The sequence below is a fragment of the Carica papaya genome, unplaced genomic scaffold (assembly GCF_054855325.1).
Source record: "Carica papaya isolate Zhongbai unplaced genomic scaffold, ASM5485532v1 h2tg000022l, whole genome shotgun sequence".
NCBI classification, from domain to species: Eukaryota; Viridiplantae; Streptophyta; class Magnoliopsida; order Brassicales; family Caricaceae; genus Carica; species Carica papaya.
Window position 1 is genome coordinate 28,406 of NW_028277153.1, and position 66,039 is coordinate 94,444.

Genomic DNA, 66,039 nt, shown 5'->3' on the forward strand with positions numbered 1-66,039 from the left:
TAAAAGTCAATGGTATTAGTTAGAAAGTTGTTGAACTAATAGCTGAACTCAAAAAAATACAACAGATTAATATACCATTACCTTGTAAATTAATAGGGGATTTTGTGACATTAAAATGTTTTTTTTGAATCTGTTAATGTTTGTATTTATGATAAATATGAGAAATGTATTTGATTAAATTAGAATTATCTCTTGTTTTGTACTTTGAGTCCTCGTTATTACTCTATCAAATCTAAATAAAAATAATAGTTTTTTTTAATGCTAAATTTCTACAATATATATTTGTTTTTACCCTCTCATGTCTTTTCTCTATTTTTACTGGTTTGATCATTATATTGTTTATATGATTTTTATTCAACTAAATTGGCTTATATATTTCACAACACAAGAACAAATATTAATCGCAATATATATCTATGTATATATATCATAACTAAGTTTTTATGGTATTAGAATACTGTTGGAGTGTAATTAGTAATTATGTTCTGCATGGAAAATTTTGAAATCTTACAAATTAAAGTTTGCATGTCGAGCAAATTAACTATAAACCAAGTACGGGCCAGATGTTTTTTGTCTAATCCGGTTGAGATATACATATATGTGTATATATACATGTAATATATAAGGTAGCGATGGAAGGAATACATGTTGAGGTAGGTAAATATATATTGAGATGTTTGTATATGTGTTTGGAAGGGTGAGCATCTAAATTTTTATGATGTGTAGGTAAATATCAATAGAAAGAAAAATATCAACAAGAAAAACACAACTTTTGATGGTCTTGTCGTATCATGTCATATAATTAAATTTTTCGTTTATGAATTATATAATCATATATATTGCAATTCTAATGAATTATGTAACATATATATAATTAATTTACATATAGATCAATTCAAACAAAAACTATTATAATTAAACTAATTAGCTCCCTAATTATTTAATGAATCCTTTGGCATATTAACCTAGTTTCCATCAATATAGATATGGGAAGAAATTATTTCAAATTGTATACTATACATATGGTTTGATGCACTAAAATATTTTGTGTGTGTATATATTTTCTTCTATATACAATTAATGATTTAAATAAAAGATTCTGCATCCAGTATTCAACATTCAAAAAAGTGTAATATATATATATATATATATACCTTCATATATAATTGCTCTCCTTTTTTACCGCCTGCCTAACTCAACTTTTAGGGAGATTCATTTTTGTTCCAAATATGTGGATTTGGAACTCAAGCCCACAATGTGCCGAAATAGTTACAGAAATATTTATTTTTATATATACAATAAATTTGCCGCACGCAAGGAACCGGATTCATAAGCACTTCCTGGATTACCATCATCGTACCACAATTATATATGCGCACCTTTTCTTTTGACTCACTTTATGCATATATATATATATATATACGATTTGCTCTCTAGCTAATTATAATGATTTGCAAACATTTCATATGTAATCTTTTATTTGTTTTTATACTCTTCTAATATGGACACACTAATAATTAGTTCCCAAGTCACAACAAAGTTTTAAAGTAGCCAAAGAATTGCCTAGTATCTTCTTCGATCTTCACAAGGCCTGCAAATCAAAATTAACAATACACATATATACATGCAAGAACATATTACATTTCATTCTCTATATCTATATTTATATTAAGATCTTGTACAAGTAGACAAGAAAAGTTAAATATATATACTGATAATTTTCATAGTCCTCCTATAGCCTTAACTACCACCAATCCCCTTCATTTTCTTTTCTTCAAAGAAAAAACTCCATGTATTAGATCCTTGATGCAAGCTTGATGCCACGTTAATTCACCAGCTCAGTGAACCTGTTATAACCATAGACAACTCTAAATATCTACTCATTCTCTTAGGTATAAGTTAAAAATCAAAGAAATTGACCATATTCAACATGTTCATTAATTTACCCTCTATATTAGCTTCAATTATATCCTATAAGAAAAAGTAAAAACTTGAAAAGTGTCAAATTGAGCATCATACAATAACATAAGTAGAAAAGTAAGAACTGCATGTGTAACTTTTAACAGCGATTCAATAGTTAAACAAACAAATAGAATAATCAATGTAAACCAGCATTGAGTTCTAATGGTACCTATACATACCCACTAAATAGCCTCTTTCATTGACTAGTTAGAACCAATGTTACAGCGTTGTAAACCCATCTAGAAGGCTAAAGAAATAGTCAAAACTAATAAAAAATCCTCCTATTCAATTTGATACTCTAAGATAAATACAATTCACCTTAAATCACTCCTTAGCAACTATCATCTCCTGATTCACCACTAGTCCAAAATCCTAGGTAAAGCTGTCATAAAAGCTATATTACTCACTAAAATCACCAATACTTGTCTTCTAAAGGTCTAGATCCAATTAAGTCTGGATGCTTTAGAGATTCTATACCTACTTAGGCTTATTAATTCACCAAGTTATTGAAGTCTCTAAGCTTGAAGTTGAGTTTAACTATAAGTGAAATAATATTCAGTAGTTTTAATGTCAAGACTGTTGATATTTTTCAAATTTGTTTCTTACTTAGCTTATCAATTCACCACGCTGAAGAGAAAGTTGTGTAAGGAGGCATGCTTTTTTCTTCTAACTTTGTTTTTTATTTTATAGTATTACGTGAAAATTTTAATTTTTTGGGCTGTCATCGAACAAATATGAGAAATAGGAGTTGGTATTTGTTCAAATAGGAAATACATCTCTTTACTCGAGTTGATGATGAAATAGAGAGGATGATTAGTTCAGTTTTGATAAGTGACTACATGCTTTATTAGATATTTAGAAGATTGGGTAGTGTTTTAAGCTTTGGCAATCTTCATCAATTGACTATCTCAAACGTACATAAGCTCCAATATTCTGCCATTCACTTCTTCTTACAATTTCTAAAATGTCGAAATAGTTAATTGTTACATGATAAATAAAAATAAATTATTTTAGAAATAAGAAAGTTAAAAACATAAAAATTTTAGTATAAGTACGTATATGCATATATATATATATAGCTAAAGCTTAAACAATTATATCTAACTCATGAAAGAATTCTTTGTTGAAATGTAACTTACCTTTTGATGTATCTGTATGAGGCTATGACGGGGGATCATATAACAGATGTTTTAAGAATATGCTCTTTTCATGTTTAGCTTCTATTTTAAATTACCTATATTATCATATAATTTTATTCTTAAATTGTGCTTTTCATTTTCCAAAGTGTGGCAATTTTGTGTTTTCTTGTAATTCTCTCTTTAAAAAAGAAGGAACTATCCTTGTTGACAAAATTATTTTTTATTATTCAAAGAGAAAAAGGACATGAGACTGCCATTTTATTAATAAAATATCTTTTAATTAAGAAAAAATATGTGATACTTAACCTACAACCAAACCCTTAAAAAGATTTACCCCCAAAGAAAATTTTAGGTTACTTCACCAACAAAGAACTAATTGTCTGGAATTAATTAACAGTGTTCTGTATAAAATGAACTAACAGAGTAATATAATACGACGAATAAAGATTAAGTTGATGTTAAATGGCTATTTTCTTTGATAAATAAAGGTTATCTTACTTTTTAAAAAAGTTCATGATAATTAGAAAATTTAAAAGTGCTATAATAATAAACATATATATATATACTTCATTAATTATGTAAAATAGTAATGAATAGCTAAAACTTATAACGCAAACTATTTATAAGAAGATACTTTTAAATTATATTTCCTAAATATAACATCTTGAATCTTCCAGTTAAGGAAGTTAAGGGTAATTGATGCATCCCAAATCGAGGGAGCTTCGCATGTAAAGCAACCCTACAGGTAATCCAACATTTAAAAATATGTCCTCTAGGACTTCCGATATCACTTTTTTCATTTTCTTTTGTATATGACAAATTTATTTTTTTAGCCTGAGATAAATTATATTTGTATTAAATTTATTATTTAAAAAATAATAATCTTGTGCAAGAAGAACAAATTTTTTTTTTTCAAAAAAGTGTATAAAAGGAGAACTTTATTGAAAAAAATTTCATAGCTTAAAAGTCACGTATATAGATAGAAAAACAAGGCTAATAAAATAGTGAAAACATAGTTACAAAGAAGCAAAGGTCACACCTGAGGATTAATTAAAGTCATGCGGAATTAAAGACACTATAAAAGAACTGCATAACAACCTTATCTTGCCACTGTGAGGAGGCAAAAAGGCTCATATGCATCATATATACAGTTGGTAGTCAAGCTAATCATGAAGCTTGAAAAGCCGAACAATAAATTAAGTGCATGAAAGAATATCAACATGGAGAAACCACCAGAGATGCTGCTAGAATCAGTTGCATGCATCAACTCAAAACTACCTATGAATTAGCCTCGTCAAAGTAGAAATTTTGAGACGACACAAGCCCCTATTCATAGGAGGATTAGAATGACTACTAAAAATAGTACAATCATTAAATTATAAATGAAACCTTTATCTTAAAAGTTTAAACTAATAGGAAATAACTCAATTAATTATTTATATTCTAATACATCTTTTAAGCTTTAAGTCTACTTAGGTTAAAAGTGTGAATCATACACATAAGTAATAAATATTGTGCAATTTATATTTTTAATATAGTTATGGCTATCAGAGCCATATTTTGATAAAACTTCTCCCTCATCCTTTTCAGGACTCAATCCAACCATGTTCGCATTTCCTCTTGCTCCATAATGTTCTTCTCAACCATCTATCATTATTTATTTTCTATCAAACTCACCCCTATTCATTATTTTTGGATGGAAAACACAATTTATTCATATCTTAGCTATCTAAATTCTTCTAGATATATTAACAACTCCAATACCATGTTATCTTGTGGGAATAGAAAATTATATTTTATTATTAAGATACCACTATTTAGAGGCATATTATGTATATAATTTTACAAAGAAAAAATTAAGTGACAATTAAATACACATTTACACCATAAATGCACAAAAAATTCTAGAATAATACATTAGATCCATTTTGGGAGGGGGGGGGAATTCAGATTAATATTATCAATTAGAATGATTTATAGTTGACTTGGTTGGACCAATAAAATGAAGTATCCAGGCTCCATTTAGCAAAAACCAAATTGGTAATATATCGATGATTACCACTTATATCATAAACGACTCTATTTAGAAATAAATTCTAAATAAGAGCGATCTCAACTGTTAATCAGTCGAATAAGAATGATATGATTAATATGTTGAATATTTGATGGAAGACATGAAAGAAATGAATTGAAAAAAAAAAAGGAAGTCGTAGAAAAAGACGCGGTATTGGGTTGATTTATCCTATATGTGAAAATCTAAATCTGGCATATCTTTACTCAGAGTAGAGTCTAAACCTAAAAAAATTGAATAAAAAATGGAAGAAGCCCATTCAGGAACAAGAAAATGCATCGTGATTAAGATTTTATCTCGATGAAAAAAAAAATCAATGATGAGATAAGAATTTATATTCTTGGTAATAGTATATTCTTAATAAATTATTGTATTATTGGATCATATTTGCTAGTTCTAGTCAATAAAATTTCAAGCATTTTCATAAAAATGATTAATTATAGGTAGCTTCATATATCACTAATGAGTTGTTAGCTAATAGGTAGCTTCATGTATTATTAACCAAATTCTACGTGATACCAAAGATGTGTAATATGAAAGATGTATGGGAGGTTGTGTTGAGATGGTGATGTTTGCGATAGAGGGAAAACAAGTTGACTCGTCGTTGTGGTGTGGGATGAGGTGTTAATAGGAATTTACAGAGTTGTAAAGCTCTAGCAGATATGCACTATTTTCAAGTATCTGTGAATGAGTAAGAGGGAGCAAGAAAGCTGGGTAGAAGAGAGGAACGAATGGGTTTGAAAGGATATTGGTAAAAGATTGGAGATCTTTGGTGGGTGTGGGTGATATACATGCTTTTTGTTATTTCTTTTTTCTTTTTAGTGCATATATAGCCAGAGGAACACTTGTTCCAATTCTCAGAATCTATTAGGTATTCATTAACTCATATAGGCATGATCCGTGGAGCTTCTATACATACAATATGAAATTCATGCACAACCAAAGTTAATCAATTCTATGTCTACTAGTTTAGACATGTAGGTGTCTCGAAAAACCCTTTCATATTGTTGTTAAACATCATCACACATACACATATAGAAAGTTGTTTTAGATGTGTAATGTAGTGTTTATAATATGTTGTCTTTATTTATGCCTTTTTTTTTCCAATTATTTTATGCTCCAAGATTTCATGTATTTTAGATGATGCTAGTGGTTGATTTTGCTATATAAGCATTCATTATGGTTGGTTTTATAAATCTACTTTTTATTGATAAACAGTATATTATTTTTCAAAAAAATATTACTTTTAAAATATAGAATTGAAAGTTAGGATTTAGATTTTTTAGTCACAATTCATACATTTTATTAATTAGATGACACAATCTCTAAAAGATAATCTACAAAAATGCACAATTTGAATCTAAAATCTCTCATGAATAGAACAAATACCAATCATATTGTTAAGGAAAGTTTAGTTTGATCCAATTTTAAAATTGTATAATAAAAGTAATATATATGAAAACTTTTGTATTGATTTTTGTAATAACCGTAAAATTCTTAAAGAAATCAAACATATATTTCCTGCCAATTTAATGCAGTAAAAATATAAAAGTGTTATCTCTCTTTCAATAAAAAAATGATACTAGCCTGGTACTAATATATATGCCTTCTTCTTGACACTCCATATTAGTCTTTCAGATAAATTTCTTTTTTCAAAATGAAATATAATTTAACAATAGTAATTAACCATTTTAAACACAATAAAAGTACCATTAAACAATATATCCGATCACCATAATGTAGATTGAGAAGAAAAAGAAAAAGGCGCAACCATGTCCAAAAAATAATTAGAAGGAAACAATTGATTATGCATTACTGATTCCAACCTTTAAGATAAGTATGATATTCTGCAAATTGCATAATGGTATACATATAAATAATTAAAACCAGTTAAAGATTATACATACGATGAGCGAATTCGCAAGTGCACAAAATCGTTCAAATAATAAAGTGATAAGTAGAGTATCGTCCTATAGGGATTGTGTATCAAGTACCAGAATTGTAGAAATTATATTATTGTCTAGAAATCAAAATTTAATAATAATTTAATCAAAGCAAAATAATTAAATTAATAAAAACTATCGGTGTAAACCCATCAGAGTAATTGATTTCACCTGAATCTTAGGTATATCCGAGTTTTAATTTCACAATTAATTTAATCTAGTTTGCAATGATCGAATAAACTTAATGTACTTTTGGTTTTTCTCCCAGTATTAGCTAGGTTTATTAATTAATAACTACTAACTTTTTATAATAATTATTAATTTTAACACGAGTTTGTTAAAAAATCACGAAAATTTTCATCCCAAAAATCTACAATTTGAAAGCAAAAAAATAAAAGTAAAAATAAAAATAAATTACTTGCTTAATTTTCCTCAAATTTTCCTCCACTGCTCAGCTCCAAGGCCGCTTCTTTTTTCTCACTAGATTTTTGTTCACGTTAGCTCCCCACCAGATATGGGTTCACCTATGCTCCCCTTTTAACATTATTGATCTGGTTCTTTTTTTGGGCGGTAGAAAAATAGGAGATAGGGTTTTGCACGCCTCCCTTTTTCACTTTCAGCTACCTCCTTTTTTCTTTTTTAAAGCTGCTCATTTTTCTTCTTCAGAGATGCTTCCTTTTTCCTCTTTAGAACTACTTCATTTTTCTTCTTCAGAGCTGCTCATTCTTCTTGTTTAGAATTACTTCCTTTCTCCTCTTCGGAGTTGCTTTCTTTTTGCTCTTCAGAACTACTCCATTTTTTCTCTTTTCTTCTTCTCTTTTTAGTCTTTTTTTCTATTTCCTTCAGGAAACTTGCATCAAGAATTTTTTTCATTAAATGACTTTTAACTCAAAATTAATTCAAAAGTTATTCTAAATTTAAGTAAAAAGGATATAAATTTTTTTTTAAAATCGAACACATCAATATACTTCTGTATATATATATAAAATAATACTTATTTTACTTGCTACCTAAGCAATCGTATTAATATCACATATTTAGTAAATTATACAAGATACTCTCTAAATTACTTAAAGGAGCTAGTAGCCAGTGTACACATGTACTTCTCACCAAAACTCTAAATTGGTAGTATATGTGTGAGTGTAATTTTTTTGTTCTACAAAATATAGAGAACAAAAATAGATTATTCTACATATCTATTAATTAGTTAGAAGTCGATTTATGACTTAATTTAACGTATTTTGCCAGATACATGTATAATATTTATATTAATCAAAATATTAATTGTTTTAGATGTTATGATTATAGTGGGACTTTCTTTTAGGAAAACACTACCTGTTAATGCCACTATCCCAAATTTTAATTCCAAGATACAAAGATCGTATCCATATCTATTAAATTTTATCCAAAAATATAAAAAAAATTAAGGAGCTAGCTAGCTTCATCTTCATCCTAACTAGACTGAATTTTTACATATACTACAATAATGCGTCTATCCTTGCTCCATTGTGTATAAACGAAAAGAAAGAAAAGAAATGTGACGTCCTCATGCCGAACAAGGCACCAACGTCCAAATGAGCAAACATAAAATAGATATTTACATTACAGTAGAAGTATAGATTCCATACAAAATTTACAAAAGACTGTATCCTGAGGCAATCATGCTATCTACCTTTTAGAATACAAAATATTAGATAGCATAATTAGAAAAACTAGCCTCAAAGTTTAAAACAAAATACAAAGTCTGCTCCAAACTATTCCTCTTGAAGGGAATCTAAACAGGGTGAACCATAATTTGTTTCCTAATCTACATCTAAGGGGGGATTGGATATGGGTGAGTTCTAATACTCAGTAAGATAAATGGAAATAATGCAACACAAATACATTTTAAAATACTCATTAATGTACGTTTAATAAAAAATTAATTATAATTTCAATTAACAAATTCAAATCAAAAGTTATCACCAAATATTCATATCCAAATCAAATGTCGAATTCATACGAATCCTCATGAAGATGCTCAACACTGTATTCAATGGGTTTACACAACTCACGCACGCAGGATGAAACTTATCTTTTGACACAATGTTTTTAATACTAATTTATTATCTAATTTATATTACACTGATTGCAAACCTACATGGTCAGCCGCTTACACCTATTTCTAGAGAGGGCAAACGGGATATCAATTAGTCATGCCTTGTTATTAAATAAATACAAACATACATTCATAAATATTAAATACAAATATAAATCTCTCAGGTCTCTCAAGTTGCCATCATTCATGCCCTTGAGCCCTAGAGCATGTGTAACGCCCAGAACGTGGGCATTTTTGTAATTTCCTCATTAATTATTTATCCAGCCAAAAAAAAAAAAAAAAAGCGTGGTGGCGCAGAGAACGGGAGAAGAAGAAGGAAGCAAAGACGTGCACGTCGCGAGCGGGAAGAGATGGGTTTTCGTGATTTTTGGAGAATCTTCAGTGCGAGGATGCTGATCTAAACAGCTTCGCTCCACTATAAGCAGCGTAGTGGCGCAGAAAACGGGAGAAGAAGAAGGAAGGAAGGACGTGCACGTCGCGAGCGGGAAGAAATGGGTTTTCGTGATTTTTGGAGAATCTTCAGTGCGGGGATGCTGATCTAAACAGCTTCGCTCCATTATAAAGAACGAAACTCGAAAAAAGAGAAAGGAGGAATCCTTGAGGCTAAAGGGGCGTAGAGAGAGAGAGGAGGCCGAGAAGAGAGAGAGAGCTCATATTCTCCATGGACTCTTCGCAAAATACTTAGAAAAATCCCCTCAAATTGTTCTTCTCATTCTTTATTTTCCTTCTACTCGTAGAACCAATTACTGGCCTCTACTTATTGACATAAGCACAAATATCACCCATCTCTGTATTTTCTTCAGCGCGACTCCAAGCAGCTCAGGCCATCTCTGTCACAGAAGAAGCTCTCTCTCTACTGTCCTTAATTTTCGAGCAGCAATCATATACATTGCAGCTTATCATCACCGAGACCCAACCTTCATTGCACAATTGATCGGAGCCGAATCACCAAAGCACGAACCTCACCGGAGAGCCGTCGCACCTGAGAGCACCGCCGCCGGTAAGCTTCGGTTTTCCGTAATTTTTTGGCTCCTCAAGGGCCCTAGGGTTGTTTTATCGTAGGGACCGATGCAAGTGTGGCCGAATTTGGCCGGAAATGGCCAAAAACGGCCAACCCGAGGCGAATCACCGCCGCCGGAGCACGGGGGAGTCGCCGTGCCAGAATTGCAATATTGGCCAAAAAGGGGCCCTGTGCCTAATTTGAGATTTTTTGGAACGCGTGCAGGTACCGTTAGTGCGTTTCAGTTTCCCGAAAAAATTCAGGGAAAATTAGGGACAGCCTGTAGGCGCACCGTTAAGCCGCATTCGGACCCCAAAACGAGTGAGGACCCCTCACCCTATTTCCTATCACGGTATTAAAGTTCAATAAATGATAAAACGGTATTTCATGAATCAACAAATGTGTGAAATTGTTTAAGGTCGCTAATGGAGCCCGAGTCTGGTGTGTTTGTCGGTTAGCTGTTGTTTGGCCTATTTTACGGTTTTAAATGCAGTATGAGGTCTGATGTTTTCATTTCATAATTTCGTGTGCATATATTACTGTTTTATTGATTATGGGTTGAATGACTGAGAAATCAATGCTGTATGTTGTCTTGCTTGGCATAAATTACTATTTGCTTGTTTGCGTGTGAATTGATTATACTGACTGAGGAAAAAGGGGAATGAAAGGTTATGTAAATTGATAATTGTGTGATGTGCTCAGCCTGACTAGATATTCTGGGAGATGGTGGACGGACCGGGTCCGTACCGGGATTGTGATCTCTCATACCGGACGGGGTATGGAGATCTTATGTGTTTTGGCGCCCATACCGGACGGGGTATGGGGACGGCCCGTTTCACCCTCATACCAGACGGGGTATTGAGGTTTATAGTTTTGGCGCCCATACCGGACGAGGTATGGGGACGGCCCTGAAATCTGATTACAAGTATTAAGGGTAACGGGTAGCGGAACCCCTATGGATCCCCATGGATACTAGTAGGCTGGTGAATGAGGAAAAGTGATTGTGTGATGATTGAATTACAAAGATGTGATAAGTATTATGTTACATAGTTTATATGATTTCATAATGATGATAATGTTATTGCTTTCGTATATTGTTTTATGAATCTCACCGAGATAAGTGAATGGTAAAGGTTTTATTACTGATAAATAGGTTTATTGTAAATTATGCTCCATTGGTCTTTTTGTGTTTTCTACCCACCTTTACTTCCGTGACGGCGAGATATTGTGATGTCTTTACTGGGCTAGTGTAGCTCATTCCTTATTTAATCATTTCAGTTCAGGAGGACATTGTTCCCGAGCCCGTTCCGCAAGAAGATGACGAAGGGGATGCCTAAAGACTCCATAGTCATATCCATAGCTTTTACTTCAAATTTCTCTTTAGTTAGTTAATCTTTTATATTTTGAGCACGTTTTGGTTTTAGTGTAAGGGATGTTAATCGAATTTTGACTTCGCTTCCGCATTTGATATTTTTAATATACAGTTCATTATGAATTACCGTGGGCTGTTACAGCATGAATATCAAATCATTCAGAGTCTCAAGGACAACTGAACTACTGTTTCGTTAAGGGACCAAAACCGGCACCCATATTCTAGCGATTTCAGAAAAAATAATCAAAATCAAATTTCCCTTAAAAGAAATATGGTAAACCAGATTTAACTAGACTTTGTGTAACACCCCAATTCTTATTATTATTATTAGTATTATTTTATTTTAATTTTTTGTAATTTTTATATGAATATAATGATTTATTGTGTAATAATATATGGTTTTAATTTAGTTTAATTTAATTAAATAGAAATAATGATAATAATAATAATAAAAAGGGGTAAAATTATTTTAGGGATTTAATTGAAAACAATTTTGGAAAAAAGTGGTGAAAATTTGGGTTCTAGGGGTATTTTTGAAAAGAAAATTAAAAACCAGGGGTTAAAATGCAATTTAAAAAAAATTGTGCCATGTCAGCAGCCCGGTAATAGCCCCGGCCAACCAGGACATGCCATGTGGCAAAGACCTGACTCGAGAGGCCACGCAGAAGAGAGCCACGTGGGCGATCTATGTGTGCGCGATCGAACGGCTGAGATCCGTTCCCGCGTGCACGGACGGCCCAAATCAAAAGCGCATGCCGATGGCTCAGATTGCACGCGCACGGACAGCCTAGATTGAATCACGCATGGACGGCCTAGATTGCATCGTGATGAACGGTCCAGATTAATTTCCTATTTAATCACGATCGGATGGTCCAGATTAAATCGCGATGGATGGCTCAGATTAAAAGCGGATTGTTATAAATAGATCTCATCTGCACCCAAACCCTAACCCTAGCCGCCAGAGCCCCTCGCCGGAGAAGACAGCCCAGCCGCTGGGGAGCCGACCGCCGCCACCCGCCGCCACACCGGAGCAATTTCCAGTCGCCAAACGAGGTAAAATTTTTTTTCCTTGGCTCAGATTTCGATGTTGAACCCACCTATGGCCAAATTAGAGCAAAAACACCATCGAAGCCCAACGGTGCCGCCGTGGATTTTCTCAATTTTTGCCTCCGATGAAGCCCTTTTCGATTCCCGTTCGATGTAATTTTTCCATTATTGTGACCACCATTCCTTCCTCTACAGGTTGACCGGAACAAAACACCAAATTACGACTCGAGCTAGAGGAGCTGTCGCACCGGAGAGCCCTGCCGCTGGTAAGTTTTAGTTTTTGGTGTTTTTTCGGCCCACCGAGGGTCCTAGGGATGTTTTCTCACAGGAACCAATGCAAGTTAGGCCAAATTTGGCCAAAAATGGCCAACCCGAGGCGGATCACCACCGCAAGGCGGAGCACGGTGGAGCCGCCGTGCCGAAATGCCAAAATATGCCGAATAGGCCTTAGGTCTAATTTTTGAGTTATTTGGGACATGTGTAGATATCGTAAGTGTGTTTCAGTTTCCGGAGAAAAAATTCAGGGAACCTAGGGACTGCCTGTAGGCGCAGTGAAAATCCGGTCTTTGACTTCGAATCAGGTAAAGACCCCTCACCCTATTTCCTATCACAGGATTAAAGTCTAATAAATGATAAAACTGTATTTGTATGAATTAAATAGATATACATAATTATTACAGTTGCTAATGGAGCCCGAATCGGACATATTTCTCTGTCAGTTCCTGTTTGATTTATTTTACAGTCTAAATGCAGTATGGTATCTGATTTATTTATTTTATGGTTTTGAATGCATGAATCACTGTTTACTTCATTATGGCTTGATTTTGTGAATCTGATGATATGCTTGCCTTGTTGGATGCTCGTTACTTATTTAAGTATTCATGTTTATGTGAGAAACGGAAAACTAAGAAAAAAATAGAAAAGGTATGTGAATTGATAAATGGATAAGTTGACAGTCTCGCTAGATATCTTGGGAGATGGTGGACGGACTGGGTCCATAGGGAACCCTACCGAGAATGTTGTCCGATACCGGATGGGGTATAGAGACTTTAAATATTTTGGCGCTTATACCGAACGGGGTATGGGGACGGTCCGCTTCACCCTCATACCAGACGGGGTATTGAGGTTTATTGTTTGGCACCCATACCGAACGGGGTATGGGGACGGCCTTGGAAATTTAGTTTGTCAAGGGAATGGTTCACGGGTAGCGGGGACCCCTATGGATCCCCACGGATACTAGTAGGCTGATAAAAAGGGGGCAACTATTGTTTGATGATTGAAATATAAAAGTATGACATGTACTATGTTACAGATTATGCATGAATTTATGATATCTATGATGTTATCGTTTCCATGGGTCATTTTTATAAATCCCACTTAGGTAAGTGGACGGTAAATGGTTTGATTATTGATAAGTAAATTTACTTGAAACTTGTGCTCCATTGGTTGTTTTTGGTTTTCTACCAATCTTTACGTCCGGGATAGTGATATAGTGTGATGTCTTTACTGGGTTAGTGCAGCTCATTCCTTAACCATTTCATATCAGGAGGACTTGGTTCCTAAGCCCGATCTATAAGAAGACGGCGAGTAGATACCTAGATATTTATTAGTTTCTTTTATAGTCTTTCATTTCCAGTATTTTCCTTTAGAGGACTTATTTTTGGTATTGTTAGTACCTTTAAGTTATTGTGTAAGGGATATTAACCAGAACCTTTTATTTCGCTTCCGTACTTATATTCTTTATATACATTTCCTTTTAAATTTTCGGGGTCGTTACACTTTGTGTTTGTTAAATTTTGACTCTTTATTTTATTAGTTAACTTTTTAGATTCTTTTATTGTTGTGTTATTTTTCCTTTAGTCTTTTAATTTCAAGTTTTTTAAAATGTTAATTCTCATCTTTTTATAATTATTTATAGATTTAAAATTTCTTTCTTACAAGTTTTTAATTTATAAAATTATTCTTAGAATTTTAAGATTTTATTAATTTTATTAGATTTATTCTTTTAAATTAACCACATCATTTTTTGCTATACCAAATTTCAAATTTATACCAATATTTTTAAAATACCAATTTGTCCAAAATTTACTTAGTTTATCGAATTATAGATTTTATTTATTTATTTTACCTTGTGCTCGAGGGAATTTACCCTCTTACCCGCATCTGCAGTATGGGGAGCACATCTGCGAAGACACCTCAGCATCAGTAGAAGCCTGCTAGGTCAACACGACGCGCAAGGCTTGTTGCAATGTGCAGCTACTTGGAGTGTAGTGGCACTCCCACACACAGACCCTATGCGCAAATGCGCACCAGCACGGATCGTTGTGCCATGAACATGCCCGTACGACTATGACGACAACAACTACAACTATTAAGACAACGGCTATAGGTCTGACAACCTATCTATATGGTGGATTGTAATCAGTTATTTAAAGTACATCTCCAACAACTTAAAAAAAATTAAAAACTAAACATCCTAATACTCGATTCTTGAGGGTAATTAAACCTGTTGTACCATATCAGTCCATTATTCTGGTTGTTCTTATCCGTGAATGACACCATCATCTTCGCCTGTTCCCCACTAGCAAACCCTACATGAAACTATTGTTGTACTTACGAGTTCATCCTATCAACGAACCACACCTGCGGCTGCTGCAGCTCTTGTGCCTGAGAATCCTCCTTGATTTGAGCTGCATCTGCTGAGGGCCCTTCATGACTCCTTCGTCTGGTGGCCTGCTAAGGTTGAAGTGACTTGCTAAGTGTTTTTATCCTATTCTGGATTTCTTTAAGGTGTTGTTCGATGAGCCAACCCAAATCGTTGAGATCAATGAGGTTGAGTTGGTGGAGGGAATTCCTGATAAGACTTTGGAGCATCAACTACGTGATCTCCTTCTCGCAATTATCCTTGCACTAGTTATTCAATTAGTCAGCTGTCTAGGTGATCCTTTAGTGTAAAAAGCTATCTCGATTCATCAAATTCTTATTCTGCTCCCATCTCGAGCATCCTTTGAAAGTCAACAAGCACGCGTTAGGTTACTAGAAGAGAAGGCCAAACCTCTGGTTGCGAGTCATAGGGGCTGTAAATGAATGCATAGGCTTTAACGTTGTAGAGACTATTAAGTTCGCTCACTTTCTTCATCAGCCCCTTCTTCCTTTTCTTGAATGTGGTTTTTTTTGTGGGGTCATTAGGTGATATAGCCAAACTTAATTTTCTTTCTACTTTTTGTCTTTTATTATATATGGCTTAAGAGAGGGAATGGGTATATATAGAATGAAAGAAGGGTTAAACAATATTAGTAAAGGATGGGGAGTGAAACATTGAATATACCATGTGAGGTTAGATGTACTGCATTCTAAAACTGGAAGTGGAGTGTCGAAATCATCTCCAGAATGCTATGTCTTTAATAGGGAATATGGAAAAATATTTTGATTTAAGGAAATGTTTCACAAAATTTAATTAGTGAGTTGTTGCAGGAATCCACTTATACAAAATTCCTTTAATCATGACTGTCCCTTTTAGTTAAGATCTAATGTTTCACTATAGTCAATCTGTATATCTACTCTCTCCTGCATTATTTGATTTTGTATGCAGTATGTAGAATATGATTATTAGAGTGCATGTTTATTTGATTTTTTCTTTATGGAAGAATATTTTAATTACAATTATTAAAGTCAAAATATGTCTCTATATCACAACAATTATATACATTTAGTAGAGAATTAGTTACTATATGCAATCGGGCTTTCATGTTTTTCATTCTTTATACATATCAAAACTGATATTTTTTTCATGAAGCTGTAGTAAACAATCAGTAGTTATTTTGAAAAAAAGATTTATTTGAAGATCATATATGCTGAAAAATATTTAAAATACATAATAAAGCATATGAAAGAAGGAAAATAAGAAGAGAATTATGTATCTTTGCTTTCAATCAAATAAGTGCAACTAATAAATCTACTACACTAATGATAAGATTGCTTTCTTTCTTTTTTGAAATAATTCAGCTGATTTGTTAATTATAATTCTACCCTACCCATCACGTTTTTTAAAAACATAAACTTTATATAAAATAAAGACATGAGATCACATATATCTATTTTCTCTCCATATGTTTGTGTATCTGGGTGCCCTTTTCATGTATATCTTCAACAGAAAAAAGAATGAGAGAGCCTATAATGGTTTTATATTGAAAAAGCATGTATAGATGGCAAAACTCAAGTAAGGACATTTGTGTTTTGTTCTCAATCAGCACATATGTTTTACATGTTCACTCACTTTCTTCATCAACCCCTTCTTCCTTTTCTCAAAAGTGGCTTTTCTGGCTGAGTTGTTAGTGATATTGGCAAGTTTAACCTTCTTTATAATCATGCTATTTGGTCATGTCTGGACAAAGAGCAAGATGGTATAAATATAGAATGAGACAAGGGTTGAAGATTTTTTTGTAATGGATGTGAAGTGGAACATTGAATATACCATGTAAGGTTGGATTAAAACTACAAATGGACTGCCCAAATCATATCTAGAAATGTTATGTTTTTAATAGGACATATGGAATGATCTTATGATTAAAGGTAATGTAATTTACTAAATTTAATTAGTGAATTGTTGCATGGTTGCACTTTTATAAAACCATTCAATCCCAACCATCTTTTTTAATTAAAAGCTAATGCTGCACTGTAATGCACGTATATATCTACTCTCTCTTATATGTGTAGGTGTGTAAAAAAATGAAATGAACGGGAAGATTGCTAGAATATTTAATTAATTTTCCCTATATATTTGGAGTTAGTTAAATAGAGAGAGAGGGAGAGAAAAAAAACTTGAAATTACTTGTCTTAAGGCAGTAAACCATGGCAATGAAATGGAAGATCTATATTGCTTATAATTAGGCAATAATAATTGCATATAAATAGGTCACCCATCCTTTGTACTAAGCATCCCATTTTTTTCATATAGAAAATTGATATTGCTTTGGTAAATTTCTAATATAGTCCTCTAATTAAGATAGTTTGCATTTCACCGTAAAAATCTTTGTCATGGTCCCAACAATATGTTTACTTTTAGTTGTTTTTTTTCTTTTTAGTGCACATATAGCTAAAAACAAATGTAGAAAATGTTAGGGCTTATAGACATCCAATCACAACAAAACGCTTGCTCCAATTCTCACAATCTATAAGTTGTTTTAGATGTGTTATGTAGAGTAGACTATTTTATGGTTGCTTATGTCACTTTTTATATGATGCTCTTGTTTCATACTCTAAGGTCTCATGTATTTTAGATGATGCTAGTGGATGGTTTTGGCATATAGGCATAACTTATGGCTGGTTTTGTAAATCTGCGCATTATTGTTAAGAGCTATATTACTTCTCAAAAAAAATATTAATTCTAAAAAATAAAAATAAAATTTAGGATTTAAATCTCTATAGTGACAATTCATACATTTAATTAATTAGTTAGCACGATCTCCTAAAGATAATATATGAGAATGTACAATTTGAATCCAAAATTTTTTATAAAGAGAGGAAATACTATACATATTGTTAAGGAACGATTAGTGTAATTTAATTTTAAAATATAATAATTAAAGTAATATATATGATTACTTTTGTATTGACTTATGTAATAGCCAAAAAACTCCTAAAGAAATCAAAGATATATTTCCTGCCAATTTTATGCAATAATAATATAAAGGTGTTGTCTCCCTTTAATAAAAAAAATGATACTAGTATAGTTTTAAAATATATGCTAACTGAACCTCAACAATCCATATTTGCCTATAAGATAATTAACTTTTTTTAAAAAAAATTGAAATAAAATTTATCAACTGTAATTAACCACTATAAACACAACGAGAAGTACCGTCAACAATACATCCGACAACTGCAACAAAGATTGAGAAAACAAGAAGAAGGCAAAGTCATGTTCAAAAAACAATTAGAAGGAAACACCCCATCATCCATTACTGATTCCAACCTTTAAGATAATTACAATATGCTATAGATTGCATGCTGGTGTGCATATAAATAACAGAAAACAGTTAAAGAGTATATATTTGTGTGTATACATATAAAGCAATACTTATTCTATTTGCTATTTAGACAACATTGCTATTACATCACAATAATATGACATATTTAGAAAATTAAACAAGATACTATCCAAACTGCATAAAGGAGCTAGTTGCAAGTGTACACATATACTTCTCATCAATGCTCTAAATTGGTAGTGTATATGTGACTATAATTTCTTTGTCTTTTAAAATATAGAGAACAAAGATAGATTATTCTATATATCTATAAGTTAATATAACCTGAAATAAATCGAACGAAATAATTAAACAACATATCTATAATTTTAGCGTATTTTTCATGATACACGCATAATATTCATATTAATAAAAATATTAATTATTTGAGATATTTCGATTAGATAGAGGTTTTCTTTGAGGAAAATATTATTCCTTAATGCCATTATCCTAAATTTTAATTTAAAGATTGGAAGAGCGTATCCATATGTATTAAATTCTATACAAAAATCTCATTTGAAATCTAAATAAATTTGAGCAGCTAGTTAGCTTAATCTTCCTCCTATCTGGACTGAATTTCTACGTATACTACATCAACAATGCTTATTTCATCGCTCCATTTTGTAAAAAAAAAATAGAAAAGGAAAGAAGAGAAAAGGGCATTATGATAGCTTAAAATTACATTGAGAGTGTAGGGGGAAGAGAGAAATTAAAGAACGAAGAGTTATAATAGTACAAGAGATATAAAATATTAAAGAGAAGATTAATCTGAAGAAAATCCTAACGCAAAGAAATCCAAGTACATTTGTGCATGCGACTCGATGACTACGACTATGATGATGACAGTTACAACTATTATTATGACTACAACTATTGAGACAACGACTACGACGACTAAAAAACTGAGAACATATCTTTGTAGTGGAATGTAATTGGTTATTTAAAGCACATCTCCAACAACAATCCAAAAAATTTAAAATTAAATATCATAATACTCGATTCCTAAGGGCACTAGATCATATCAGTCAATTATTTAGGTTGTTTTTATTTGTGAATGGGACCATCATTTGTACATGTTCCTCGTATGCTCAATGAGGTTGCTGCTGTGCTTGCAGGTTCATCCCGTCAACGAACCACGTCTGTAGTTGCTGCAACTTTTTCACAGGATGATCCTCCCTGATCTTAGTGAATGTCTGACCCCTACAACCCTCCATCACTCCTGCGACTGTGGCCTCCTAAGGTTGAGGTAACTTCCAGAGTGTTTCAATACTCTATTTTATTTCTTTGAGGTTTTGTTCCATGAGCCAACCCAGATAATTTAAGATCAATGAGGTTGAGTTGGTGGAGGGGCTTCCCGATAAGATCTTGGAACATGATATGCGCAAGATCTTTATTTTCCTTGCACTATTTCTTCAATTGATCAGTTGCCTTGGTGATCCTTCGGCGTAAGACGCTCTCTTGATTCACCATCTTCTTGTTTTGCTCTATCTCGAGCATCCTTATTACATCTATCTTCATTTTTTAAAAAGTACTTCTATTGTGTCTTATGAATTTTTGAAACTGTTATCGCAAAAGTATAAATTTGTTTTGAATAAGTGATCCCACTAATAAAGGTTAAATACTGGTAATTATTCTTAAGAATTAATTGCAACATCATACTACTGATACTACAGTAACATACTATAATATTAAAAAAATTTTGAATTAGTAATTTATGTCACTGGAGTTAAATATGGTATTGTTTTATGTCAGTAACATTTTCTTTAATAGAAAGAGACTTTATATAATTGATTTTTGAGTATTTATATGTGTAAAAGAAATTCAAAATACTAATTGCTAAAATTGTTTGAAATTAGCCGTCAAAAATATTTTTCTGTATTTATTATTCTATATGATTGTATATATTTAAATATGTATATGTATATGTATATATTATACATTTCTTCTTGCGTAAAGTACTAATTAGCTATTCACAGATTGTTGAGTTCGAGAATTATTTATTTCAGTTATTTTCTATATTCTGAACATAATAATTGCATCACGAAATTCTATTTATTATCATCAGGGATTCTCCAATATATTTGAGTTATTTAAAATATTGCATGTTTTGACTAAAATAAAATTTTTAGAATTATATTTAAATTTCATATTAATCACAATATTAACTGTTTTAGATATTCGGATTATATCGGAATTTTCTTTGAGGAAAATATTATTCCTCAATGCCATTATCCCAAATTTTAATTCTATGATCTGAAGAACGCATCATATTTATTAAATTCTATACAAAACTTTCATTTGAAATCTAAATAAATTTGAGTATCTAGCGAGTTTAATCTTCCTCCTAACTAAACTGAATTTCTACATATAGTGCATCAACAATGTTTCTGCACTCTCTGAATTGAGTATAAAAAAAAGAAAAGAAAGAAGAGAAAAGGGCATTCTGATAGCATAAATTTATATTGAGCACGCATATATTTTAACAAATAGTAGTACAGCCACGTCAAGCTGGGAAAAGGGAGAAATTAAAGAATGAAGAGTAGCACTAGCACAGAAAATTTAAATTATTGAGGTGAAGATTAATTTAAAGAAAATCATAACACAAAGTAATCTAAGTACATGAATGTATGTGACCCGACGACTATGTCTGTGAGGATGACAGTTACAACTATTATGATGACTACAACTATTTAGACGATGACTATGACGACTAAGAAACTAACAACATATCTCTATGGTGGAATTTAATTTGTTATTTAAAGTACATCCTCAATAACACCCAAAAAAATTCAAAATCAGATATCATAATTCTCAATTTCTAAGAGTAATTAAACACACTGGACCATACCAATCCATTATTCTGGCAGCGTCTGCACTGTAGAATCCTCTTCGATTTGATGAAAGTCTCATCAGGACCCTTCATCACTCCTTTGTCTATTGCCTCCTGAGGCTAAGGTGACTTGCTGAGTGTTTCCATGCTCTTTTGGATTTCTTTGAGGTGTTGTTCGATGAGCCAACCCAAATCGTATAGATTAATAAAGTTGAGTTGGTAGAGGGACTTCCTAGTAGGACTTTGGAACATGATATCTGTTATCTCATTTTCTCGAGTATCATTGCGCTTCTTCTTCAGTTGGTCGATTGCTTTAGTGATCCTCTGGTACAGGAAGCTCTCCTGATTCACCATCTTCTTGCTCTGCTCCATCTCGGGCATCCTCTTAAAGTCAGCAAGCACATTTTGGGCTCCTAGAGGGGAAGGCCAAACATCTGGTTGCGAGTCATAAGGGCTATAAATGATTGTACAGGCTTTATGTAACGGTCTCGGAAATTCAATAGCAAATACTTATAATAATCTGAGTGCGGAAGTGAAATAAAAGATTTAGCTTAACATCCCTTACACAATAACTTAAAAGTACTATACAAAATCACGGAATAAGTTCTCTGAAAAAAATACGAGAAATAAGAAAAATTGAGGAAACTATAAAGCATCTAGCATCTACTCGCAGTCTTCTTGTGGATCGGGCTTGGGAACCAGGTTCTCTTGATCTGAAATAGTTAAATAAGGAATGAGCTACACTAGCCCAGTAAGGACATCACACTATATCACCATCACAGAAGCAAAGGTTGGTAGAAAATCAAAACAACCAATGGAGCAGTTGATTTAAACCATTACATTTACTTACAATAAAACCATTTACCCTTTTTCTTACCATCGGGGAATTGATGGAAACAAATTTTAGAAGCAGTAATATTATACAGATCACAATTTCATGCATAATCAGTAACATAAAACATATCATAAATCCGTATTCATTAACAATAAGTGATTATCACCGTTTCTCATTTTCACCAGCCTACTAGTATCCATGGGGATCCATAAGGGTGTCCTCGCTACACGTGAACCATTCTCCTTAACAATCTTAATTGCAGGGCCATCCCCATACCCCGTCCAGTATGAGTTCCAAGACATTAAACCTCAATACCTCGTCCGGTATGAGGGTGAAGCTGGCCGTCCCCATACCCCATCCGATATAAGCGCTAATTGACCAAGTCTCCATACCCCATCCGGTATGAGACTACGTTCACGGTAGGGTTCCCTATGAACCCAGTCCGTCCACCATCTCCCAGGATATCTAGTGAGGCTGTCACCTTATCTGTTTTCCCTTAGTCCCCGTTACCAAGTTAAACATAATCACATAAACAATAAACATGCACCCGGTAATACAATCATATCTTAAATTCCAAAATCACACAGTGGTCAAGTAAGACAGTAATACATGCATTTAAAACCATAGAATAGATAAAGCAGATACCATAATGCATTTAATTTGTAAAATAAATCAAGCAGGAATCGACAGAGAATAATGTCCAGTTCTGGCTCCATTAGCAACCTTAATTAATTATGCATATTTATCTAACCTGTACAAAAGACCGCATTATTATTTATTCAAACTTCACATCTATGATAGGAAATAGGGTGAGGGGTCCTTTCTTAATTTGACACCGAAAAGCTAAATGGTTATTGCGCCTATGGGCAGTCCCTGGGTTCCCTAAATTTTTCTTCGGGAACTAAAACATACTTACAGTACTTACAAATGTCCCAAATAACCCAAAATAAGTCCCAGGGCCTACTCGACAAATTTTTGAAATCCGGCACGGTGGCTTCGCCGTGCTCCGGCGACGGCGCCATCGCCCGCAGCGGCGATCAGCCTCGGGTTGGCTATTTTTGGTTTATTCGGCTGAATTCAGCCAAACTTGCATCGGTTCTTGTGAGAAAACACACTTAGGGCCCTCGGTGGGCCAAAAAAATGTAAAAAACTGAAACTCACCTACAGTGTGGCATTCTGGTGCGGTGGATCCTCCGGCTCACGTTGCAGTTGGGTGTTTTGCTCCGGTCAACCTATAGAGGAGGAAATGATGATCACAATGATGAAAAAATCACATCGAACGGGAATCAGGAAGGCCCTCATCGGAGGCAAAAACTAAAACACCCCGCTGCGGTGCCGCTGAGCTTCAACGGCATTTTTCGGCCAATTGGCCAATTTGTTCACTTCGATTTGGCCGTGGGTAGTTTTGAAATCAAATTCTGAGTAAAAGGTAGAATTTTTACCTCATCTGGCGGTCAAAAATTGCTCTAGTGTGAAGGCGGGTGGTGACTGCGCTGTTTTCTCCGACGAGGGGCTCTAGCAGCTAGGGTTAGGGTTTAGGTGCGAATGGAGTTATTTATACCCATCCACTTTTGATCTGGGCCGTCCATCACTTTTAATCTAGACCATCCGATCGTGATTAAATAGGGAGTGAATCTGGACCGTTCATCGCAATTTAATCTGGGTCGTTTGTGCGCACAGGAATGGATCTCAACCGTTCGATCCTGCGCATGTGGATCACCAATGCGGCTCCCCCCGCGTGGCCTCCAGTGTTAGTGTCTTTGCCACCTGGCGCGTCCTGGTTGGTCAGGACTGCTGACCGGGCAGCTGACATGGCGTAACTTTTCTAAATTGTGTTTTGACCCCGTTTTCTGATTTTTCTTTCAAAAATACCCCCAGAACTAAAATTTTCATCCTTCTTCCCCAAAAATTTTTTCATATTAAATCCTCAATTATTTTTTTACCCTTTTTATTATTATTATTACTATTATTTTCATTTAATAAAATTAAAATAAAATAAATTTAATTCAATTCAATTAATACATATTTATATTTATATAGAAATAATAAAAATAAAATAAAATAAAAATAAAAAAAATAATTGGGTGTTACACTTTGACATCGCAAAGAGTGCTAAGATCACTCATTTTCTTCATTAGCCCCTTCTTCCTTTTCTTGAATGTGGCTTTTCTTGCAGAGTTGTTAGTGATATAAGCAAGCTTAACCTTCTTTCTAGTCATGGTATTTTGTCATGTGTGCCCAAGGGGCGGGAGGGGGTATATATAAAATGACACAATGGTTGAGTAGCCATTAGCAAGGAATGGGGGCGAAGTGTTTTAATATAGAAGAATATACCATGTAAGGTGTAACACCCAATAAAATTTTTTTATTTTTTTTTATTTTTTAATATAATTGTTTATTTATTTAATTTGTTTTAATTTATTTAAAAAAAGGGTTAAAATTTGTTAAGGATTAATTTGAAAATAATTTTGGGGAAAAAGGGTGAAAATTTGGGTTATGGGGGTATTTTTTAAAGAAAAATCAGAAAACGGAGGTCAAAACACAATTTATAAAAGTTACGCCACGTCAAATGCCCGGTCAACAGCCCCGACCAACCAGGACGCGACAGGTGGCAGAGACGCTAACGTGGGAGGCCAAGCGGGGCCACATGGGCAATCCGCATGTGCGTGATCGAATGGTTGAGATCCATTCCCGCACGCACGGAAAGCCTAGATTGAAAACACGCACGGACGGCCCAGATTGCATTGCGCATGACGGCTCAGATTGCATCGCGTACGGATGGCCCATATTGAATCGCGATGTACGATCGAGATTCACTCTCTATTTAATCACGATCGGACAGTCCAGATCAAAAGCGATGGACGGCCCAGATCAAAAGCGGACGGGTGTAAATAACTCCATTCGCACTCAAACCCTAACCCTAACTGCCAGAGCCCCTCGTCGAGGAAGACAGCCCAACCGTCGGGAGCCGACCGCTACCACCCGCCGCCTCACCAGAGAGCCCCACCGCTGATGAGTTTTAGTTTTTTATGTTTTTTTAGCCCACCGAGGGCCCTAAGTGTGTTTTCTCGCAGGAATTGATGCAAGTTTTGCTGAATTCGACCAAAAATGGCCGAAAATAGCCAATCCGAGGTGGGTCACCACCACAGCCATCGGCGCCATCGCCGAAGCACGGTAGAGTCACCGTGCTGGATTTACAAAATTGGCCGAGTAGGCCCTGGGACTGATTTTTGGGTTTATTTGGGACATTTGTAGGTACCTTTAGCGCGTTCCAGTTCCTGAAGGAAAATTTAGGGAACCAAGGGACCGCCCGTAGGTGCAGTAACCATTTAGTTTTCAGTGTCGAATCAGGTAAAGACCCCTCACCCTATTTCCTATCATAGATGTGAAGTTTGAATAAATTTGTACAAGTTAGATAAATATGCATAATTAATTATGGATTGCTGTGGATTTATGTGGATTCCTTTTGTAAAGGCATGATGGTATCTGGTTTAGAGTTTTAAATGCATGTACTACTGTCTTACTTGATCACTGTGTGATTTTGGGATTTAAGATATGATTGTATTACCAGGTGCATGTTCACTGTTTATGTGATTATGTTTAATTTGGTAACGGAGATTAAGGAGAAACAAGAAGGAGATGTGATCTAATAAACAGATAAGGTGACAGCCTCACTAGATATCCTGGGAGATGGTGGACGGACTGAGTTCAATGGGAACCCTACTGTGAACGTTGTCTCATACCGGACGGGGTATGGGGATGGCCGACTTCACCCTCATACCGGATGGGGTATTGAGGTTTAATGTCTTGGCGCTCATATCGAACGGGGTATGGAGACGGCCCTGGAATTGAGATTGTTAAGGGAAAGAGTTCACGTGTAGCGGAGACACCCCCTATGGATCCCCATGGATACTAGTAGGCTGGTGAAACGAGAAATGGTGATGATTAGTTATTGTTAATGAATATGAATTTATGATATGTCCTATGTTACTGATTGTGCATGAAGTTATGATCTGTATGATGTTATTATCTTTATAGGTTATTTTCACAGATTCCCCAATGGTAAAAAAAAGAGTAAATGGTTTTACTTTTAATGAATGTATTGGTTTAAAATTTAGTGCTCCATTGGTTGTTTTTTATTTTCTACCAACCTTTGCTTCTGTGCCGGCAATATAGTGTGATGTCCTTACTGGGCTAGTGTAACTCACCCCTTATTTAACCATTTCAGATCAGGAGGACCTAGTTCTCGAGCCCGAGCCCGATCCGCAAGAAGGCTGCTAGTAGATGTTTAGTACTTTTAAGTTATCGTGTAAGGGATGTTAACCTTAACCTTTATTTCACTTCCGCACTCAAATTATTATATGCATTTCCTTTTAAATTTCTGGGGCCGTTACATAAGGTAAGATGTGGTGTATTCTAAAACTGCAAGTGGAATGTCCAAATTATCTCCAAAAATATTATGTCTTTAATAGGGGATATGGAAAAATCTTTTGATTTAAGGTAATGTAATTAAAAAAATATAATCAGTAAATTGTTGCAAGGCTGTACTTATATAAAATTATTCTATTGTGGCCATCTCTTTTAATTAAAAGCTATTGCTTCACTGTAATGCACGCATCTACCTACTCTATCTACATTATTCCCAGCATGCATTCACACTTGAAGTCAATTATACATGGCAACCACACTCACAAATATTATCTCTTAACCATCAATTAATATGGCCATCACCTTCTAATCCAACTTAATTGCATGTCTTGATGTCTTACAGTTACCGCCATTTTATTTTTTAATTCTTTTTTTAAAAGAATACAAAAATCATAGATATTTTTTTTTATATCGGAGTTCACGTTACGTACTAATAATAATTTAAATTTATACTTTTAAAAGTCAATGGTATTAGTTAGAAAGTTGTTGAACTAATAGCTGAACTCAAAAAAATACAACAGATTAATATACCATTACCTTGTAAATTAATAGGGGATTTTGTGACATTAAAATGTTTTTTTTGAATCTGTTAATGTTTGTATTTATGATAAATATGAGAAATGTATTTGATTAAATTAGAATTATCTCTTGTTTTGTACTTTGAGTCCTCGTTATTACTCTATCAAATCTAAATAAAAATAATAGTTTTTTTTAATGCTAAATTTCTACAATATATATTTGTTTTTACCCTCTCATGTCTTTTCTCTATTTTTACTGGTTTGATCATTATATTGTTTATATGATTTTTATTCAACTAAATTGGCTTATATATTTCACAACACAAGAACAAATATTAATCGCAATATATATCTATGTATATATATCATAACTAAGTTTTTATGGTATTAGAATACTGTTGGAGTGTAATTAGTAATTATGTTCTGCATGGAAAATTTTGAAATCTTACAAATTAAAGTTTGCATGTCGAGCAAATTAACTATAAACCAAGTACGGGCCAGATGTTTTTTGTCTAATCCGGTTGATATATACATATATGTGTATATATACATGTAATATATAAGGTAGCGATGGAAGGAATACATGTTGAGGTAGGTAAATATATATTGAGATGTTTGTATATGTGTTTGGAAGGGTGAGCATCTAAATTTTTATGATGTGTAGGTAAATATCAATAGAAAGAAAAATATCAACAAGAAAAACACAACTTTTGATGGTCTTGTCGTATCATGTCATATAATTAAATTTTTCGTTTATGAATTATATAATCATATATATTGCAATTCTAATGAATTATGTAACATATATATAATTAATTTACATATAGATCAATTCAAACAAAAACTATTATAATTAAACTAATTAGCTCCCTAATTATTTAATGAATCCTTTGGCATATTAACCTAGTTTCCATCAATATAGATATGGGAAGAAATTATTTCAAATTGTATACTATACATATGGTTTGATGCACTAAAATATTTTGTGTGTGTATATATTTTCTTCTATATACAATTAATGATTTAAATAAAAGATTCTGCATCCAGTATTCAACATTCAAAAAAGTGTAATATATATATATATATATATACCTTCATATATAATTGCTCTCCTTTTTTACCGCCTGCCTAACTCAACTTTTAGGGAGATTCATTTTTGTTCCAAATATGTGGATTTGGAACTCAAGCCCACAATGTGCCGAAATAGTTACAGAAATATTTATTTTTATATATACAATAAATTTGCCGCACGCAAGGAACCGGATTCATAAGCACTTCCTGGATTACCATCATCGTACCACAATTATATATGCGCACCTTTTCTTTTGACTCACTTTATGCATATATATATATATATATATACGATTTGCTCTCTAGCTAATTATAATGATTTGCAAACATTTCATATGTAATCTTTTATTTGTTTTTATACTCTTCTAATATGGACACACTAATAATTAGTTCCCAAGTCACAACAAAGTTTTAAAGTAGCCAAAGAATTGCCTAGTATCTTCTTCGATCTTCACAAGGCCTGCAAATCAAAATTAACAATACACATATATACATGCAAGAACATATTACATTTCATTCTCTATATCTACATTTATATTAAGATCTTGTACAAGTAGACAAGAAAAGTTAAATATATATACTGATAATTTTCATAGTCCTCCTATAGCCTTAACTACCACCAATCCCCTTCATTTTCTTTTCTTCAAAGAAAAAACTCCATGTATTAGATCCTTGATGCAAGCTTGATGCCACGTTAATTCACCAGCTCAGTGAACCTGTTATAACCATAGACAACTCTAAATATCTACTCATTCTCTTAGGTATAAGTTAGAAATCAAAGAAAATGACCATATTCAACATTCTCATTAATTTACCCTCTATTAGCTTCAATTATCTCCTATAAGAAAAAGTAAAAACTTGAAAAGTGTCAAATTGAGCATCATACAATAACATAAGTAGAAAAGTAAGAACTGCATGTGTAACTTTTAACAGCGATTCAATAGTTAAACAAACAAATAGAATAATCAATGTAAACCAGCATTGAGTTCTAATGGTACCTATACATACCCACTAAATAGCCTCTTTCATTGACTAGTTAGAACCAATGTTACAGCGTTGTAAACCCATCTAGAAGGCTAAAGAAATAGTCAAAACTAATAAAAAATCCTCCTATTCAATTTGATACTCTAAGATAAATACAATTCACCTTAAATCACTCCTTAGCAACTATCATCTCCTGATTCACCACTAGTCCAAAATCCTAGGTAAAGCTGTCATAAAAGCTATATTACTCACTAAAATCACCAATACTTGTCTTCTAAAGGTCTAGATCCAATTAAATCTGGATGCTTTAGAGATTCTATACCTACTTAGGCTTATTAATTCACCAAGTTATTGAAGTCTCTAAGCTTGAAGTTGAGTTTAACTATAAGTGAAATAATATTCAGTAGTTTTAATGTCAAGACTGTTGATATTTTTCAAATTTGTTTCTTACTTAGCTTATCAATTCACCACGCTGAAGAGAAAGTTGTGTAAGGAGGCATGCTTTTTTCTTCTAACTTTGTTTTTTATTTTATAGTATTACGTGAAAATTTTAATTTTTTGGGCTGTCATCGAACAAATATGAGAAATAGGAGTTGGTATTTGTTCAAATAGGAAATACATCTCTTTACTCGAGTTGATGATGAAATAGAGAGGATGATTAGTTCAGTTTTGATAAGTGACTACATGCTTTATTAGATATTTAGAAGATTGGGTAGTGTTTTAAGCTTTGGCAATCTTCATCAATTGACTATCTCAAACGTACATAAGCTCCAATATTCTGCCATTCACTTCTTCTTACAATTTCTAAAATGTCGAAATAGTTAATTGTTACATGATAAATAAAAATAAATTATTTTAGAAATAAGAAAGTTAAAAACATAAAAATTTTAGTATAAGTACGTATATGCATATATATATATATAGCTAAAGCTTAAACAATTATATCTAACTCATGAAAGAATTCTTTGTTGAAATGTAACTTACCTTTTGATGTATCTGTATGAGGCTATGACGGGGGATCATATAACAGATGTTTTAAGAATATGCTCTTTTCATGTTTAGCTTCTATTTTAAATTACCTATATTATCATATAATTTTATTCTTAAATTGTGCTTTTCATTTTCCAAAGTGTGGCAATTTTGTGTTTTCTTGTAATTCTCTCTTTAAAAAAGAAGGAACTATCCTTGTTGACAAAATTATTTTTTATTATTCAAAGAGAAAAAGGACATGAGACTGCCATTTTATTAATAAAATATCTTTTAATTAAGAAAAAATATGTGATACTTAACCTACAACCAAACCCTTAAAAAGATTTACCCCCAAAGAAAATTTTAGGTTACTTCACCAACAAAGAACTAATTGTCTGGAATTAATTAACAGTGTTCTGTATAAAATGAACTAACAGAGTAATATAATACGACGAATAAAGATTAAGTTGATGTTAAATGGCTATTTTCTTTGATAAATAAAGGTTATCTTACTTTTTAAAAAAGTTCATGATAATTAGAAAATTTAAAAGTGCTATAATAATAAACATATATATATATACTTCATTAATTATGTAAAATAGTAATGAATAGCTAAAACTTATAACGCAAACTATTTATAAGAAGATACTTTTAAATTATATTTCCTAAATATAACATCTTGAATCTTCCAGTTAAGGAAGTTAAGGGTAATTGATGCATCCCAAATCGAGGGAGCTTCGCATGTAAAGCAACCCTACAGGTAATCCAACATTTAAAAATATGTCCTCTAGGACTTCCGATATCACTTTTTTCATTTTCTTTTGTATATGACAAATTTATTTTTTTAGCCTGAGATAAATTATATTTGTATTAAATTTATTATTTAAAAAATAATAATCTTGTGCAAGAAGAACAAATTTTTTTTTTTTCAAAAAAGTGTATAAAAGGAGAACTTTATTGAAAAAAATTTCATAGCTTAAAAGTCACGTATATAGATAGAAAAACAAGGCTAATAAAATAGTGAAAACATAGTTACAAAGAAGCAAAGGTCACACCTGAGGATTAATTAAAGTCATGCGGAATTAAAGACACTATAAAAGAACTGCATAACAACCTTATCTTGCCACTGTGAGGAGGCAAAAAGGCTCATATGCATCATATATACAGTTGGTAGTCAAGCTAATCATGAAGCTTGAAAAGCCGAACAATAAATTAAGTGCATGAAAGAATATCAACATGGAGAAACCACCAGAGATGCTGCTAGAATCAGTTGCATGCATCAACTCAAAACTACCTATGAATTAGCCTCGTCAAAGTAGAAATTTTGAGACGACACAAGCCCCTATTCATAGGAGGATTAGAATGACTACTAAAAATAGTACAATCATTAAATTATAAATGAAACCTTTATCTTAAAAGTTTAAACTAATAGGAAATAACTCAATTAATTATTTATATTCTAATACATCTTTTAAGCTTTAAGTCTACTTAGGTTAAAAGTGTGAATCATACACATAAGTAATAAATATTGTGCAATTTATATTTTTAATATAGTTATGGCTATCAGAGCCATATTTTGATAAAACTTCTCCCTCATCCTTTTCAGGACTCAATCCAACCATGTTCGCATTTCCTCTTGCTCCATAATGTTCTTCTCAACCATCTATCATTATTTATTTTCTATCAAACTCACCCCTATTCATTATTTTTGGATGGAAAACACAATTTATTCATATCTTAGCTATCTAAATTCTTCTAGATATATTAACAACTCCAATACCATGTTATCTTGTGGGAATAGAAAATTATATTTTATTATTAAGATACCACTATTTAGAGGCATATTATGTATATAATTTTACAAAGAAAAAATTAAGTGACAATTAAATACACATTTACACCATAAATGCACAAAAAATTCTAGAATAATACATTAGATCCATTTTGGGAGGGGGGGGGGGGAATTCAGATTAATATTATCAATTAGAATGATTTATAGTTGACTTGGTTGGACCAATAAAATGAAGTATCCAGGCTCCATTTAGCAAAAACCAAATTGGTAATATATCGATGATTACCACTTATATCATAAACGACTCTATTTAGAAATAAATTCTAAATAAGAGCGATCTCAACTGTTAATCAGTCGAATAAGAATGATATGATTAATATGTTGAATATTTGATGGAAGACATGAAAGAAATGAATTGAAAAAAAAAAGGAAGTCGTAGAAAAAGACGCGGTATTGGGTTGATTTATCCTATATGTGCAAATCTAAATCTGGCAGATCTTTACTCAGAGTAGAGTCTAAACCTAAAAAAATTGAATAAAAAATGGAAGAAGCCCATTCAGGAACAAGAAAATGCATCGTGATTAAGATTTTATCTCGATGGAAAAAAAAATCAATGATGAGATAAGAATTTATATTCGTGGTAATAGTATATTCTTAATAAATTATTGTATTATTGGATCATATTTGCTAGTTCTAGTCGATAAAATTTCAAGCATTTTCATAAAAATGATTAATTATAGGTAGCTTCATATATCACTAATGAGTTGTTAGCTAATAGGTAGCTTCATGTATTATTAACCAAATTCTACGTGATACCAAAGATGTGTAATATGAAAGATGTATGGGAGGTTGTGTTGAGATGGTGATGTTTGCGATAGAGGGAAAACAAGTTGACTCGTCGTTGTGGTGTGGGATGAGGTGTTAATAGGAATTTACAGAGTTGTAAAGCTCTAGCAGATATGCACTATTTTCAAGTATCTGTGAATGAGTAAGAGGGAGCAAGAAAGCTGGGTAGAAGAGATGAACGAATGGGTTTGAAAGGATATTGGTAAAAGATTGGAGATCTTTGGTGGGTGTGGGTGATATACATGCTTTTTGTTATTTCTTTTTTCTTTTTAGTGCATATATAGCCAGAGGAACACTTGTTCCAATTCTCAGAATCTATTAGGTATTCATTAACTCATATAGGCATGATCCGTGGAGCTTCTATACATACAATATGAAATTCATGCACAACCAAAGTTAATCAATTCTATGTCTACTAGTTTAGACATGTAGGTGTCTCGAAAAACCCTTTCATATTGTTGTTAAACATCATCACACATACACATAGAAAGTTGTTTTAGATGTGTAATGTAGTGTTTATACTATGTTGTCTTTATTTATGCCTTTTTTTTTCCAATTATTTTATGCTCCAAGATTTCATGTATTTTAGATGATGCTAGTGGTTGATTTTGCTATATAAGCATTCATTATGGTTGGTTTTATAAATCTACTTTTTATTGATAAACGGTATATTATTTTTCAAAAAAATATTACTTTTAAAATATAGAATTGAAAGTTAGGATTTAGATTTTTTAGTCACAATTCATACATTTTATTAATTAGATGACACAATCTCTAAAAGATAATCTACAAAAATGCACAATTTGAATCTAAAATCTCTCATGAATAGAACAAATACCAATCATATTGTTAAGGAAAGTTTAGTTTGATCCAATTTTAAAATTGTATAATAAAAGTAATATATATGAAAACTTTTGTATTGATTTTTGTAATAACCGTAAAATTCTTAAAGAAATCAAACATATATTTCCTGCCAATTTAATGCAGTAAAAATATAAAAGTGTTATCTCTCTTTCAATAAAAAAATGATACTAGCCTGGTACTAATATATATGCCTTCTTCTTGACACTCCATATTAGTCTTTCAGATAAATTTCTTTTTTCAAAATGAAATATAATTTAACAATAGTAATTAACCATTTTAAACACAATAAAAGTACCATTAAACAATATATCCGATCACCATAATGTAGATTGAGAAGAAAAAGAAAAAGGCGCAACCATGTCCAAAAAATAATTAGAAGGAAACAATTGATTATGCATTACTGATTCCAACCTTTAAGATAAGTATGATATTCTGCAAATTGCATAATGGTATACATATAAATAATTAAAACCAGTTAAAGATTATACATACGATGAGCGAATTCGCAAGTGCACAAAATCGTTCAAATAATAAAGTGATAAGTAGAGTATCGTCCTATAGGGATTGTGTATCAAGTACCAGAATTGTAGAAATTATATTATTGTCTAGAAATCAAAATTTAATAATAATTTAATCAAAGCAAAATAATTAAATTAATAAAAACTATCGGTGTAAACCCATCAGAGTAATTGATTTCACCTGAATCTTAGGTATATCCGAGTTTTAATTTCACAATTAATTTAATCTAGTTTGCAATGATCGAATAAACTTAATGTACTTTTGGTTTTTCTCCCAGTATTAGCTAGGTTTATTAATTAATAACTACTAACTTTTTATAATAATTATTAATTTTAACACGAGTTTGTTAAAAAATCACGAAAATTTTCATCCCAAAAATCTACAATTTGAAAGCAAAAAAATAAAAGTAAAAATAAAAATAAATTACTTGCTTAATTTTCCTCAAATTTTCCTCCACTGCTCAGCTCCAAGGCCGCTTCTTTTTTCTCACTAGATTTTTGTTCACGTTAGCTCCCCACCAGATATGGGTTCACCTATGCTCCCCTTTTAACATTATTGACATGGTTCTTTTTTTGGGCGGTAGAAAAATAGGAGATAGGGTTTTGCACGCCTCCCTTTTTCACTTTCAGCTACCTCCTTTTTTCTTTTTTAAAGCTGCTCATTTTTCTTCTTCAGAGATGCTTCCTTTTTCCTCTTTAGAACTACTTCATTTTTCTTCTTCAGAGCTGCTCATTCTTCTTGTTTAGAATTACTTCCTTTCTCCTCTTCGAAGTTGCTTTCTTTTTGCTCTTCAGAACTACTCCATTTTTTCTCTTTTCTTCTTCTATTTTTAGTCTTTTTTTCTATTTCCTTCAGGAAACTTGCATCAAGAATTTTTTTCATTAAATGACTTTTAACTCAAAATTAATTCAAAAGTTATTCTAAATTTAAGTAAAAAGGATATAAATTTTTTTTTAAAATCGAACACATCAATATACTTCTGTATATATATATAAAATAATACTTATTTTACTTGCTACCTAAGCAATCGTATTAATATCACATATTTAGTAAATTATACAAGATACTCTCTAAATTACTTAAAGGAGCTAGTAGCCAGTGTACACATGTACTTCTCACCAAAACTCTAAATTGGTAGTATATGTGTGAGTGTAATTTTTTTGTTCTACAAAATATAGAGAACAAAAATAGATTATTCTACATATCTATTAATTAGTTAGAAGTCGATTTATGACTTAATTTAACGTATTTTGCCAGATACATGTATAATATTTATATTAATCAAAATATTAATTGTTTTAGATGTTATGATTATAGTGGGACTTTCTTTTAGGAAAACACTACCTGTTAATGCCACTATCCCAAATTTTAATTCCAAGATACAAAGATCGTATCCATATCTATTAAATTTTATCCAAAAATATAAAAAAAATTAAGGAGCTAGCTAGCTTCATCTTCATCCTAACTAGACTGAATTTTTACATATACTACAATAATGCGTCTATCCTTGCTCCATTGTGTATAAACGAAAAGAAAGAAAAGAAATGTGACGTCCTCATGCCGAACAGGGCACCAACGTCCAAATGAGCAAACATAAAATAGATATTTACATTACAGTAGAAGTATAGATTCCATACAAAATTTACAAAAGACTGTATCCTGAGGCAATCATGCTATCTACCTTTTAGAATACAAAATATTAGATAGCATAATTAGAAAAACTAGCCTCAAAGTTTAAAACAAAATACAAAGTCTGCTCCAAACTATTCCTCTTGAAGGGAATCTAAACAGGGTGAACCATAATTTGTTTCCTAATCTACATCTAAGGGGGGATTGGATATGGGTGAGTTCTAATACTCAGTAAGATAAATGGAAATAATGCAACACAAATACATTTTAAAATACTCATTAATGTACGTTTAATAAAAAATTAATTATAATTTCAATTAACAAATTCAAATCAAAAGTTATCACCAAATATTCATATCCAAATCAAATGTCGAATTCATACGAATCCTCATGAAGACGCTCAACACTGTATTCAATGGGTTTACACAACTCACGCACGCAGGATGAAACTTATCTTTTGACACAATGTTTTTAATACTAATTTATTATCTAATTTATATTACACTGATTGCAAACCTACATGGTCAGCCGCTTACACCTATTTCTAGAGAGGGCAAACGGGATATCAATTAGTCATGCCTTGTTATTAAATAAATACAAACATACATTCATAAATATTAAATACAAATATAAATCTCTCAGGTCTCTCAAGTTGCCACCATTCATGCCCTTGAGCCCTAGAGCATGTGTAACGCCCAGAACGTGGGCATTTTTGTAATTTCCTCATTAATTATTTATCCAGCCAAAAAAAAAAAAAAAGCGTGGTGGCGCAGAGAACGGGAGAAGAAGAAGGAAGCAAAGACGTGCACGTCGCGAGCGGGAAGAGATGGGTTTTCGTGATTTTTGGAGAATCTTCAGTGCGAGGATGCTGATCTAAACAGCTTCGCTCCACTATAAGCAGCGTAGTGGCGCAGAAAACGGGAGAAGAAGAAGGAAGGAAGGACGTGCACGTCGCGAGCGGGAAGAAATGGGTTTTCGTGATTTTTGGAGAATCTTCAGTGCGGGGATGCTGATCTAAACAGCTTCGCTCCACTATAAAGAACGAAACTCAAAAAAAGAGAAAGGAGGAATCCTTGAGGCTAAAGGGGCGTAGAGAGAGAGAGGAGGCCGAGAAGAGAGAGAGAGCTCATATTCTCCATGGACTCTTCGCAAAATACTTAGAAAAATCCCCTCAAATTGTTCTTCTCATTCTTTATTTTCCTTCTACTCGTAGAACCAATTACTGGCCTCTACTTATTGACATAAGCACAAATATCACCCATCTCTGTATTTTCTTCAGCGCGACTCCAAGCAGCTTAGGCCATCTCTGTCACAGAAGAAGCTCTCTCTCTACTGTCCTTAATTTTCGAGCGGCAATCATATACATTGCAGCTTATCATCACCGAGACCCAACCTTCATTGCACAATTGATCGGAGCCGAATCACCAAAGCACGAACCTCACCGGAGAGCCGTCGCACCCGAGAGCACCGCCGCCGGTAAGCTTCGGTTTTCCGTAATTTTTTGGCTTCTCAAGGGCCCTAGGGTTGTTTTATCGTAGGGACCGATGCAAGTGTGGCCGAATTTGGCCGGAAACGGCCAAAAACGGCCAACCCGAGGCGAATCACCGCCGCCGGAGCACGGGGGAGTCGCCGTGCCAGAATTGCAATATTGGCCAAAAAGGGGCCCTGTGCCTAATTTGAGATTTTTTGGAACGCGTGCAGGTACCGTTAGTGCGTTTCAGTTTCCCGAAAAAATTCAGGGAAAATTAGGGACAGCCTGTAGGCGCACCGTTAAGCCGCATTCGGACCCCAAAACGAGTGAGGACCCCTCACCCTATTTCCTATCACGGTATTAAAGTTCAATAAATGATAAAACGGTATTTCATGAATCAACAGATGTGTGAAATTGTTTAAGGTCGCTAATGGAGCCCGAGTCTGGTGTGTTTGTCGGTTAGCTGTTGTTTGGCCTATTTTACGGTTTTAAATGCAGTATGAGGTCTGATGTTTTCATTTCATAATTTTGTGTGCATATATTACTGTTTTATTGATTATGGGTTGAATGACTGAGAAATCAATGCTGTATGTTGTCTTGCTTGGCATAAATTACTATTTGCTTGTTTGCGTGTGAATTGATTATACTGACTGAGGAAAAAGGGGAATGAAAGGTTATATAAATTGATAATTGTGTGATGTGCTCAGCCTGACTAGATATTCTGGGAGATGGTGGACGGACCGGGTCCGTACCGGGATTGTGATCTCTCATACCGGACGGGGTATGGAGATCTTATGTGTTTTGGCGCCCATACCGGACGGGGTATGGGGATGGCCCGTTTCACCCTCATACCAGACGGGGTATTGAGGTTTATAGTTTTGGCACCCATACCGGACGAGGTATGGGGACGGCCCTGAAATCTGATTACAAGTATTAAGGGTAACGGGTAGCGGAACCCCTATGGATCCCCATGGATACTAGTAGGCTGGTGAATGAGGAAAAGTGATTGTGTGATGATTGAATTACAAAGATGTGATAAGTATTATGTTACATAGTTTATATGATTTCATAATGATGATAATGTATATTGTTTTATGAATCTCACCGAGATAAGTGAATGGTAAAGGTTTTATTACTGATAAATAGGTTTATTGTAAATTATGCTCCATTGGTCTTTTTGTGTTTTCTACCCACCTTTACTTCCGTGACGGCGAGATATTGTGATGTCTTTACTGGGCTAGTGTAGCTCATTCCTTATTTAATCATTTCAGTTCAGGAGGACATTGTTCCCGAGCCCGTTCCGCAAGAAGATGACGAAGGGGATGCCTAAAGACTCCATAGTCATATCCATAGCTTTTACTTCGAATTTCTCTTTAGTTAGTTAATCTTTTATATTTTGAGCACGTTTTGGTTTTAGTGTAAGGGATGTTAATCGAATTTTGACTTCGCTTCCGCATTTGATATTTTTAATATACAGTTCATTATGAATTACCGTGGGCTGTTACAGCATGAATATCAAATCATTCAGAGTCTCAAGGACAACTGAACTACTGTTTCGTTAAGGGACCAAAACCGGCACCCATATTCTAGCGATTTCAGAAAAAATAATCAAAATCAAATTTCCCTTAAAAGAAATATGGTAAACCAGATTTAACTAGACTTTGTGTAACACCCCAATTCTTATTATTATTATTAGTATTATTTTATTTTAATTTTTTGTAATTTTTATATGAATATAATGATTTATTATGTAATAATATATGGTTTTAATTTAGTTTAATTTAATTAAATAGAAATAATGATAATAATAATAATAAAAAGGGGTAAAATTATTTTAGGGATTTAATTGAAAACAATTTTGGAAAAAAGTGGTGAAAATTTGGGTTCTAGGGGTATTTTTGAAAAGAAAATTAAAAACCAGGGGTTAAAATGCAATTTAAAAAAAATTGTGCCATGTCAGCAGCCCGGTAATAGCCCCGGCCAACCAGGACATGCCATGTGGCAAAGACCTGACTCGAGAGGCCACGCAGAAGGGAGCCACGTGGGCGATCTATGTGTGCGCGATCGAACGGCTGAGATCCGTTCGCGCGTGCACGGACGGCCCAAATCAAAAGCGCATGCCGATGGCTCAGATTACACGCGCACGGACAGCCTAGATTGAATCGCGCATGGACGGCCTAGATTGCATCGTGATGAACGGTCCAGATTAATTTCCTATTTAATCACGATCGGATGGTCCAGATTAAATCGCGATGGATGGCTCAGATTAAAAGCGGATTGTTATAAATAGATCTCATCTGCACCCAAACCCTAACCCTAGCCGCCAGAGCCCCTCGCCGGAGAAGACAGCCCAGCCGCTGGGGAGCCGACCGCCGCCACCCGCCGCCACACCGGAGCAATTTCCAGTCGCCAAACGAGGTAAATTTTTTTTTCTTTGGCTCAGATTTCGATGTTGAACCCACCTATGGCTAAATTAGAGCAAAAACACCATCGAAGCCCAACGGTGCCGCCGTGGATTTTCTCAATTTTTGCCTCCGATGAAGCCCTTTTCGATTCCCGTTCGATGTAATTTTTCCATTATTGTGACCACCATTCCTTCCTCTACAGGTTAACCGGAACAAAACACCAAATTACGACTCGAGCTAGAGGAGCTGTCGCACCGGAGAGCCCTGCCGCTGGTAAGTTTTAGTTTTTGGTGTTTTTTCGGCCCACCGAGGGTCCTAGGGATGTTTTCTCACAGGAACCAATGCAAGTTAGGCCAAATTCGGCCAAAAATGGCCAACCCGAGGCGGATCACCACCGCAAGGCGGAGCACGGTGGAGCCGCCGTGCCGAAATGCCAAAATATGCCGAATAGGCCTTAGGTCTAATTTTTGAGTTATTTGGGACATGTGTAGATATCGTAAGTGTGTTTCAGTTTCCGGATAAAAAATTCAGGGAACCTAGGGACTGCCTGTAGGCGCAGTGAAAATCCGGTCTTTGACTTCGAATCAGGTAAAGACCCCTCACCCTATTTCCTATCACAGGATTAAAGTCTAATAAATGATAAAACTATATTTGTATGAATTAAATAGATATACATAATTATTACAGTTGCTAATGGAGCCCGAATCGGACATATTTCTCTGTCAGTTCCTGTTTGATTTATTTTACAGTCTAAATGCAGTATGGTATCTGATTTATTTATTTTATGGTTTTGAATGCATGAATCACTGTTTACTTCATTATGGCTTGATTTTGTGAATCTGATGATATGCTTGCCTTGTTGGATGCTCGTTACTTATTTAAGTATTCATCTTTATGTGAGAAACGGAAAACTAAGAAAAAAATAGAAAAGGTATGTGAATTGATAAATGGATAAGTTGACAGTCTCACTAGATATCTTGGGAGATGGTGGACGGACTGGGTCCATAGGGAACCCTACCGAGAATGTTGTCCGATACCGGATGGGGTATAGAGACTTTAAATATTTTGGCGCTTATACCGAACGGGGTATGGGGACGGTCCGCTTCACCCTCATACCAGACGGGGTATTGAGGTTTATTGTTTGGCACCCATACCGAACGGGGTATGGGGACGGCCTTGGAAATTTAGTTTGTCAAGGGAATGGTTCACGGGTAGCGGGGACCCCTATGGATCCCCACGGATACTAGTAGGCTGATAAAAAGGGGGCAACTATTGTTTGATGATTGAAATATAAAAGTATGACATGTACTATGTTACAGATTATGCATGAATTTATGATATCGATGATGTTATCGTTTCCATGGGTCATTTTTATAAATCCCACTGAGGTAAGTGGACGGTAAATGGTTTGATTATTGATAAGTAAATTTACTTGAAACTTGTGCTCCATTGGTTGTTTTTGGTTTTCTACCAACCTTTACGTCCGGGATAGTGATATAGTGTGATGTCTTTACTGGGTTAGTGTAGCTCATTCCTTAACCATTTCATATCAGGAGGACTTGGTTCCTAAGCCCGATCTATAAGAAGACGGCGAGTAGATACCTAGATATTTATTAGTTTCTTTTATAGTCTTTCATTTCCAGTATTTTCCTTTAGAGGACTTATTTTTGGTATTGTTAGTACCTTTAAGTTATTGTGTAAGGGATATTAACCAGAACCTTTTATTTCGCTTCCGCACTTATATTCTTTATATACATTTCCTTTTAAATTTTCGGGGTCGTTACACTTTGTGTTTGTTAAATTTTGACTCTTTATTTTATTAGTTAACTTTTTAGATTCTTTTATTGTTGTGTTATTTTTCCTTTAGTCTTTTAATTTCAAGTTTTTTAAAATGTTAATTCTCATCTTTTTATAATTATTTATAGATTTAAAATTTCTTTCTTACAAGTTTTTAATTTATAAAATTATTCTTAGAATTTTAAGATTTTATTAATTTTATTAGATTTATTCTTTTAAATTAACCACATCATTTTTTGCTATACCAAATTTCAAATTTATACCAATATTTTTAAAATACCAATTTGTCCAAAATTTACTTAGTTTATCGAATTATAGATTTTATTTATTTATTTTACCTTGTGCTCGAGGGAATTTACCCTCTTACCCGCATCTGCAGTATGGGGAGCACATCTGCGAAGACACCTCAGCATCAGTAGAAGCCTGCTAGGTCAACACGACGCGCAAGGCTTGTTGCAATGTGCAGCTACTTGGAGTGTAGTGGCACTCCCACACACAGACCCTATGCGCAAATGCGCACCAGCACGGATCGTTGTGCCATGAACATGCCCGTACGACTATGACGACAACAACTACAACTATTAAGACAACGGCTATAGGTCTGACAACCTATCTATATGGTGGATTGTAATCAGTTATTTAAAGTACATCTCCAACAACTTAAAAAAAATTAAAAACTAAACATCCTAATACTCGATTCTTGAGGGTAATTAAACCTGTTGTACCATATCAGTCCATTATTCTGGTTGTTCTTATCCGTGAATGACATCATCATCTTCGCCTGTTCCCCACTAGCAAACCCTACATGAAACTATTGCTGTACTTACGAGTTCATCCTATCAACGAACCACACCTGCGGCTGCTGCAGCTCTTGTGCCTGAGAATCCTCCTTGATTTGAGCTGCATCTGCTGAGGGCCCTTCATGACTCCTTCGTCTGGTGGCCTGCTAAGGTTGAAGTGACTTGCTAAGTGTTTTTATCCTATTCTGGATTTCTTTAAGGTGTTGTTCGATGAGCCAACCCAAATCGTTGAGATCAATGAGGTTGAGTTGGTGGAGGGAATTCCTGATAAGACTTTGGAGCATCAACTACGTGATCTCCTTCTCGCAATTATCCTTGCACTAGTTATTCAATTAGTCAGCTGTCTAGGTGATCCTTTAGTGTAAAAAGCTATCTCGATTCATCAAATTCTTATTCTGCTCCCATCTCGAGCATCCTTTGAAAGTCAACAAGCACGCGTTAGGTTACTAGAAGAGAAGGCCAAACCTCTGGTTGCGAGTCATAGGGGCTGTAAATGAATGCATAGGCTTTAACGTTGTAGAGACTATTAAGTTCGCTCACTTTCTTCATCAGCCCCTTCTTCCTTTTCTTGAATGTGGTTTTTTTTGTGGGGTCATTAGGTGATATAGCCAAACTTAATTTTCTTTCTACTTTTTGTCTTTTATTATATATGGCTTAAGAGAGGGAATGGGTATATATAGAATGAAAGAAGGGTTAAACAATATTAGTAAAGGATGGGGAGTGAAACATTGAATATACCATGTGAGGTTAGATGTACTGCATTCTAAAACTGGAAGTGGAGTGTCGAAATCATCTCCAGAATGCTATGTCTTTAATAGGGAATATGGAAAAATATTTTGATTTAAGGAAATGTTTCACAAAATTTAATTAGTGAGTTGTTGCAGGAATCCACTTATACAAAATTCCTTTAATCATGACTGTCCCTTTTAGTTAAGATCTAATGTTTCACTATAGTCAATCTGTATATCTACTCTCTCCTGCATTATTTGATTTTGTATGCAGTATGTAGAATATGATTATTAGAGTGCATGTTTTATTTGATTTTTTCTTTATGGAAGAATATTTTAATTACAATTATTAAAGTCAAAATATGTCTCTATATCACAACAATTATATACATTTAGTAGAGAATTAGTTACTATATGCAATCGGGCTTTCATGTTTTTCATTCTTTATACATATCAAAACTGATATTTTTTTCATGAAGCTGTAGTAAACAATCAGTAGTTATTTTGAAAAAAAGATTTATTTGAAGATCATATATGCTGAAAAATATTTAAAATACATAATAAAGCATATGAAAGAAGGAAAATAAGAAGAGAATTATGTATCTTTGCTTTCAATCAAATAAGTGCAACTAATAAATCTACTACACTAATGATAAGATTGCTTTCTTTCTTTTTTGAAATAATTCAGCTGATTTGTTAATTATAATTCTACCCTACCCATCACGTTTTTTAAAAACATAAACTTTATATAAAATAAAGACATGAGATCACATATATCTATTTTCTCTCCATATGTTTGTGTATCTGGGTGCCCTTTTCATGTATATCTTCAACAGAAAAAAGAATGAGAGAGCCTATAATGGTTTTATATTGAAAAAGCATGTATAGATGGCAAAACTCAAGTAAGGACATTTGTGTTTTGTTCTCAATCAGCACATATGTTTTACATGTTCACTCACTTTCTTCATCAACCCCTTCTTCCTTTTCTCAAAAGTGGCTTTTCTGGCTGAGTTGTTAGTGATATTGGCAAGTTTAACCTTCTTTATAATCATGCTATTTGGTCATGTCTGGACAAAGAGCAAGATGGTATAAATATAGAATGAGACAAGGGTTGAAGATTTTTTTGTAATGGATGTGAAGTGGAACATTGAATATACCATGTAAGGTTGGATTAAAACTACAAATGGACTGCCCAAATCATATCTAGAAATGTTATGTTTTTAATAGGACATATGGAATGATCTTATGATTAAAGGTAATGTAATTTACTAAATTTAATTAGTGAATTGTTGCATGGTTGCACTTTTATAAAACCATTCAATCCCAACCATCTTTTTTAATTAAAAGCTAATGCTGCACTGTAATGCACGTATATATCTACTCTCTCTTATATGTGTAGGTGTGTAAAAAAATGAAATGAACGGGAAGATTGCTAGAATATTTAATTAATTTTCCCTATATATTTGGGGTTAGTTAAATAGAGAGAGAGGGAGAGAAAAAAAACTTGAAATTACTTGTCTTAAGGCAGTAAACCATGGCAATGAAATGGAAGATCTATATTGCTTATAATTAGGCAATAATAATTGCATATAAATAGGTCACCCATCCTTTGTACTAAGCATCCCATTTTTTTCATATAGAAAATTGATATTGCTTTGGTAAATTTCTAATATAGTCCTCTAATTAAGATAGTTTGCATTTCAACCGTAAAAATCTTTGTCATGGTCCCAACAATATGTTTACTTTTAGTTGTTTTTTTTCTTTTTAGTGCACATATAGCGAAAAACAAATGTAGAAAATGTTAGGGCTTATAGACATCCAATCACAACAAAACGCTTGCTCCAATTCTCACAATCTATAAGTTGTTTTAGATGTGTTATGTAGAGTAGACTATTTTATGGTTGCTTATGTCACTTTTTATATGATGCTCTTGTTTCATACTCTAAGGTCTCATGTATTTTAGATGATGCTAGTGGATGGTTTTGGCATATAGGCATAACTTATGGCTGGTTTTGTGAATCTGCGCATTATTGTTAAGAGCTATATTACTTCTCAAAAAAAATATTAATTCTAAAAAATAAAAATAAAATTTAGGATTTAAATCTCTATAGTGACAATTCATACATTTAATTAATTAGTTAGCACGATCTCCTAAAGATAATATATGAGAATGTACAATTTGAATCCAAAATTTTTTATAAAGAGAGGAAATACTATACATATTGTTAAGGAACGATTAGTGTAATTTAATTTTAAAATATAATAATTAAAGTAATATATATGATTACTTTTGTATTGACTTATGTAATAGCCAAAAAACTCCTAAAGAAATCAAAGATATATTTCCTGCCAATTTTATGCAATAATAATATAAAGGTGTTGTCTCCCTTTAATAAAAAAAATGATACTAGTATAGTTTTAAAATATATGCTAACTGAACCTCAACAATCCATATTTGCCTATAAGATAATTAACTTTTTTTAAAAAAAATTGAAATAAAATTTATCAACTGTAATTAACCACTATAAACACAACGAGAAGTACCGTCAACAATACATCCGACAACTGCAACAAAGATTGAGAAAACAAGAAGAAGGCAAAGTCATGTTCAAAAAACAATTAGAAGGAAACACCCCATCATCCATTACTGATTCCAACCTTTAAGATAATTACAATATGCTATAGATTGCATGCTGGTGTGCATATAAATAACAGAAAACAGTTAAAGAGTATATATTTGTGTGTATACATATAAAGCAATACTTATTCTATTTGCTATTTAGACAACATTGCTATTACATCACAATAATATGACATATTTAGAAAATTAAACAAGATACTATCCAAACTGCATAAAGGAGCTAGTTGCAAGTGTACACATATACTTCTCATCAATGCTCTAAATTGGTAGTGTATATGTGACTATAATTTCTTTGTCTTTTAAAATATAGAGAACAAAGATAGATTATTCTATATATCTATAAGTTAATATAACCTGAAATAAATCGAACGAAATAATTAAACAACATATCTATAATTTTAGCATATTTTTCATGATACACGCATAATATTCATATTAATAAAAATATTAATTATTTGAGATATTTCGATTAGATAGAGGTTTTCTTTGAGGAAAATATTATTCCTTAATGCCATTATCCTAAATTTTAATTTAAAGATTGGAAGAGCGTATCCATATGTATTAAATTCTATACAAAAATCTCATTTGAAATCTAAATAAATTTGAGCAGCTAGTTAGCTTAATCTTCCTCCTATCTGGACTGAATTTCTACGTATACTACATCAACAATGCTTATTTCATCGCTCCATTTTGTAAAAAAAAATAGAAAAGGAAAGAAGAGAAAAGGGCATTATGATAGCTTAAAATTACATTGAGAGTGTAGGGGGAAGAGAGAAATTAAAGAACGAAGAGTTATAATAGTACAAGAGATATAAAATATTAAAGAGAAGATTAATCTGAAGAAAATCCTAACGCAAAGAAATCCAAGTACATTTGTGCATGCGACTCGATGACTACGACTATGATGATGACAGTTACAACTATTATTATGACTACAACTATTGAGACAACGACTACGACGACTAAAAAACTGAGAACATATCTTTGTAGTGGAATGTAATTGGTTATTTAAAGCACATCTCCAACAACAATCCAAAAAATTTAAAATTAAATATCATAATACTCGATTCCTAAGGGCACTAGATCATATCAGTCAATTATTTAGGTTGTTTTTATTTGTGAATGGGACCATCATTTGTACATGTTCCTCGTATGCTCAATGAGGTTGCTGCTGTGCTTGCAGGTTCATCCCGTCAACGAACCACGTCTGTAGTTGCTGCAACTTTTCACAGGATGATCCTCCCTGATCTTAGTGAATGTCTGACCCCTACAACCCTCCATCACTCCTGCGACTGTGGCCTCCTAAGGTTGAGGTAACTTCCAGAGTGTTTCAATACTCTATTTTATTTCTTTGAGGTTTTGTTCCATGAGCCAACCCAGATAATTTAAGATCAATGAGGTTGAGTTGGTGGAGGGGCTTCCCGATAAGATCTTGGAACATGATATGCGCAAGATCTTTATTTTCCTTGCACTATTTCTTCAATTGATCAGTTGCCTTGGTGATCCTTCGGCGTAAGACGCTCTCTTGATTCACCATCTTCTTGTTTTGCTCTATCTCGAGCATCCTTATTACATCTATCTTCATTTTTTAAAAAGTACTTCTATTGTGTCTTATGAATTTTTGAAACTGTTATCGCAAAAGTATAAATTTGTTTTGAATAAGTGATCCCACTAATAAAGGTTAAATACTGGTAATTATTCTTAAGAATTAATTGCAACATCATACTACTGATACTACAGTAACATACTATAATATTAAAAAAATTTTGAATTAGTAATTTATGTCACTGGAGTTAAATATGGTATTGTTTTATGTCAGTAACATTTTCTTTAATAGCAAGAGACTTTATATAATTGATTTTTGAGTATTTATATGTGTAAAAGAAATTCAAAATACTAATTGCTAAAATTGTTTGAAATTAGCCGTCAAAAATATTTTTCTGTATTTATTATTCTATATGATTGTATATATTTAAATATGTATATGTATATGTATATATTATACATTTCTTCTTGCGTAAAGTACTAATTAGCTATTCACAGATTGTTGAGTTCGAGAATTATTTATTTCAGTTATTTTCTATATTCTGAACATAATAATTGCATCACGAAATTCTATTTATTATCATCAGGGATTCTCCAATATATTTGAGTTATTTAAAATATTGCATGTTTTGACTAAAATAAAATTTTTAGAATTATATTTAAATTTCATATTAATCACAATATTAACTGTTTTAGATATTCGGATTATATCGGAATTTTCTTTGAGGAAAATATTATTCCTCAATGCCATTATCCCAAATTTTAATTCTATGATCTGAAGAACGCATCATATTTATTAAATTCTATACAAAACTTTCATTTGAAATCTAAATAAATTTGAGTATCTAGCGAGTTTAATCTTCCTCCTAACTAAACTGAATTTCTACATATAGTGCATCAACAATGTTTCTGCACTCTCTGAATTGAGTATAAAAAAAAGAAAAGAAAGAAGAGAAAAGGGCATTCTGATAGCATAAATTTATATTGAGCACGCATATATTTTAACAAATAGTAGTACAGCCACGTCAAGCTGGGAAAAGGGAGAAATTAAAGAATGAAGAGTAGCACTAGCACAGAAAATTTAAATTATTGAGGTGAAGATTAATTTAAAGAAAATCATAACACAAAGTAATCTAAGTACATGAATGTATGTGACCCGACGACTATGTCTGTGAGGATGACAGTTACAACTATTATGATGACTACAACTATTTAGACGATGACTATGACGACTAAGAAACTAACAACATATCTCTATGGTGGAATTTAATTTGTTATTTAAAGTACATCCTCAATAACACCCAAAAAAATTCAAAATCAGATATCATAATTCTCAATTTCTAAGAGTAATTAAACACACTGGACCATACCAATCCATTATTCTGGCAGTGTCTGCACTGTAGAATCCTCTTCGATTTGATGAAAGTCTCATCAGGACCCTTCATCACTCCTTTGTCTATTGCCTCCTGAGGCTAAGGTGACTTGCTGAGTGTTTCCATGCTCTTTTGGATTTCTTTGAGGTGTTGTTCGATGAGCCAACCCAAATCGTATAGATTAATAAAGTTGAGTTGGTAGAGGGACTTCCTAGTAGGACTTTGGAACATGATATCCGTTATCTCATTTTCTTGAGTATCATTGCGCTTCTTCTTCAGTTGGTCGATTGCTTTAGTGATCCTCTGGTACAGGAAGCTCTCCTGATTCACCATCTTCTTGCTCTGCTCCATCTCGGGCATCCTCTTAAAGTCAGCAAGCACATTTTGGGCTCCTAGAGGGGAAGGCCAAACATCTGGTTGCGAGTCATAAGGGCTATAAATGATTGTACAGGCTTTATGTAACGGTCTCGGAAATTCAATAGCAAATACTTATAATAATCTGAGTGCGGAAGTGAAATAAAAGATTTAGCTTAACATCCCTTACACAATAACTTAAAAGTACTATACAAAATCACGAAATAAGTTCTCTGAAAAAAATACGAGAAATAAGAAAAATTGAGGAAACTATAAAGCATCTAGCATCTACTCGCAGTCTTCTTGTGGATCGGGCTTGGGAACCAGGTTCTCTTGATCTGAAATAGTTAAATAAGGAATGAGCTACACTAGCCCAGTAAGGACATCACACTATATCACCATCACAGAAGCAAAGGTTGGTAGAAAATCAAAACAACCAATGGAGCAGTTGATTTAAACCATTACATTTACTTACAATAAAATCATTTACCCTTTTTCTTACCATCGGGGAATTGATGGAAACAAATTTTAGAAGCAGTAATATTATACAGATCACAATTTCATGCATAATCAGTAACATAAAACATATCATAAATCCGTATTCATTAACAATAAGTGATTATCACCGTTTCTCATTTTCACCAGCCTACTAGTATCCATGGGGATCCATAAGGGTGTCCTCGCTACACGTGAACCATTCTCCTTAACAATCTTAATTGCAGGGCCATCCCCATACCCCGTCCAGTATGAGTTCCAAGACATTAAACCTCAATACCTCGTCCGGTATGAGGGTGAAGCTGGCCGTCCCCATACCCCGTCCGATATAAGCGCTAATTGACCAAGTCTCCATACCCCATCCGGTATGAGACTACGTTCACGGTAGGGTTCCCTATGAACCCAGTCCGTCCACCATCTCCCAGGATATCTAGTGAGGCTGTCACCTTATCTGTTTTCCCTTAGTCCCCGTTACCAAGTTAAACATAATCACATAAACAATAAACATGCACCCGGTAATACAATCATATCTTAAATTCCAAAATCACACAGTGGTCAAGTAAGACAGTAATACATGCATTTAAAACCATAGAATAGATAAAGCAGATACCATAATGCATTTAATTTGTAAAATAAATCAAGCAGGAATCGACAGAGAATAATGTCCAGTTCTGGCTCCATTAGCAACCTTAATTAATTATGCATATTTATCTAACCTGTACAAAAGACCGCATTATTATTTATTCAAACTTCACATCTATGATAGGAAATAGGGTGAGGGGTCCTTTCTTAATTTGACACCGAAAAGCTAAATGGTTATTGCGCCTATGGGCAGTCCCTGGGTTCCCTAAATTTTTCTTCGGGAACTAAAACATACTTACGGTACTTACAAATGTCCCAAATAACCCAAAATCAGTCCCAGGGCCTACTCGACAAATTTTTGAAATCCGGCACGGTGGCTTCGCCGTGCTCCGGCGACGGCGCCATCGCCCGCAGCGGCGATCAGCCTCGGGTTGGCTATTTTTGGTTTATTCGGCTGAATTCAGCCAAACTTGCATCGGTTCTTGTGAGAAAACACACTTAGGGCCCTCGGTGGGCCAAAAAAATGTAAAAAACTGAAACTCACCTACAGTGTGGCATTCCGGTGCAGTGGATCCTCCGGCTCACGTTGCAGTTGGGTGTTTTGCTCCGGTCAACCTATAGAGGAGGAAATGATGATCACAATGATGAAAAAATCACATCGAACGGGAATCAGGAAGGCCCTCATCGGAGGCAAAAACTAAAACACCCCGCTGCGGTGCCGCTGAGCTTCAACGGCATTTTTCGGCCAATTGGCCAATTTGTTCACTTCGATTTGGCCGTGGGTAGTTTTGAAATCAAATTCTGAGTAAAAGGTAGAATGTTTACCTCATCTGGCGGTCAAAAATTGCTCTAGTGTGAAGGCGGGTGGTGACTGCGCTGTTTTCTCCGACGAGGGGCTCTAGCAGCTAGGGTTAGGGTTTAGGTGCGAATGGAGTTATTTATACCTATCCACTTTTGATCTGGGCCGTCCATCACTTTTAATCTAGACCATCCGATCGTGATTAAATAGGGAGTGAATCTGGACCGTTCATCGCAATTTAATCTGGGTCGTTTGTGCGCACAGGAATGGATCTCAACCGTTCGATCCTGCGCATGTGGATCACCAATGCGGCTCCCCCCGCGTGGCCTCCAGCGTTAGTGTCTTTGCCACCTGGCGCGTCCTGGTTGGTCAGGACTGCTGACCGGGCAGCTGACATGGCGTAACTTTTCTAAATTGTGTTTTGACCCCGTTTTCTGATTTTTCTTTCAAAAATACCCCCAGAACTAAAATTTTCATCCTTCTTCCCCAAAAATTTTTTCATATTAAATCCTCAATTATTTTTTTACCCTTTTTATTATTATTATTACTATTATTTTCATTTAATAAAATTAAAATAAAATAAATTTAATTCAATTCAATTAATACATATTTATATTTATATAGAAATAATAAAAATAAAAAAAATAATTGGGTGTTACACTTTGACATCGCAAAGAGTGCTAAGTTCACTCATTTTCTTCATTAGCCCCTTCTTCCTTTTCTTGAATGTGGCTTTTCTTGCAGAGTTGTTAGTGATATAAGCAAGCTTAACCTTCTTTCTAGTCATGGTATTTTGTCATGTGTGCCCAAGGGGCGGGAGGGGGTATATATAAAATGACACAATGGTTGAGTAGCCATTAGCAAGGAATGGGGGCGAAGTGTTTTAATATAGAAGAATATACCATGTAAGGTGTAACACCCAATAAAATTTTTTTATTTTTTTTTATTTTTTAATATAATTGTTTATTTATTTAATTTGTTTTAATTTATTTAAAAAAAGGGTTAAAATTTGTTAAGGATTAATTTGAAAATAATTTTGGGGAAAAAGGGTGAAAATTTGGGTTATGGGGGTATTTTTTAAAGAAAAATCAGAAAACGGAGGTCAAAACACAATTTATAAAAGTTACGCCACGTCAAATGCCCGGTCAACAGCCCCGACCAACCAGGACGCGACAGGTGGCAGAGACGCTAACGTGGGAGGCCAAGCGGGGCCACATGGGCAATCCGCATGTGCGTGATCGAATGGTTGAGATCCATTCCCGCACGCACGGAAAGCCTAGATTGAAAACACGCAGGGACGGCCCAGATTGCATTGCGCATGACGGCTCAGATTGCATCGCGTACGGATGGCCCATATTGAATCGTGATGAACGGTCGAGATTCACTCTCTATTTAATCACGATCGGACAGTCCAGATCAAAAGCGATGGACGACCCAGATCAAAAGCGGATGGGTGTAAATAACTCCATTCGCACTCAAACCCTAACCCTAACTGCCAGAGCCCCTCGTCGAGGAAGACAGCCCAACCGTCGGGAGCCGACCGCTACCACCCGCCGCCTCACCGGAGAGCCCCACCGCTGATGAGTTTTAGTTTTTTATGTTTTTTTAGCCCACCGAGGGCCCTAAGTGTGTTTTCTCGCAGGAATTGATGCAAGTTTTGCTGAATTCGACCAAAAATGGCCGAAAATAGCCAATCCGAGGCGGGTCACCACCACAGCCATCGGCGCCATCGCCGAAGCACGGTAGAGCCGCCGTGCTGGATTTACAAAATTGGCCGAGTAGGCCCTGGGACTGATTTTTGGGTTTATTTGGGACATTTGTAGGTACCTTTAGCGCGTTCCAGTTCCTGAAGGAAAATTTAGGGAACCAAGGGACCGCCCGTAGGTGCAGTAACCATTTAGTTTTCAGCGTCGAATCAGGTAAAGACCCCTCACCCTATTTCCTATCATAGATGTGAAGTTTGAATAAATTTGTACAAGTTAGATAAATATGCATAATTAATTATGGATTGCTGTGGATTTATGTGGATTCCTTTTGTAAAGGCATGATGGTATCTGGTTTAGAGTTTTAAATGCATGTACTACTGTCTTACTTGATCACTGTGTGATTTTGGGATTTAAGATATGATTGTATTACCAGGTGCATGTTCACTGTTTATGTGATTATGTTTAATTTGGTAACGGAGATTAAGGAGAAACAAGAAGGAGATGTGATCTAATAAACAGATAAGGTGACAATCTCACTAGATATCCTAGGAGATGGTGGACGGACCGAGTTCAATGGGAACCCTACTGTGAACGTTGTCTCATACCGGACGGGGTATGGGGATGGCCGACTTCACCCTCATACCGGATGGGGTATTGAGGTTTAATGTCTTGGCGCTCATATCGAACGGGGTATGGAGACGGCCCTGGAATTGAGATTGTTAAGGGAAAGAGTTCACGTGTAGCGGAGACACCCCCTATGGATCCCCATGGATACTAGTAGGCTGGTGAAACGAGAAATGGTGATGATTAGTTATTGTTAATGAATATGAATTTATGATATGTCCTATGTTACTGATTGTGCATGAAGTTATGATCTGTATGATGTTATTGTCTTTATAGGTTGTTTTCACAGATTCCCCAATGGTAAAAAAAAGAGTAAATGGTTTTACTTTTAATGAATGTATTGGTTTAAAATTTAGTGCTCCATTGGTTGTTTTTTATTTTCTACCAACCTTTGCTTCTGTGCCGGCACTATAGTGTGATGTCCTTACTGGGCTAGTGTAACTCACCCCTTATTTAACCATTTCAGATCAGGAGGACCTAGTTCTCGAGCCCGAGCCCGATCCGCAAGAAGGCTGCTAGTAGATGTTTAGTACTTTTAAGTTATCGTGTAAGGGATGTTAACCTTAACCTTTATTTCACTTCCGCACTCAAATTATTATATGCATTTCCTTTTAAATTTCTGGGGCCGTTACATAAGGTAAGATGTGGTGTATTCTAAAACTGCAAGTGGAATGTCCAAATTATCTCCAAAAATATTATGTCTTTAATAGGGGATATGGAAAAATCTTTTGATTTAAGGTAATGTAATTAAAAAAATATAATCAGTAAATTGTTGCAAGGCTGTACTTATATAAAATTATTCTATTGTGGCCATCTCTTTTAATTAAAAGCTATTGCTTCACTGTAATGCACGCATCTACCTACTCTCTCTACATTATTCCCAGCATGCATTCACACTTGAAGTCAATTATACATGGCAACCACACTCACAAATATTATATCTTAACCATCAATTAATATGGTCATCACCTTCTAATCCAACTAAATTGTATGTCTTGATGTCATACAGTTACTGCCATTTTATTTTTTAATTCTTTTTAAAAAAAAATACAAAAACCATAGATATATATTTTTTTCTAAATCAGAGTTCATGTTACATACTAATAATAATTTAAATTTATACTTTTAAAAGTCAATGGTATTAGTTAGAAAGTTGTTGAACTAATTGTTGAACTTAAAAAAATACAACAGATTAATATACCATTACTTTGTAAATTAATAGGGGATTTTGTGACATTAAAATGTTTTTTTTTTTAATCTGTTAATGTTTATATTTATGATAAATGTGAGAAATGTATTTGATTAAATTAGAATTATCTCTTGTTTTGTACTTTGAGTCCTCGTTATTACTCTATCAAATCTAAATAAAAATAATAGTTTTTTTTTAATGCTAAATTTCTAAAATATACTGGTTTTTACCCTCTCATGTCTTTTCTCTACTTTTACTAGTTTGATCATTATATTGTTTATATGATTTTTATTCAACTAAATTGGCGTATATATTTCACAACACAAGAACAAATATTAATCGCAATATATATCTATGTATATATATCATAACTAAGTTTTTATGGTATTAGAATACTGTTGGAGTGTAATTAGTAATTATATTTTGCATGGAAAATTTTGAAATCTTACAAATTAAAGTTTGCATGTCGAGCAAATTAACTATAAACCAAGTATGGGCCAGATGTTTATTGTCTGATCGAATTGATATATACATATATATATATATACATGTAATATATAAGGTAGCGATAGAAGGAATACATGTTGAGGTAGGTAAATATATATTGAGATGTTTGTATATGCGTATTGAAGGGTGAGCATCTAAATTTTTATGATGTATAGGTAAATATCAATAGAAAGAAAAATATCAACTAGAAAAACACAACTTTTGATGGTCTTGTTGTATCATGTCATATAATTAATTTTTTTCTTTGTGAATTATATAATCATATATATTGAAATTATAATGAATTATGTAACATATATATATAATTAATTTACATATAGATCAATTAAAAAAAAATTATTATAATTAAACTAATTAGCTCCCTAATTATTTAATGAATCCTTTGGCATAGTAACCTAGTTTCCTTCAATATAGATATGGGAATAAATTATTTCTAATTGTATACTATACATATGGTTTGATGCACTAAAATATTTTGTGTGTGTATATATTTTCTTCTATATATAATTAAAGATTTAAATAAAAGATTCTTCACCCAGTATTCAATATTCAAAAAAGTGTAAGACATATATATATATATATACCTGTATATATAGCTGCTCTCCTTTTTACCGCCTGCCGAACTCAACTTTTAGGGAGATTCATTTTTGAATTGATAATGTGGATTTGGAACTCAAGCCCACAATCTGATGAACAAGTTACAGAAATATTTATTTTTATATATACAATAAATTAGCCGCATGCAAGGAAGCGGACTCATAAACACTTCCTCGATTACCATCATCGTACGACAATTATATATGCGCATCTTTTCTTTTGACTCTCTTTATGCATATATATATATATAAGACTTGCTCTCTAGCTAATTATAATGATTTGCAAAAATTTCATATGTAATCTTGTATTTTTTTTTATACTCTTCTAATATGGACACAATAATAATCAGTTCCCAAGTCACAACAAGTTTTAAAGTAACCAAAGAACTACCTAGTATCTTCTTCGATCTTCACAAGGCCCGCAAATCAAAATTAACAATACACATATACACATGCAAGAACATATTACATTTCATTCTCTATATCTATATTAAGATCTTGTACAAGTAGACAAGAAAAGTTAAATATATACACTGATAATTTTCATAATCCTCCTATAGCCATAACTACCACCAATCCCCTTCATTTTCTTTTCTTCAAAGAAAAAACTCCATGTATTAGATCCTTGATGCAAGCTTGATGCCACGTTAATTCACCAGCTCAGTGAACCTGTTATAACCATAGACAACTCTAAATATCTACTCATTCTCTTAGGTATAAGTTAGAAATCAAAGAAAATGACCATATTCAACATGCTCATTAATTTACCCTCTATATTAGCTTTAATTGTCTCCTATAAGAAAAAGTAAAAACTTGAAAAGTGTCAAATTGAGCATCATGTGTAACTTAACAGTGATTCAATACAAATAGTAGAATTAGTGTAAACTAGCATTGTATGAGTTCTAATGGTACCTATGCATACACACTAAATAGCCTCGTTCATTAACTAATTAGAACCAATGTTACAGCATCGTAAACCCATCCAGAGGGTTAAAGAAATAGTCAAAACTAAACAAAAATCCTCCTATTCAATTTGATACTCCTCACTCCTTAGCAACTATCATCTCCTGATTCACCACTAGGCCAAAATCCTAGGTAAAGCTATCATAAAAGCTCTATTACTCACCAAAATCACCAATACTTGTCTTCTGAAGGTCTGGATCCAATTAAGTGTGGATGCTTTCGAGATTCTTTACTTACTTAGGTTTATTAATTCACCAAGTTATTGAAGTCTCTAAGCTTGAAGTTGAGTTTAACTATAAGTGAAATCATCTTTAATAGTTTTAATGTCAAGACTGTTGATATTTTTTAAATTTATTTCTTACTTAGCTTATCAATTCACCACACTGAAGAGAAAGTTGTGTAAGGAGGTCATTTAGCCCCTTCATGCCTACTATAGCTAGTTATTTCGGTTTTCTACTAGTAGCTTTAACTATAACCTCAGCTCTATTTATTGGTCTAAGCAAGATACGGCTTTTTTGAAATTAAGTGAATGAATAGTTTATTATTTTTATTTTTATTAAATTAAATTAAATTAAATTAAAACCTTATAAATTAAATATTGAAAAATTAAACTAAAATTCTAATATAAATTAAAATAAATTAAAAAATAAAAATAATAAAATTTGGGTGTTACAGTATTCCATAAAGATAAAATCAAATATATAATTGCTCTAATAATCATATTCTATGTACTACATACCAAATGAAATAATTAATTATTATGGAGTTCAGAAAAAATCACCATGTGCCTACATTATATGTATAATTATTATGAAATCTTGTGCATGTGTAATTAAATTTTCTTTGGTAACAATAAAGTTTTGGAGTGTAAAGTTTGCAGAAGAAATTAAAAGATGAAGAAAACCAGCATTGATTTTAAGGATGATCACATATTTTTCTTATAAATAAAATTTATTTTTGCGAATTAGAAAAAAATGAATATTGACATTAATGCATAAAAGCAAATAAAAAACAATATATCTATGGTTTTTGTTTCTTTTTTAAAAAAGTAAAAAATAAAATGTTGGAAGGTGTAGGAGATCAAGACACATAATTAAGTTTGATTTGGAAGGAGGTGGCCACATTAGTTGATGATTAAGAGTAATATCTGTGAGTGTGTATAAGATAAGGAGGTGTGTATGGTTGCCATGTATGATTAATTTCAAGTGTGAATGCATGCTGGGATAATGCAAGAGAGAGTAGGTATATAAGTGCATTACAATGAATCAATAACTTGTAATTAAAAGGGAGGATTGGATGATTTTAGATAAGTGTAGCCTTTCAATATTTTACTAATTAAATTTTGTGAATTACACTCCTTAAATGACAAGATTTTCCCATATCCCCTATTAAAGGCATAACATTTTTGGAGATAATTTGAACATTTACCTTGCAATTTTAAAATGCACCACATCTTACCTTACATTGTATATTCTACTATATTAAAATGCTCCACTTCCCATTCCTTACTAATAACTATTCAATGTTTGTCTCATTCTATATATACACTCTCTTGCTCCTTGGATAGACACGACAAAACACCATGACTAAAAAGAACGTTAAGCTCGCTTATATCACTAACGACTCTGCAAGAAAAGCCATGTTCAAACAAAGAAATAAGGGATTGATGAAAAAAGTGAGTGAACTCAGCACTCTCTTCGATGTCAAAGCCTGTGCAATAATTTACAGCCCCTATGACTCAAAACAAGAGGTTTGGCCTTCCCCTTTCGGGGCCCAATGCGTACTTTCTGATTTTAAGAGGTTGCCCGAGATGGAGCAAAGCAAGAAAATGGTGAATCAAGAGAGTTTCTTGTGCCAAAAGATCGCTAAGGCAACTGATCAACTGAAGAAACAGTGCAAGGACAATCGCGAGAAAGAGATCACGTATATCATATTCCAAAGTCTTATCGGGAAGCCCCTCCACCAACTCAACCTTATTAATCTCAAAAATTTGGGTTGGCTCATTGAACAATACTTCAAAGAAATCCAAAAGAGTATTGGAACACTCTGGAAGTCACCTCAGCCTCAGGAGGCCACAGACGCAGGAGTGATGAAGGGTCCTAAGGAGACATTCACTAAGATCACGGAGGATCATCCGGTGCAGATGTTGCAGCAGCTATAGATGTGGTTCATTGATGGGATGAACCCGCAAGCACATCACCAACAATCTGGAGCAGACGGGGAATAAGCGGAGATGATGGTGCCATTCACCCATAAGAACAACCAGAATAATGGACTGATATGGTCTAGTGGGTTTAACTTCCCTTAGGAATCGAGTATTATGATATTTAATTTTAAATTTTTTGGAGTGTTGTTGGAGATGTACTTTAAATAACCAATTACATTCCATCACAAAGATATGTTGTCAGTTTCATCGTAGTAGTCGCCTTAATAGTTGTAGTCATCATAATAATTGTAGCTGTCACCATCATAGTTGTAGTCATCGAGTTGCATGCATACATGTACTTGGATTACTTTGAATTATGATTTTCTTCAAATTAATCTTCTCTTTAATATTTTATATCTTGCACTAGTACTATTATTCATTCTTTAATTTTTCTCTTCCCCCTTCTTGACATGGCTACAACTATTTATTAAAATACCTGCATGCTCAATGTAATTTTAAGCAATTATAATGCACTTTTCTCTTCTTTTCTTTTCTGTTTTGTTTTACATAATGGAGTGATGACATAAGAATTATTGATGTAGTATATGTGGAAATTCAATCTAGTTAGGAGGAAGATTAAGCTAGCTAGCTACTCAAATTTATCTAGATTTCAAATGAGATTTTTGTATAGAATTTAATACATATGGATATGCTCTTCCAATCTTGAAATTAAAATTTAGGATAATTGCGTTAAGGAATAATATTTTCCTCACTGAAGATCTCGATCTAATCGGAATATCTCAAATAATTAATATTTTTATTAATATGAATATTATGCATGTATCTGAAAAAATACGCTAAAATTATAAATTTGTTTAATTATTTGATTTATTTCGGGTTCTACTAACTTAGAGATATATAGATTAATCTATCTTTGTTCCCTATATTTTAAAAGATAAAAAAATTATAGTCACATATATACTACTAATTCAGAGTGTTGATGGGAAGTATATGTGTACACTTGCAACTAGCTTGTTTAAGTAGTTTGGACAATATCTTGTTTAATTTGCTAAATATGACATATTATTGTGATATAATAGCAATGTTGTCTAAATAACAAGTAGAATAAGTATTGCTTCATATGTATACACACATATATATAATCTTTAACTGTTTTTTGTTATTTATATTACACCAGCATGCAATCTCTAGCATATCGTAATTATCTTAAAGGTTAGAATCAGTAATGAAGGACAGATTGTTTCCTTCTAATTGTTTTTTGAACATGACTTTGCCTTCTTCTTATTTTCTCAATCTCTATTGCGGTTGTCGGATGTATTGTCGGCGGTACTTCTCGTTATGTTTGTAGTGGTTAATTACTATTGATAAATTTTATTTCTATTTTTTTTAAAAAAAGTTAATTATCTTAAAAGCAAATATGGATTGTCGAGGTTCAGAAGGCATATATTTTAATACCATACTAGTATCATTTTTTTTACTGAAGGGAGACAACACCTATATATTATTACTGCATAAACTTTGCAAGAAATATATGGTTGATTTCTTTAGGAGTTTTTTGGCTACTACATAAGTCAATACATAAGTAATCATATATATTACTTTTATTATTATATTTTAAAATTAAATTACAATAATCATTCCTTAATAATATGTATAGTATTTCCTCTCTTTATAAAGTTTTTTTATTGAAATTATACGTTCTCTTATATTATCTTTAGGAGATCGTGCTAATTAATAAATAAAATGTATGAATTGTCACTATAGAGATTTAAATTCTAAATTTTATTTTCAGTTTTTAGAATTAATATTTTTTAAAAAAAGTAATATAGGTCTTAACAATAACACGTAGATTTACAAACCAGCCATAAGGTATGCTTATACGCCAAAACCAACCACTAGCATCATCTAAAATACATGACACCTTAGAGTATAAAACAAAAGCATTATATAAAAAGTGGCATAAACAACCATAAAATAGTCCACACTACACATCTAAAACAACTTCTTGCACGTGTAAATGTGATGATAAACAACTTATAGATTGTGAGAATTAGAGTGAGTGTTTTGTTGTGATTGCATGTCTATAAGCCCCAACATTTTCTATATATATTTTTGGCTATATGTGCACTAAAAAGAAAAAAGCAACTAAAAGTGCAAATATTGTTGGGACCAAAACAAAGACTTTTACGATTGAAATGCAAACTATCTTAATTGGAGGACTATATTGGAAATTTGTGAAAAGCAATATCAATATTCTATATGATAAAAATGGGATGCTTAGTACAAAGGATGGGTGACCTATTTATATGCAATTCTAATAGTGTAATTATAAGCAATATCAATCTTTTATTTCGTTGCCATGTTTTACTCCCTTAAGACAACTAATTTCAAGTTTTTTTTTCTCCCTCTCTCTTTTTAAATAACCCCCCATATACAAGGAAAATTAATTAAGTATTCTAGCAATCTTCTGGTTCAATTCATTTTTTTTACACACCTACATATATAAGAGAGAGTAGATATATACATGCATTATAATGAAGCATTAACTTTTAATTAAAAAAGATAGTTGTATTTGAATGGTTTATTAAAAGCGCAGCCTTGCAAAAATTCACTAATTAAATTTTGTAAATTACACTACCTTTAATCATAAGATCTTTCCATATGTGCTATTAAAAATATAGCATTTCTAGAGATGATTTGGGCACTCCATTTGCAGTTTTAATCTAACCTTACATGGTATATTTAATGTTCCACTTCACATCCATTACTAATAAATCTTCAACCCTTGTCGCATTCTATATATGTACCATCTCGCTCTTTGGCCAGACATGACCAAACACCATGACTAAAAAGAAGGATAAACTTTCCTATATCACTAACAACTTTGCCAGAAAAGCTACTTTCAAGAAAAGGAAGAAGAGTTGATGAAGAAAGTGAGTGAACTCAGTATACTCTGCAAAGTCAAAGCCTGTGAACTCATTTACATCCCCTACGACTGGCAACCAGAGGTTTGGTCTTCCCCTTTCCTAGCCCAACGCCTATTGGCCGACTTCAAAATGATGCCTGAGAAGGAACGAAGCAAGAAAATGGTGAATTAAGAGAGTTTCTTGCACCAGAGGATCACCTAGGCAACCGACCAATTGAAGAAGCACCGTGAGGACAATAGGGAGAACAAAATCATGCAGGTTATGTACCAAAGCCTTATTGGGAAGCCCCTCCACCAATTAAACCTCATTGTTTTGAATGATTTGGCTTGGCTCATCGAACTATACCTCAAGGAAATACAAATAAGGACGAAAACACTCAATAAGTCACCCCAGCCTAGTGGGGCCACGTATGGACTGATTAAGGATTTCGGGTAGATGTCCACTCAGATCAACAAGGATTCTCCAACGTATGGAGTTTTATCCATCTTCTAATTTTCCTACTTTCATCTTAATAACATATCAGTACTATAACATATGGAGTTTCACCCATATTAAAAAAATAATGCAGTATGTAAGAAAAATAAGTAATACATTTTTATCAATTTATTTAAAAAATAATTGCTCTAATTAAGGCTTATCCATAATCTAACTAATTAAATAGAATGTGTATATCTATATCCATCCTACTTCTCATACTCATTTTGTTTAAATGATAAAATAGTAGGCATTTTTTATCAAATTTATCAATTACAATACATTTCCACTGTTACCCAGGTGGATCAAACAAATAAGATTACAATCAAATTTCCTTGCTCACAATATATATCGAAAATGAAATAAATTAGAACATTTATGTATATATATTGAACATATAAAACATATATGCTGATTGAGAACAAAAAAAATGTCCTTACATGAGTTTTGCTATCTATACATGCTTTTCCAATATAAAACGATTATAGGATTCCTCATTCTTTTCCCCTTTGAAGGTATATAGGAAAAAGGCACTCACATACACAAACATAAATAGAGAAAATAGTTATATGTGATCTCATGTCTTTATTTTATATGAATTTTATGTTTTAAAAGAACATGATGGGTAGAGTAGAATTATAATTAATTGGTTCAAGTGGATTTATTTTATTTCAGAAAAGTAAGAAAATAATTTTATCATTAGTGTAGTAGATTTATTAGTTGCATGTATTTGATTGAAAGCGAAGATACATAATTGTCTTCTTCTTTTTCTTCTTTCATATGCTTTATTATGTATTTTAAATATTTTTCAGCACACAAATTTTTCAAAAAAATCTTCTTTTTCAAAATAACTACTGATTGTTCACTACAACTCTATGAAAAAAATATAAATTTGGAAAGTATAAAGAATCCAAAACATGGAAGCCCCATTGCATATAATAACTAATTATCTACTAAATGTATATAATTGATTGTGATATAGAGACATATTTTGACTTTAATAATTATAATTAAAATATTCTTCTATAAAGATAAAATCAAATACACATACACTCTAATAATCATATTTGACATATTGCATACCCTTGAAATAATGCAGGAGAGAGTAGATATAAAGATGGACTATAGTGAAACATTATCTCTTAATTAAAAGGGATAGTCATGATTAAAGGAATTTTGTATAAGTGCGGCCCTGCAACAACTTACTAATTAAATTTTGTGAAACATTTCCTTAAATCAAAATATTTTCCCATATTCCCTATTAAAGACATAGCATTTTGGAGATGATTTCGACACTCCACTTCAAGTTTTAGAATACAGTACATCTAACCTCACTTAGTATATTCAATGTTTTACTCCCCATCCTTTACTAATATTCTTCAACCCTTGTCTCATTCTATATATACCCATTCCCTCTCCTAAGCCACAAACCAAATGACAAAAGACCATGAGTAGAAAGAAAGTTAAGTTTGCCTATATTACCTAATGGCCCCACACAAAAAAAACCACATTCAAGAAAAGAAAGAAGGGGCTGATGAAGAAAGTGAGTGAACTTAGTGGTCTCTATGACGTTAAAGCCTATGCAATCATTTACAGCCCCAATGTCTCGCAACCAGAGGTTTGACCTTCTTTTTTAGGAGCCTAACATGTGCTTGTTGACTTTTACAGAATGCCCGAGATGAGCAGAACAAGAAGATGGTGATCGAGAGAGCTTATTGCACTAAAGGATCACCAAGATAACTGACTAACTGAAGAACCAGCGCAAGGACATTTGCAAGAAGGAGATCACGTTGGTCATGCTCCAAAGTCATATTGGGAAGCCCCTCCACCAACTAAATGTCATTGATCTTAAGGATTTGGGTTGGCTCATAAAACAACACCTTAAAGAAATCTAGAAGAGGATAGAAACACTTAGCAAGTCACTTTATCCTCAAGGGACCACCTGATGGGGGAGTCATGAAGGGTCCTTAGGAGACATCTGCTCAAATCAAGGAGGATTCTCTTGTGTAGGAGCTACAACAACTGCAAGAGTGGTCCATTGACAGGATGAACTCGTAAGTACAAAAACAGTTTCATATAGGGTTTGCTAGCGAGGAACAGGCGAAGATGATGATGCCATTCACATATAAGAACAACTAGAATAATAGACTGATATGGTCCATCATGTTTAATTACCCTTAGGAATCAAGTATTAGGATGTTTATTTTTTAATTTTTTTTATGTTGTTGGCGATGTATTTTAATTAACCGTTTATAGTCCACTACATAGATAGGTTGTTAGACTCGTAGTCATTGTCTTAATTGTTGTAATCACCATAGTAGTTGTAGTTGTTGTCGTCACAGTTGTTCAGGCATCTTTATGGCACTGCGATGCGTGCTGGTGCGCATTTGCGCACGGGGTCTTTGTGTGGGAATGCCACTACACTCCAAGCACCTGCACATTACAGCAAGTCTTGGGTGCGTGTTGATCTACCAGGCTTCTACGGATGCTAAGAGGTCTTCATGGATGTGCTCCTCATACCGCAGGTGTGGGTAGGAGGATAAATTCCCTTAGGTACAAGGTAAAATAAATAAAATAAAAAGTCAAAATTTAACAAACACAGAATCTAGTTAAATCTGGTTTACCATATTTCCTTTCAGAGGTATTTAGTTTTGATTATTTATTCCAGAACTACTAGAATATGCATGACATCTCCAATGCAAATTAAGGCATAACGATGCAAGATACAGAAACAGATTACTAGTGCATTATAAAAATTATATGCAGTGTAGAATATTATTACAAATCCCTTACCAAAATATATGAGTTCTAATTACAATATATATAACTGAAGCCAGAAGTGGCAACAAAATACAAAGGGCCACTTCTTTCACTATGCAATTAGACTCATCAGAGTGCAGGACAAGTCATGCACTTAAGATTTGTGAGTCCTTGGGATCCTCATAGACTTCAAGGGGTAGGCCAATGATTGGTTCCTTACTATCTTCCTCATCTGGGGGGGCATGGAAAGGGTGAGTTCCATATACTCAGTAAGAAAAATAACATTTAAATAAAATCTTAAGATTTTAAGAGTGAATAATTATATCATTAATACTTACCATTAGGTCACATCAAGGTCCTTTCTTATTTTATGAAAATAATTTTATTTATTAAAAGAAACATCATCTCACAGTCACAATGATCAAATCAAAATAATATTTAACAATAGAAAAAATCAAATAAATCATGAAATGCTCAAATTTTTATGTCATGCTTCGCGAATTCATTCTGACTTCTATCTCTGAGGGGAGATATGGATTTTTGAGTATCTATGTGGAATGAGCATATCAGATATATAACAACAATTTGCTCAGGTACATTTTTGGCTTGCAAAACCATGGTACAATTTATGACCACGGTTGTACCAACCACAGTGGTCCTATCATATATTCTATCACCATGACAGTACTTAACCAAATGTGACCCCTAACAGATATTTATGTCACCACTCTCGTTAGAGGGTATGCCATCATCCACAAGAAGTAGTCCTTTAACATCTTTCTAGACCAGACGGGGGAGGGAGAAATAGAAACCCCTCCGAGATAAAATGCCTAATGAGACACTTGATGCATTTCGCAACGGAGCACTTTTCGGCCGCCAAACGAGGTAAAATTTCTCCCCTTGGCTCGAATTTCGATGCTGAACCCACTTGTGGCAAAATCAGAGCCAAACCACCGGCCAATTGGCCGAAAAATGCCACCGAAGTCCAGCGGCACCGCCGCAAGTTTTCAAAATTTTTGCGTCCGATGAGGCCCTTTCCGATTCCCGTTCGATGTAATTTTTACACCACTGTGACCACCGTCCTTTCCTCTACAGGTTGACCGGAGCAAAACACCAAAACGCAACTCGCACCAAAGGAGCCGCCGCACTCGAGAGCTCCGCTGCCGGTAAGTCTCAGTTTTCTGTATTTTTTT

The 66,039-nt window shown here is 33.5% G+C and overlaps 1 protein-coding gene and 2 pseudogenes across 1 annotated transcript; 1 reads left to right on the forward strand and 2 right to left on the reverse strand.

Annotated features, from left to right (window-relative positions):
• Positions 1–21,608: 21,608 nt before the first annotated feature.
• On the reverse strand, positions 21,609–24,542 carry LOC148239678 (agamous-like MADS-box protein AGL80 pseudogene; annotated as a pseudogene).
• A 23,941-nt stretch (positions 24,543–48,483) lies between these two features.
• Positions 48,484–51,776, reverse strand: LOC148239679 (agamous-like MADS-box protein AGL80). Its single transcript, XM_088212210.1, has 2 exons — positions 51,593–51,776; positions 48,484–49,169 (listed from the first exon to the last, which is right to left on the reverse strand). Exons 1-2 carry the CDS (start codon positions 51,718–51,720, stop codon positions 48,803–48,805), a joined length of 495 nt encoding a protein of 164 aa, XP_088068336.1. The 5' UTR covers positions 51,721–51,776; the 3' UTR covers positions 48,484–48,802.
• Positions 51,777–58,100: 6,324 nt separating this feature from the next.
• On the forward strand, positions 58,101–59,198 carry LOC110826177 (agamous-like MADS-box protein AGL80 pseudogene; annotated as a pseudogene).
• The last annotated feature ends 6,841 nt before the right edge of the window (positions 59,199–66,039 follow it).

Excerpts from the sequence above, each read along its gene's own strand:
- LOC148239679 (XM_088212210.1), bottom strand. The coding sequence starts at position 51,720 with ATGACTAGAAAGAAGGTTAAGCTTGCTTATATCACTAACAACTCTGCA. Across the intron at positions 49,170-51,592 it reads ACTCTTTGCGATGTCAAAGT|ACCGTTACATAAAGCCTGTA; the intron begins GTAACACCCAAT and ends TGAATTTCCGAG.